General features: G+C 38.6%; 1 protein-coding gene and 1 pseudogene across 1 annotated transcript; one reads left to right on the top strand and one right to left on the bottom strand.

The window, feature by feature from the left end:
* Positions 1–11,563: 11,563 nt before the first annotated feature.
* On the bottom strand, positions 11,564–13,946 carry LOC122738716 (annotated as a pseudogene).
* A 26,284-nt stretch (positions 13,947–40,230) lies between these two features.
* On the top strand, positions 40,231–60,618 carry LGALS3 (galectin 3). Its single transcript, XM_043990290.1, has 6 exons — positions 40,231–40,426; positions 48,978–48,999; positions 49,724–50,149; positions 53,532–53,620; positions 59,273–59,438; positions 60,320–60,618. Exons 2-6 carry the CDS (start codon positions 48,982–48,984, stop codon positions 60,473–60,475), a joined length of 855 nt encoding a protein of 284 aa, XP_043846225.1. The 5' UTR covers positions 40,231–40,426; positions 48,978–48,981; the 3' UTR covers positions 60,476–60,618.
* The last annotated feature ends 11,471 nt before the right edge of the window (positions 60,619–72,089 follow it).

The following is a 72,089-nucleotide window of genomic DNA, read 5'->3' as shown; positions in this document are numbered from 1 at the left end:
TAAGATATCTCATGCCCCAAATGCTGGGTTATCGAGGCAACATATTGGGGTCTCAAATTTGTAAATAATTAAAATTATGTAATATATATCACAGCAAAAATTTACTAGGTCTCTATATTTTAAAAGCTTTTAGTTGCTTGTCAAAATAGAAGAGCCTACATGCAAATGTTTATATGCACTATATCAAAAGAAATAAATTTTCCATATGACTATGAAAGCTCAATTTGGCTTTCATAAAACCACTATTACTTGAATCTTTGTGATTTGCAATATCTTTAGCTCATGATGGCAGTCCCTGAAGCTTTATGATAGATACTGTTATGATCTAACATCACATGTCTTTATCTTATTTTCCCTTTCCACTTGAGAAACACTATAGTCTTAATTTGTAACTGTAATCCAAATCCTATAGTATGAAATAATTTCTAGACCTTCCCAGAAGTAATTTTCATAAGAGTATGAAACCCAGGCTTTTTGTGGCAAACTAGGACACTTGATTGATAAGGTTATCTTTATTGGGCAACTTTCCTGCAAATGGATTTTAGATAGAACTAATAAAAATAATCTATTTAATAGATCTGATGTGAGAAAATGGTTAGTTGTCTCCTCTCAATGAGGATATAATAGTCAATCATACTCCTCCTGACCTGTTTGTAGGACAAAGGTCTCAGATCCCCTCCTCCCCCTCTGGCTAACAAAATCACATGGTTCAAGGAGCCCTGGTCTCAATAAGGTCTGCTCTGGAGTTGTGTCTGTATAAGGAAGAATAAGGTCCACTCCGGAGTTATGCCCATATAAGGAAGAACTGATTAGGGATATGAATACCAGATTCCAATTAGCTAGTTTTCACGTGTAGATTGTAACCCTTAGGGACTAGGGTTTAAAACAGAGCCCCCTTTCTTCGTACCCATTAGGTGCACCTAGGGTGCCTCCTTCTCATGAGAATAGAGAAGGAAATAAAAGAGTCTTTGTCACATCGCTGCTGAATTCCCTAGAATTATTGAGAAGAGGATTGTTTTTCCTCACATCTGATCACTAAACACAAAACTGAGTTGCTCAGTTTATTTGCTTGGAAATTTCCACGTACTAAGTTTCTCTGTATACATTTAGATAATAGATTTTTAACCTGTTTGATTCATGGACCCCCTGAAATCCAGCCATAGAAACCTAACAGGTCCATTTTTGTGTTTATTTGTTTGTTTGTTCTTAACAGCTAATTATAAGCAGCAACCTTGAGACTGATATTATTATCCTTGGAGGCAACCTTATGAATTCAAGAGGTCTGGAGATCCTGGGTCCTCAGATGGTATGGGAGTTCTCTTTCTACATACTATACTTCTGGGAGGAAAAGATGATCACTAACAGGAAGTGGAGCAGGAAGTCTTAGTTTAACTGACTAGTAGATCTGAACTCTGAAACTTTTTTTTTCTACAAAATGGTCTGGCTCAGAAGCCAATTAAAAGGCTTTCCATCAGGGGCAGCTAGATGGCGCAGTGGATAGAGCACCGGCCCTGGAGTCAGGAGTACCTGAGTTCAAATCCGGCCTCAGACACTTAACACTTACTAGCTGTGTGACCCTGGGCAAGTCACTTAACCCCAATTGCCTCACACACACACACACAAAAAACAAACCAAAAGGCTTTCCATTTTTATGGAGTAAATTGATAGAAAACAATCAGAGGATACCTACCCATACTCTGAATTGGGGGGGTGGGCAGGGATCCCCTCCATTATACATTCCAAGAAGCAGTAACCAAACCTTCATATGAATTGGAATCAGGTGGTTCATTGTAACCTCACTGGTTACACATGGGAACTAGAGGAAACTGGCATAGCCAAGGAGAGGTTGCTTTGTAAATTATTGTACCACTGTTCCAAACTACAGAGGTAGCATTTATCTGGGGGTTATGAAAGGAGATGTCAGGTTAATTATTATTGACTGTGGATGCAAATCTAACTGCCATCCGATTGCCTTTGGACTGAATGGTCAATAGGAAGACAAGAATTTAATTAATAGAGAAGTGACCTGGTCAGATCTGTGCTTTTGGGAAGATTACTTTGGCAACTGTGTAAATGATGGATCTGAGTGAAGAAACTTGAGGTAAATCTCCAAGGAGTCTGATTAGGATGTTATTTCAATATCACAGATGATTAATAATAAGTCCCTGAACTAAGGTGGCTATGTAGGTAGAGAGAAGGGAACAGGATGTAGGAATGATAAGGTTTGGCAAATGATTAGATATTTGGGGTCATATAAGGAGTAAAGGATAATGCCAAGAATGGAAACCTGGATGAGTAGAGAATGATGGTGCTCTCAATGGTAATAGGGAAGTGGGATCCATCTGGGGATAATAATAATAATAATAGCTGATATTTATAGCAATTTACATATGTGTGTATATGTAGTACTCACAACAACTCTGGGAAGTAGACTGACATATCATAAGCACTTAATGTTTTTCACTTATTCATTCATGAAATAAATTAACCCTATCTGACAGTATATGTAATGTTCCACACCTTGAATTATGAGTATAAATTTACTTAGCTCACTAAATGTAGCTGGTCCAAGGCCATGCTTCACATGCTATCCAGCTATCCTCTGCTACACTACTGTAATGGAGTCCATGAATGCATTTTCTTCTAATACACCTCTTGCTTTGGGCAGAGTGATCAAATTAAAACTATAATTGCTTTTGGAAAGTACATATCAGAACCCTATGGTTCCACTCACTACTTCTATGGCTCTCCAGATAAAATTCTTTTCCCTGGTCAACACTTCCCTATATGTATGGTTTCCCCCATTAGAATATCTACTTCTAAAAGACAAGAACTGCCTCATTTTTTTACCTTTGTATGCTCAGAGCTTAGCACAGTCACTGACATATTATAAGCACTTAATTTTTTTTCACTCATTCATTCATGAAATATAGCAACCCTGTCTGACAATGTATTCAATGTTTTACACCTATAGACTCTCTCCTCTGCCAAGAAAGGAGGGATTTGCATTCTCTCATTTCTTCTTGAGGACCAAACTTCTGGTTACACAGCATTTGGGTTCTTTTCTGTTGTCCTTTCCTTTTATATTATTTTGTATATTGTGTATATTGTTTTCATAGTTCTGCTCACTTCACTATATCTTAATTCCTGACTTCCCTGGCTTCCTTTAATCTCAATTAAAATTCCACTTTCTGGAAAAAGCCCTTTGGATGCTTCTTTAATGCTAGCATCTTCTCTCTGAGATTACCTGCCATCTAATATAAATATATGAATGTATACATATAAAACAAATCTTTTATATATGTAGTTGTCTGTTGCATTAGAATATGAGCTCTTTGAGATCAGGGACTGTTTTTTGCCATTATTTGTAAACCCAGCACCTACAAAAGTACCTGGCCCATACTTAATAAATGCTTGTTGACTGACTCAATAACTCTATATAATTTCATATGGTGTCCCATGTATAGTAGAAATAGCATCTATTCTGTATAGACTAAGGTAGTTTTTTGTCTAATGAAATGAAATTGTCTTTGAGACTTACTGGGTACAGGGGACTTAGAGTCAACCCCATGAAATAGCTTTTTGGTCACCTAAGGCATAAATAACCCAAGGAGTTAAGGACTCCTCAGACTTAAAATACTTTTCTGACTATAAAGGCAAAGTGAGCTATGCCCACCGCAGCCCATGTTGTATCTCTGCTGAATGTCATTTCCATACTATTGTTAAGTTGTTTGAAGTGATCAAAGAAAGGGGAAGGGTGATATGGAGGAAAGGAAATCACTAGTGATTGGCTAGCTAAATACCTGAACCTGTAAGAGCCTCACATCTGGTCATCGGCTGTGTGTCCTTTCTTCTTCTTCTTCTTCTTCTTCTTCTTCTTCTTCTTCTTCTTGGTAGGGCAATGAGGGTTAAGTGACTTGCCCAGGGTCACACAGCTAGTAAATGTCAAGTGTCTCAGTTGGATTTGAACTCAGGTCCTCCTGAATCCAGGGCCAATGCTTTATCCATTGTGCCACCTAGCTGCCCTTCTTCTTTTTTTAAAAAATAATAATCTTTTTATTTGAAAGGACCATATAAAAACTTGCAAAAGTAAATGAGCAGGCAGAGCCAAAGTGGCAGAGAGAAGCCAGTAAGCTGCCTGAGCTCTCCCAAATTTCCCTTAAAAACAACATTAAATCAAGCCTCTAAACAGATTCTGAAACTACAGAACCTACAAAAAGAAAGAGGATCACAATCTTCCAAAAGGAAATAATTTAAAAGACTTCAGGAGAGGTCAGTTTCACTCAGGCAGGGGAGTTGTGCAGTGCACCTCAGCGCAGCGCAGCGCAGCATGGAGGGAGTTGGGCAAGTCAGCGGGAAGCAACTGAGGCCCCTTGATTCTGGCTCAGTGGGCTAGTGGCGCAGAGGGCCAGTGGCGAGATCCACCAGCACCAGCTGAGAGGGCAGGCTGCCAGCTAGGGGGCCACCCACAGGATGGGTACAACCAGGCATGACCATTCAAGCATGCCATGAGGAAGCAAGCCCAGGGAGGTGAGAAATTTGCAAGCCATAGAGGCCTCAGAACAGAAAGCCAGCGACACAGCCCCTATCTTCCAGCACAAGAAACGAAACAGTGACCCTGGTGCCTGAGGAGTGGACCTCAACTTAAAAAAATAATAATAATAATAATAATAAGCTGCAATATGAGCAAGAAACAAAAAAGAGTTCTCACCATTGAGAGCATCTGTATTGACAGGGAAGAGACAAACACAAACTCAGATGAGGACAATACTCTCAAATTGCCTACATGTGAAGCCTCAAGAGGGAAGATGAATTGGTCTCAACAAAAAGCCTTCTTGGAAGAGCTCAAAAAGGATTTTAAAAATCAATTGAGAGAAGTAGAAGAAAAATGGGGAGAGAAATGAAAGCAATGCAAGAAAATTATGAAAAAAGAATCAGCAGCTTGGAAAAGGAAACACAAAGATTGACTGAAGAAAACAATTCCTTAAAAAATTCATTTGGCCAAATGGAAAAGGAGGTGCATAATCTGACTGAAGAAAACAATGCCTTAAAAATTAAAATTGGACAGTTGGAAGATAAGGAATACATGAGATACCAGGAATCAGTCAAACAAAATCAAAAGAATGAAAAAATAGAAGAAAATGTGAAATACCTCATTGGAAAGACAACTGACCTGGAAAACAGATCCAGGAGAGACAATTTGAGAATTATTGGATTGCCTGAAAGCCATGATCAGAAAAAGAATCTAGATACCATATTCCAGGAAATTATCCAGGAGAACTGCCCTGATATTATAGAATCAGAGGATAAAATCATCATTGAAAGAATCCACCAATCACCTCTTGAAAGAGATTCCAAAAGGAAAACTCCAAGGCTACAATAGTAGCCAAATTTCAGAATTACCAGGTGAAGGAGAAAATACTCCAAGCAGCCAGAAAGAAGCAATTTAAATATCATGGAGCCACAGTCAGGATTGTTCAGGACCTGGCAGCTTCAACATTAAAGGATCGTAAGACATGTAATACGATATTCTGAAAGGCAAAGGAGCTTGGATTGCAGCTAAGAATCTATTACCCAGAAAAACTGATCATTCTCTTTCAGGGGAAAAGATGGACATTCAATAAAATAGGGGACTTTCAAGATTTCCTGATGAAAAGACCAGAACTGAATAGAAAATTCGATCTTAACATACAAGACTCAAGAGAAGTTTAAAAAGGTAAACAAGGGGGGAAAAAGTTATTCAATAAGGTTGAATTGTTTACATTCCTACACAGGAGAATAATACCTATAACTCTTGAGAACTGTGTATATATAAGCAGACAGAAGGATTTTACACAAAGGGTATAAATATAAATTGTCTTTGATGTGATCATATAAAGAAAATTAAGGGGTTAAAAAGTAGTTTATGGGGAGAAGAGAAAAGAGGAGGTGGAATGGGGTGAAATACATCATATGAAGAGGTACAAAAAACCTATTACAATAGAGGGAAATAAGGGAGGGGGGAACATTGTTTCAACCTTACTCTCACTAGATTTGATTCAAAGAGGGAATAACATATACATTCATTTGGATAAAGAAACTTAGCATATTCTTTAGGGAAGTAAAAGGGAAAGGGGAAAAGGGGGGGCTAATAGAAGGGAGGGCAGAAGCAGAGAAGAAAAGGGTAAAGAAAAGGGAGGGGGGCTGATAAAAGGGAGGGCACATTGGGGGAGTCAGGGGTAAGAAGCAAAATGTTGGTGAGGAGGAATAGGGTGAAGGGGGGGAGTACAAAGGGGATAAATAGAATGGAGGGTAATAGACAGCTAGTAATAATAACTGTGAATGTGAATGGGATGAACTCTGCCATAAAATGGAAGCAAATAGCAGAGTGGATTAAAAACCAGAATCCTATGATATGTTGTTTACAAGAAACACATTTGAAGCAGAGAGATACACACAGAGTAAAGGTAAAAGGTTAGAGCAGAATATATTATGCTTCAGCTGAAGTAAAAAAAGCAGGGGTAGCAATCCTTATTTCAGACAAAGCAAAGGCAAAAATAGATCTAATTAAAAGAGATAAGGAAGGAAACTACATCTTACTAAAAGGTACCATAGAAAATGAACAAATATCAATACTAAGTGGTATAGCATTCAAATTCTTAGAGGAGAAGTTAAATGAGTTACAAGAAGAAATAGCAAAACTATACGTGTGTGTGTGGGGGGGCAGCTTGGTGGCACAGTGGATAAAGCATTGGCCCTGGATTCAGGAGGACCTGAGTTCAAATCCATCCTCAGACACTTGACACCTTACTAGCTGTGTGACCCTGGGCAAGTCACTTAACTCTCATTGCCCACACACAAACACACAAATAAAACAACAACAACAACAAAAAACTATACTAGTAGGGGATCTGAATCTTCCCCTCTCAGAATTAGATAAATCTAGCCACAAAATAAATAAGAAAGAAGTTAAAGAGGTGAATAGAATGTTAGAAAAGTTAGATATGGTAGATGTTTGGAGAAAACTGAATGGGGATAGAAAGGAATATACCTTTTTCTCAGCAGTACATGGCACATATTCAAAAATTGACCATGTATTAGGACACAAAAACCTCATAGTCAAATGTAGAAAGGCAGAAATAGTAAATGCATCCTTCTCAGATCATGATGCAATAAAAACTACATGTAATAAAGAGCCATGGAAAGTTAGACTGAAAATTAATTGGAAACTAAATAATTTCATTCTAAAGAATGAGTGGGTCAAACAACAAATCATAGAAACAATCAATAACTTCATCCAAGACAATGACAATAATGAGACAACATACCAAAATCTATGGGATGCAGCCAAAGCAGTGCTTAGGGGAAATTTTATATCTCTAAATGCTTACATCAATAAAAAAGAGAAAGAGGAGATCAATGAATTGGGCATGCAAGTTAAAAAGCTAGAAAAAGAACAAATTAAAAATCCCCAATTAAATACTAAATTAGAAATTCTGAAAATCAAAGGAGAAATTAATAAAATTGAAAGAAAGAAAACTATAGAATTAATCAATCAATAAAACTAAGAGCTGGTTTTATGAAAAAACTAATAAAATAGACAAACCATTGGTTAATTTGATTTAAAAAAAAAGAAAGAAGAAAACCAAATTACCAGTATCAAAAATGAAAGGGGTGGGGCAGCTAGATGGTGCAGTGGTTAAAGCACCGGCCCTGGATTCAGGAGGACCTGAGTTCAAATCCAGCCTCAGACACTTAACACTTACTAGCTGTGTGATCCTGGGCAAGTCACTTAACCCCCATTGCCCTGCAAAAAAAAAAAAAGAAAAAGAAAGGGGTGATTTCACCACCAATGAAGTGGAAATTAAAGCAATAATTAGGAACTATTTTGCCCAACTGTATGCCAATAAATTTTACAATCTAAATGAAATGGATAAATATTTACAAAAATACAAACTGCCCAGGTTAACTGAAGAGGAAATAAAATCCTTAAATAAACCCATATCAGAAAAAGAAATTGAACATACCATTAATGAACTCCCTAAGAAAAAATCTCCAGGGCCAGATGGGTTTTCAAGTGAATTCTACCAAACATTTAAGGAACAATTAATTCCAATATTCAAATTATTTGGAAAAATAGGTGAAGGAGTTCTGCCAAATTCCTTTTATGACACGAATATGGTGTTGATACCAAAACCAGGCAGAGCAAAAGCAGAGAAAGAAAATTATAGACCAATTTCCTTACTGAATATTGATGCAAAAATCTTAAATAAGATATTAGCAAGGAGATTACAGCAAGTGATCACCAGGATAATACATTATGACCAGGTGGGATTTATACCAGGAATGCAGGACTGGTTCAACATTAGGAAAACTATTAACATAATCAACCACATCAGTAAGAAAGCTAACCAAAATCATGATTATCTCAATAGATGCAGAGAAAGCTTTTGACAAAATACAGCACCCATTCATCATAAAAACACTGGAGAGCTTAGGAATAGGTGGAGCTTTTCTTAAAATAATAAGCAGTTATCTACCTAAAACCATCAGCAAGCATTATATATAATGGAGATAAGTTAGAAGCATTCCCAACAAGATCAGGGGTGAAACAGGGATGTCCATTATTACCTCTATTATTTAATATTGTACTAGAAATGTTAGCTTTAGCGATCAGAGAAGAAAAAGGAATTAAAGGAATTAGAATAGGCAAGGAAGAAACAAAACTATCACTCTTTGTAGATGATATGATGGTATACTTAGAGAATCTTAGAGAATCAACTCAAAAATTACTTGAAACAACAACTTTAGCAAAGTAGCAGGATATAAAATAAATCATCAGCATTTCTATACATGACCAACAAAGTCCAGCAGCAAGAGAAATTCCATTTAAAGTAACAGTAGACAATATAAAATACTTGAGAGTCTACTTGCCAAGACAAACCCAGGAACTCTATGAACACAATTACAAAACACTTTTCACACAAGTCAAATCAGATCTAAATAATTGGAAAAATATCAATTGCTCATGGATAGGCTGAGCTAATATAATAAAAATGACAATTCTACCTAAATTAATTTACTTATTCAGTGCCATACCAATCAGACTACCTAAAAATTATTTTATAGACCTAGAAAAAATAACAACAAAATTCATCTGGAAAAACAAAAGGTCAAGAATATCAAGGGAAATAATGAAAAAAAATGCACAGGAAGGTGGGCTAGCTATACCAAATCTGAAGCTCTGCTATAAAGCGGCAGTCATCAAAACTATTTGGTACTGGCTAAAAAATAGAGTGGAGGATCAATGGAATAGGCTAGGCACAGGAGACACAGTAGTAAATGACTTTAGTAATGTACTGTTTGATAAATTCAAAGACTCCAGATTCTGGGATAGGAACTCAGTATTTGACAAAAACTGCTGGGAAAACTGGAAGATAGTATGGCAGAAATTAGGCATAGACCAACATCTTACATCTTATACTAAAATAAGGTCAAAATGGGTACATTATTTAAACATAAAAGGTGATACCATAGGTAAATTAGGATCTTTGGAAAGAAAAACAGTTTATGACCAAACAAGAGATAAAAGCTGGTAAACAATTTTTATAGCCAGTACTTCTTTTTTTTTTTTAAATAAACATTGCTTATTTTATTGCACATATCAAGAAAAGGGGATGAAATTTAAAATATATACATAACTTTCATATTTTACAACCACTATTAAAATTTTTTTTAAAGTAGCTCCAGGGGCAGCTAGGTGGCGCAGTGGATAGAGCACCGGCCCTGGAGTCAGGAATACCTGAGTTCATATCCTGCCTCAGACACTTAACACTTACAAGCTGTATGACCCTGGACAAGTCACTTAACCCCAATTACCTCCCTAAAAAAAAAAGTAGCTCCAATACAAAAAGCAGTTAATTTAGATTTTGTCATTGTTCAGTTACAGAACAAGATTATATATTAGAAAACTTCAGATGACTTTTACCAGGCATACTTTGGAAATATAAATTGTATGATAGATATAATACTGCTACTGAAATAATTTTATTTGGGATTTCTCAGCTTAAAAGTGGAGAGCTCGGGGGCAGCTAGGTGGCGCAGTGGATAGAGCACTGGCCTTGGAGTCAGGAGTACCTGAGTTCAAATCCGGCCTCAGACACTTAACACTTACTAGCTGTGTGACCCTGGGCAAGTCACTTAACCCCAATTGCCTCACTAAAAAAAAAAAAGTGGAGAGCTCAAACAATTGTTCAACTGTACTTGTGCTTTGAAACATTTACTGTTCAAAAGTTCTCCCTCTCCCTCTTTTTGACCTGTGATTTCATCCTTAGAGGGAAATCCTATAAAGAATAAGTGAGGAAGTCACCTTACATCAATATAGATCACCACATCCTCTGAAATAGTCTTAGAGAGCTTTTTCAAGTTAGTGAAAGAGTTGTCATAAAATATGCTTAGGAGTTTATTGAGACTAATGGAATCGGTATTTAAGAGGTTATGTCCCCAAAGTCTGTTTAACTTTGGATAGAAAATGTTCCATAAGTTTTACTGACATGATACCTTTGCCCTGAAACACCAAAAGAATTTGCTATTTAAAGAGTCTCATCAATGACTTTTTAGACCTCCAAATTTTGATAGCTAAAAATTTTCATCAGTAATTAGTCAAATATTACATATATTTAAAGTTGGCAGTGTTAGTAATTACTGGAGAAGCCTAGGTTTGTCTAGTTTATTTTGGGTTCCTCACAGTCACTGATTCCACATGGGTGTTTCCCTTCGTGGTCACCAAACTGTGTAATTTAAGATTCTAAATGTGGGTTCTAATCTGTTCCCCCAGTTTTGGGGAAACTGACTAAAATCACTGATAAAACAAGTTTAGGTTTTTAAGGGTTTATTGAAAGATAGAAAGAGAAAGATTGAGAACAGAATTCCAACAGCCTGGCATTCCTATCTTTCCTCAAATTTCCTGTGAAGTCCTCTGCCACCACTACCACCATCAAGTCAGGAACCAAAAAGAGACAGAGCTCTCCACGCGGGCCCTCTTTCCTCCTTCCTGTCCTCTCCCAGAAAATAGGAGGCTCCTCAAGTTGATTGGCTGGTAGCCTTAATAGACGGCACCCATGAGCAAATGTCACTTCCTGACGCCAAGGAAAAGCCACATGGCCTTGCCCTCTGAGGTGTTCTCCTCATGGTGGAGCTTTCCTATAGTAATTCTCCAGTAGATGGCATCATTCCAATCATTACACCATCTATAATAATACATGACCACAGAATACTGTAGTTACACATATTCTAGAAAATTAACTACTGGATTAAAAAAAATTTCATTACTGCACTTTTAATAATGTATAAAATGCTACAAATATATATTTTCCCAGGACACACCTGTTCATAGAAATATTTGTTTCACATTAGTATACATATCTACATTTGAATATACATTAGCAACTCCAGACAACTGCTTTCTCCCCTTTCAATACCAAGCTCTCTAAATAATTGTTGAGCTCTATATAGCAGTTCTAGTTCTCTATCTACACTCAATTATTTTATACAAAGACTCATGAAAACTATGAAAAAAATCTACTTACAAATTTAGGATCTTTTCCTTTCCCACTGAATTTCTGCTTTCCTCTATGGAGGTGCCATTAAATTCATTGGAATCATTCTCTAATACTTTCTGATCTTGGGCATCTTTATCAACAATCCTTCTATTTCTTAAATTTAGCATTTTCCCTCCTGAACTGAATTTCTTTACTTCATGTATGTTTAATTCTGCCCGTGTCTTTCTACTTTGCCAGTCAGACCATTCCTTCTTCAAAAGCAAGTATGAACTTCCAAATATTCCTGAATCTTTGCTCAGTTTGTTCTCTTTTAATGAGGTGAAGAGGGGCACCTGCAAAGGGACTGCCTGGTTTGAATCTAAAAGACTTGTTTGTTTGCTACCTTGAGATGTACTTTTTCCAAAATTAAATACTCCAGTTCAAATCAGAGAATGAAATACTGCCAAATGTAAACTTTGCTGATAATCTATTGTATACTTTGCAGAACTCTTTGTTTGATCCTTTAATTTTTTTTTCTCTTTCCTTCCTATGATTCCCTTTCTGCACTGTTTCTTTATCTTCTGTGTAAAGCACACAAATATTCTGGAATACTCCCTCATGAACAAAATCACTTTGTAGAGGATAACGTCTATTGTTTAAAAGCAAATTTCTCTCACTTTCAGGTACATATTTGTTTTGTTTTGGTTTTGTTTTTGTGGGGTTTTTTGGTGAGGCAATTGGGGTTAAGTGACTTGCCCAGGGTCACACAGCTAGTAAATGTTAAGTGTCTCAGGTCAGATTTGAACTCAGGTCCTCCTGAATCCAGGACCATTGCTCTATCCACTGCGCCACCTAGCTGCCCCCAGGTACACATTTTTGATCACATGTACTTTTGCCACAACATTTTCCCTGAAAAGGGCTACTTTTTTCTGGAGTGGTATCATCAGTAATATAGTAGTTCTACAACCTACTCACAACATTTTCTCTATCAGTGGGTTTGAGACTTTTTTGACTTTGGTCTTTGATACAGACATCTTTCTTATCTATTGGTGTTTCCTTTACAGATAAACTGCCACAACAACTTTTAGGTGTCACTGTCTCATGTTTTCTTTTTACAGCCAAAGTAGAATGGAGGTAGATATTCCCAGGACAGGATGTACTTTTCCTACCATCATTTAAAATATTTATTGCACTTTGTATTACAGTATTATCAGAGATTTTTAGGTCCTCAGCTTCTTTTGACTTTGGCTAGATAATAAGCCAGGCTGATGCCCCCCTGATGAATGCTTCTCTTTTCCACTAACAATCTCAGGCTTAGAAACTCCCCCTATCTCAACAGCTGTTGTTATACTACCCTGCTGAATTTCTGAACTGCTCATGGAATACTTGGCTTTTTCTGCCAAAAACTTTCTAATTTCTTGTTCAGTGCTATCACTATCCACTGAACTACTGTCATCAGACGGTGAGATTCTACTGATTGCAGAGTTCCAATTTTCACTGATTTTCATATCGTTTGAAACTAAAATAGGTTTTGAGAAAATTTTTTTCTCCAATTGGAATGCCAGCTGTAGATCCTCTTGCTTCTTTTCCTGTTTCCCTTTTTCTGTTCTATTGTTACAAGTGTTCAAAGATTTCTTTACTGTGTTCTCCCTATCGTCTTTTTTAGATCCCGGGAGACAGCTTTTCATTAAGTGAGGACTCTTATCTTTCCAGTGTTTTTGGAGCTTATTAAATTTATCTAAAAATTGAGTTCCTGTGCTACTAAGCTTAACCTTTTTTTTACAGTGAGGTTTGGAGTCCCTGCTTCTGATCTTAATAGGTCCTTAATAGCAATATCAAGGTCTTCATCACTGTCCAAAGAACTACTTTTATCACCAGACCCAGACCTCTCTTGTTCCAAATTTCTCTCCTGTGCTACTTTACCATGGGCTTGTGATAAACCACTTCTCAGGTCTTAGGCAATGTGCTCATCAATCAGCCCAACTAAATTGGGAGAGGAACTGACAAGTCATCTCATCCTCTCTGCTTTCAGATTTACAGATTTTATCCTGACTGCTCAAATCTTTTTTTTCTTGGAACATATGAATTTTCACCTGACCATACTCGGTTTCCTGTGGGCACTCTCTTTCTAACCCTTTAGTTTTCTTCGGTGTTAGTTGCTTCACCACTTTCCTTTCCCCTTTAAAGTTTCCTTTTGCAACACAGGGATAACTTCAGTGTCTTAGAAAGAGGGACTTCGGGGCTACTGTCCTGATTACTGTGTTCAGGCAATAGTGGTCCCTGTACAGACTTGGAGAGGTTTTCAGGTTTGGCCTTAAGAGCCAAAAAGGTTCTGATTTCTTGCTCAATGCTATCATCACTGTCTACCAAGCTGCTATCACTGTCAGGGTGGGAAGGCACAGCTAGTACTTCTGATAAAGGCTTCATGTCTAAAATATTGGGAACTAAATTAAATTTATAAGAATCCAAGTCATTCCCCAATTGAGAAATGGTCAAAGGATATGAACTGACAGTTTTCTGATGAAGAAATCAAAGCTATCTATTGCCGTATGAAAAAAAATGCTCTAAATCACTATTGATTAGAGAAATGCAAATTAAACAACTCTGAGGTACCACCTGACACCTATTAGATTGGCTAATATGACAAAAAAAAGGAAAATAATAAATATTGGAGAAGCTGTGGAAAAATTGGAACACTAATGTATTGTTGGTGGAGCTGTGAACTGATCCAGCCATTCTGGAGAGCAATTTGGAATTATGCCCAAAGGGCTATAAAGCTGTGCATACCCTTTGACCCAGCAATACCACTATTAGGTCTTTTTCCCAAAGAGATTATAAAAAAGGGAAAAGGACCCACATGTACAAAAAGATTTATAGCTGATCTTTTTGTTTTGGCAAGGCATTGGAAACTGAGGGGTTGCCCATCAATTGGGGAATGGCTGAACAAGTTGTGGTATATGACTGTAATGGAATACTATTGTGCTGTAAGAAACAATGAGCAGGAGGAGTTCAGAGAAACCTGGAGGGTCTTGCATGGGCTGATGATGAGTGAGATGAGCAGAACCAGAAGAACATTGTACACAGTATCATCAACATTGAGTGTTGACCTACTGTGATGGACTATATTCTTCTCATCAATGCAATGGTACAGAAGAGTTCCAGGGAACTCATGATAGAAGAGGATCTCCAAATCCAGGAAAAAAAAAAAAAAGAACTGTGGAGTATAGATGCTGAATGAACCATACTATTTCTTTTGGTTTTGGTGCTGATGTTTTTCTATTTTGAGGTTTTTTGTCATTGCTCTGATTTTTCTCTTATAACATGACTAATGCAGAAATATGTTTAATGTTATTATGTGTGTGTGTGTATATATATCAGATTACCTGCTGTCTAGGGGAGGGGGGAGGGAGGGGAGGAAGGGAGAAAAATCTGAAATTGGAAAGCTTGTATAAACCAAAGTTGAGAACTATCTTTACATGTAACAGGGAAAAAATAAAATACTTTATTAATTAAAAAAAAAAGAAACAATGAGCAGGCAGATTTCAGAGAAACCTGGAAGGACTTTTATGAACTGATGATGAGTGAGATGAGCAGAACCAGGAGAACATTGTACACAGAATCATCAACATTATGTGTTGATCAATTGTGATAGACTTGATTCTTCTCAGCAATACAACAGTGCAAGGTAGTTCCAAAGGACTCATGATGGAAACCACTCTTCAAATCCAGAAAAAAAAGAACTGTGGAATATGGATACAAATGGAACCATACTATTTCTTTTGTTTTTGGTGCTGTTATTTTTCTTTTTTGAGGTTTTTCCTTTTTGCTCTGATTCTTCTTTCACACTAAGACTAATGCAGAAATATGTTTAATGTGTTTGTGCCTATATAACCTATATCAGATTACTTGCTGTCTTGGGGAGGGGGGGAAGAAGGGGAAGGAGGGAGAAAAATTTGAAACGAGAAATCTTATAAAAACAAATGTTGAGGGGGCGGCTAGGTGGCGCAGTGGATAAAGCACCGGCCCTGGATTCATGAGTTCCTGAGTTCAAATCCAGCCTCAGACACTTGACACTTACTAGCTGTGTGACTTTGGGCAAGCCACTTAACCCCCATTGCCCCACAAAAAACCAAAAAAACCAAATGTTGAAAACTATCTCTATATGTAACTGGAAAATAATAAAATACTTTTATAAAATTTTTTAAAAAAGTAAATGAGGAGGGGCAGCTAGATGGCGCAGTGGATAGAGCACCGGCCCTGGAGTCAGGAGTATCTGAGTTCAAATCTGGTCTCAGACACTTAACACTTACTAGCTGTGTGACCCTGGGCAAGTCACTTAACCCCAATTGCCCCACTAAAAAAAACAAAACAAAACAAAAACAAAAGTAAATGAGGGGCAGCTAGGTGGCGCAGTGGATAGAGCACCGGCCCTGGAGTCAGGAGTACCTGAGTTCAAATCCGGCCTCAGACATTTAACACTTACTAGCTGTGTGACCCTGGGCAAGTCACTTAACCCCCATTGCCCTGCCAAAAAAAACAAAAACAAAAAGTAAATGAGCCACCCATTTTATATATTTTTTTAATTTCCAGAAAAGGAGAACCTAAAACATTCTTCTGTAATATACTTCAGTATTTAACAACTCTTCTTGTCAATGAGAGAACCTTATTCATGTTGCTCTTCTGTGAAGTACAATTATAATCTATATAAATAATGTTGATTAAGACTATAGAATACAGTACATGAACTAGAGGATCTTTTTTTTTTTTTTTTGGAATAAATCCAGATACCATATTAAGCCATTTCGGTAGACTGACTCAGCCATATAAAAAGAAAACCTACTTTTTCCTTCAACAACCATGATCACTGAGTAATGCTGCGAGTCCTTTCAGTGGGACAGGGAGGAGGCACTGATTATCACAATAGCATTAGCCCAATCAACACTTAAGGATACTATTTCCTTACTTTAGCTAAGGGTCCTAGCAAAGCTGGGTTGCCAGCATAAGGAAAATGAAAGTAAACTGTCCCCCTACAATCATCAACCAGAAACTGATGAGAATATATTTGGTTTTTAAGGACCATGCCCTGAAGGCAGAGGAGAAACTTCTGGACTAAGTACAGCACAAGTGAAAGGGGTGATTCCAATAGGGGTAGGTACCAAAAGGCTCTGATATGGTCTCTAACCCAGAGTTAGAAAAAAAGTGTTGATTTTCAATGAGAGCCTTGGTACTTTAAGGGAAGATGATGAGAGAGAGAGTAAGGATGAGAACTGTGAACCTCTCTGGTGTTAAAAGAGCCTTGGGCTTACCCTATTGATATTGGTGGTAAGGAAGGGATTGTGATTTTCTCCACAGGGGCTCCAGGCGACAAGCAGACTTTTACCACAAAGGAACTTGAGAGGCTAAAAAAGAAATTTAAATAACAACCTAATGAGTCACTGGAAAAATGATTAGTGAAAGTATGGTTGAATAGGACCAATGCAGTGCTCCTCTTGGATACAGAGCTCCCTTGGTATGGGGATCACACAAAAGACATTTTCAAAATCAGTTATCTGTTTGAGGCTCCAAATGGGGCTTATTCTTTGCTCCTTTTTAAGTGGTTAAGATAGGAAGTTGTTCATACCTGCCCTCATAAAGATAAATTTCCTCTGCATCTGGTTTAAAGGGAAAAATTCCTAAAAGAGATGTGTTTGGTAGACTGGATTTATGCCAGTCCTTCATAGCCTCCCGGACCCTGTGACCATCCTGAACATCAGGAACAATTAGTTCCCATCTTCTGGGCAGTCCCACCTAATTGGCATCAGGCTCTTGTTACCTGTTGAAATTTGATGAGATCAGGAGCAGTTTGGCCAGATTCAGTTTTCTGGACAAATAAGAGAAGGGAAAAGGGAAGGAAATAATTTATTAAGCATCTACTATGTGCTAGATACTGTGCTAAGGTGCTTTGATGCTTGCTACCTCATTTGGTGGGGAGAGGGTGATGATACCTTCTCCCATATATAGTTGTGATTATAGCTTCTGAAACATGAGGTTGATAAAGAGATAATCAACTGCCAGTTTACTGGGGTGCTAGTAAAATTATTGGGCAGGAATCAGGAGTGGTAGTGGTATTGGAATAGGCAGTAGACATATTGGGCAAATAAGTTGTCCAGTGGATAGAGTGCCAGACCCAGAGTCAGAAAGACTCATCTTCCTCAGTTCAAATCTAACTTCAGACACTTACTGGCTGTGTGAAGCTGGATAAGTCACTTAACCCTTCTTGCCTCAGTTTCTTCATCTATAAAATGAGCTGGAAAAAGGAAATGGCAAATCACTCCAGTATCTTCCAAGAAAATGCCAAATGGGGTCATGAAGAGTCAGACATGACTGAACAACAACATATTATAATTCTCTTACATCCTCAATTTGTCCCTACTAACTGCCACTCATCTGTAGTGTCTCACATGGATTCATATTTATTATATAAATATGTGATAAACATGTTTATCATAGTCAGGTTCAGCTGTTGTTTTGGTCTCTTGAATTGATATTCCATGTTGTAAGAGCCCATGGCAAGGGCATCATTAATGACCAACTCAGATCATAGATGGGTGCTGTAGGAACTGTTGGGAAATTTTAAATGTTAAAAAGAGCTCTGCCTACCATAGGCAAAAAGCCAGTAATTTAGTTTTGTTTTGTTTACCAGTCAGTAGAGGGCAGTTGAGAGCCAGCTGAGGCAGAATTTGATTGAGGAACAGTCAGTCCTATTTAGGCTCATTTTCTACTTCAGTCAGGGAAGACATTGGAATGGGAATATAATAAATCAAAAATAGAGATATCAATAATTCTGGAAATTAGAAGATTTAAAGAGATAGAGGAATGGGTTTAAAATGGTCAATTGCAGAAAGTGGATCAAAGGGGAGAAATCCAAAGAATGGATCAGGTTTTATTTAGCATAAGTAGAACTATGAATATGCAAAGTGAAATGTCCCCTAGGGAGCAACTTTTAGTACAGCAAAATGAAAGGCAATTTTTAAATGTCATTTTTTAAAATGCACATATATTTAAAGCCAGGAAATTACTCTATCTCTTCACTGGATTTGGGATCAGAAGATTTGGGTTTGAGTCCTGACTTTGCCAATTACAATTATATCTACATCAAGGGCGTTGGTGGAAAATCCTCATAAAATTTTTTTGCCCCTCCCTCAGTACCAGAGAAATTGTCTGAATTTTTTCTTTCTCTTTTACAGTGAGTTTATAGTACTTATTGTAAAGTTTGCGTTATATTATACGATCCTAGACACATATTTTATGCATTTCTGAGTTTTTAAACTCTTTTTGTGTCATCTGTTGGCCTTTGCATCTCAACTGTGGCTTACACAAAACTCCTCCCAAATTCCCATTTAATTTCTTATGCCAAACCAAGATATATCAAAACCAAGATGGGGAAATTTTCAATGTGGAAGAGATAACTGTACCAGATATATTGCAATTGGCAAGTCACTTCATCATTCAGCTTTAGTTTTCTTATCTGTTTACTATTTCCATGGCCTTCCATGGAGTAAGATTGAATTGACTCACAGTTGGTATTTCTGCTTCTGGTTGGTCATGTGGAAACTTTGGGACTGGCTTTTGATCAAGTATAACTCAAGGCTAAAAGGCTTACACTTTAAGATAATGAAGGACTCTTCATTGGTTGAAATTACTGGTTGTAGAGTAGGAAGAGCTAATGATTTATTACATGTAAAAAAAATGGACCAACCACCCCCTCAGCATCTCTTTTTCCTTCTTCAAAGGAATTTCACCCCCTCCTGCCATAATCATGTGACTATTTCAAGCTGTTCTGGAGAGTTAGGTGGTGGGAGAGGTGGCTGTACTAACACCCCACATCAACTTTTTTTTTTTTTTCACATCAACTTTTGCATGACAAGTACATGGTGGCTAATGCACGCATTCTTCCTACACAAGGCTGAGCTGTGGTTTATGCTTCCTCTTTGGTGTTTATTTTCTGTTCTTAGATGAGCAAGTACCTATTCTGTAATGAATGGATTCAAGTTTGCGTCAGAGAGAATTGGAATTGAAGGAAGGCAAAGGAATAATCCCCCTGAAGCTATTCCACCACCCTTAGAAATGATAGCCTTGGCTAAAGGATTGGTTCAAGCTTGGCTGATTTACCAGCATACACATACCAAGAGATGCTTGGACAGTGCAGAGTTGAGGTAAAATGCCTAATTAGAAGTCCTGAAAGTTACATTATATTTGGATGAAGTTTAAATCTCAGCCTCCCAGACAATTGTAACAGTAGATTTAAGTTGTTACTGAATCTTGTTTTAAATTTGTTAGGATTTTTTTTTTCAATCTGTTTGGTTTTGGGTCAGTTGTGCCTTTGTGAGTGTGCTGTATGTGATTCTTTTTGTGTATGGGAATAAATTACCTTCCCCACAGGAATTAAGATAAAGATAGTTATTGAACCTGCAATTTCATCAGTATAAAGAACTCCCTGATGAAGAAAGTCCTTCTACCAATGCCATTTGGCATTTTCTCTGAAATTTATATTATTAAATTGTTGTCTAACACTGAGATGCTAAGTAACTTGTCTAGGTTAAATGGACCCATGAAACCTGTAGTTGTCAAAGGCAGGACTTGAACCCATGTTTTCCTGATGCCAAGGACAGTTTTCTATCCACTATGCCATGCTGCCTTTCTTGGCTGTCTCATATCCCAGTCAAATTGCACATTCAATACCATTTTACTCTCTCCTTTTGGGGAAGTCTCAAATGAGCCAACTGTAACTTGGCTCCCACTGTAGAAGTCACACCTTCCTCTATATGTAGATTACAGAACAGGGGGGCAGCTAGGTGGTGCAGTGGATAAAGCACTGGCCCTGGATTCAGGAGGACCTGAATTCAAATCTGATCTCAGACACTTGACACTTACTAGCTGTGTGACCTTGGGCAAGTCACTTGACCCACAAAAAAAAATTAAATTAAATTAAAAAAGATTACAGAACAGGGCTGCCCCTTCCGCACCTATTTTAGTGGGAGCAAGTTACAAAAACTAAACATAAAATCTTCCCTGGGGCACCAGGGTATGAGTATGAGAACAGGGAACCTCAACGCCTCTCATTAGAAGTCAGGCTCCCCATGACAGAACCTTATCCAAATCACATGTTAGGATACAGATCAGGGAGTGATGAGGTATTGCAACCCCTGTAGGCTTAAGCAGTGGTTTCTCAAGGTTAGACTGAGCTGTTTTCCTGGAACTTTGCCTAGATGTTCTTTGTCCCTACCATATTCTACTTTGTAGTGTAAAATACAGGGTTGGACTTAGTGATCTCTCAAGTTCCTGCTAGTTCTAAATTTTTGATTCCATGTGAAATATCATACTCACTTGTATACATGTCATATCCCTTTTTATTACCATGTGAGCTCCTTTAGGGCAGGGACAATGTCATTTTTCATCTTGACATCTCAAATCTCTAACAAAATGTCTTGTTATAGTAAGATATAGCAAGTTCTTAAAAGTGTTGAATTAAATTAAAATTGTGAAATACTATATATATATGTGACTTATTGTCAATTCATCCTTCATGTTTCATTTATCTAAGGATGAATTAATTTGTCAACCTCTACTAAACATTCTAAATATTATACCAATCAAGCATAGAGTAATAATAATAAAAAATGAGGGGCAGCTAGATGGCGCAGTGGATAGAGCACCGGCCCTGGAGTCAGGAGTACCTGAGTTCAAATCTGGCCTCAGACACTTAATACTTACTAGCTGTGTGACCCTAGGCAAGTCACTTAACCCCAATTGCCTCACTAAAAAGAACCAAACCCCCCCCCCCCCCAAAAATGAACCATGCTTCTTTTTAGCATCCCAGGATGGGAGAAGGGGAAAGAGTCAATCTAATTTTTAGGACATCATTGGAAGTAATTCTATAACCTCCTTTGATGATCCATTACATTTGATATAGAGTTTGGGGTTTGTTTTGTTTTGTTTTGTTTTTTGCAATCCTCCACACTATGAGGAGAAGAATGGGACGAAGGAGTGTGTGTTTGTCTCTTGCTGGTCAAAAGCATTTTCACTGGATTGTGGGATTTAGAGATGAAAAGAGATTTTAGAGATCATCTAGCGAAGCTTAAGAAAATGATGGAGAAAATATAAATAATGCAGATTAAATGGAAAATTATGTAGAGTGTACATTTTCCCCTCTGCAGAGCTGGTTGTTAAATACTTACCAGCACACCCTTGATATAAAAGACCCTCATTTTAGAAATGAGAAAACTGAGGCCCAGGGGGCCTAAGTACTTTGTCCAAAGTCATGCAGAGAGTAAAGCAGGATTCAAACTCTCACTCCAAATGCAGAGCTCTTTTTACACCACCACACTAAGTCATGTGGAACCAATTTTCACACATCTTAAGCAAAAGTCATGTCCTGATCTCAAACAAAAATCTGTATTGAAGTTCAAGGCCAAATTTATAATGCAGACCTTGCAACAGTACCCAGTAATACTTGCTGATTAAATCTGAGTCTGAGTCATCTGGGTGTGGAAGCTGTTGGGTTACATTCTTGCAAATACAATAATAAACAGGCTGGGTAGAAGCTCAGGAAGTCCACACTATGAGTTTTATTTTTTTTTCCAAAAGAAAAACTGATAAGGGTGTTACCTTTGTGACAGATGTTAAGGGAAAATAAGACTGGCATATATGTTGGGATCAAAAAAGGAACAAGAATCAAAGTTAAAGTTAGGTGACCTGAAAAAAGACAAGGGCACTTTTTATTTAGCAAGATGTGGAGCATTTGTTTGTGCTAAAGACCCACAGGAAAAGAGAATGAAAAGGAAGTAACTTTTACAAAATGTCCCTCTGTGTATTTTTAATTTGTTTGTTTGAACTATAGAATTCTTTTTTTCGTCTCAGGAAGCCATTTGTTCCAGGTACTAGCTGGACAGAATCGAAGAAAGCAGAATGCAAGAGGCCAATATTTCTTTCCTTCCTAGAAAGGGTGTAAGAGAGGTACTTGAAATTAGGAGTGGTAAGAGCAATATGGATTGGGCTCCTTGCCACATAGGCTAGGCTAGTTGTCCCCTAAAAGGCAGGCAAGGCGTTGCCTGACTTCATTGGTCCAGGTGACTAGGACTAGAGCCATTGATGTGCAGTACCTAGGGAATAAAAAGCCCAGCCAGGGGCAGTTAGGTGGTGCAGTAGATAGAGCACCAGCCCTGGAGTCAGGAAGTCCTGAGTTCAAATCCGGCCTCAGACACTTGACACTTACTATCTGTGTGACCCTGGGCAAGTCACTTAACCCCAATTGCCTCACCAAAAAAAAAAAGTTTAAAAAAAAAAGCCCAGCCAACTTAATGAGAAGTTGTAAACCTTTGGACATAAATTATTCCCTATTTTTGTGCAAGTCAGCATACTCTTGTCACCCAACACACCCTTGTGACACATCTCTGTATGGCAATGAAGGGGATTACATTTATCTGAACCAGTCTTGTGTCCTTGCTGCGTATCCTTTCCATGCCATTATTAAGATAATTTCTTTGTTGTTAAGTATAGGATGATTTACAAATGTCTTGTTTCATTCTAGTTCTGAGTCTGAACCACCAGGCTGATTTGAGTGAGGGTGGTCTAAAACACTTAGAGTTAGCTATGAGAATTGGAACAGTATGATCTAGTAGCTGGATGAACTAGGGAAAAGGCAATGTGGAGAAAGATGAGCAGCCTCCCTCAGGAGATCAGATTGATAGGTGCTACAACCTGGTACCCTATGGCCCCAAGACTTCTTATATTGTCCTTATATGGACAATCCATTCAATGGGACAGAGATGGAGGAGGAGGGTGTGGCACTAATTCATACTCTTAGCCTAAAGAAGGTTAATATGAAAGATCAAGATAATGCCAGGATCTGGGTATTCTTATTAGTCCCTGAAAAGTTATGCTATCAGCAGAAGGAAAATGAAAATAAACTGCTTGTATTCAATAAGCAGAAGAGTCCTCATTTTTTTAAGGATCAGGGCCAAAGGCAGAGGGGCAATTAATTGGACTTAGTAATAGCCTAGGTAAAGGGGTGGGAGTGGGAACTCACCATAATAGGAAGGATAGTATCCAACCCAAAGGACTGACTAGAAAACATGTTGACTCACAGTGAATCCAGGACCATAAGGGAAGAGGGAGTGGGAATAAGGATGAGAATTAACAACCTGCTCTCCCCAGTAAGTGAGCTTCAGATTTACCTTATTATTCCCATTTGGACATGTAGGGAGGGAATAAGGGGAGAGTAACTTTCTCCACTGAGGAGTTAGAAGACTTACATACTCACAGACCTTAGAAGAAGTTACTTGAGAGTCATAAACAACAACTTGATGAGTCACTGGAATAATGGTTAATTAGGGCATAGTTGAATGGAACCAATGCAAAGCTCCTCTTGGAACTCCTAGGACTTGAGGATCTCAGGAAGACATACTTTTGCAAAGCTAGTTATCAGTTAGAGACCCCACTCAATAAGGACTCTTTTTGTTTAGCTGACTAAAATGGGGGTTGTTCATACCTAGCACCCAAACTATAAATTCTCTCTACAGCTGGTTCCCTGATAGAGGCCAGCAAGGGAGGGGGTGAAATTACTAAAAGAGATGGATTTGGTAGACTGGAGGTATACTGTATCACCATGATTCCCCATCCCTATGACCAGCTCATATCCATAGCAGCTAGATCCTTCTTTCTGAGTGAGGCCTTCACTTGAGTGGCACTGGGCTTTAGCTCTGAGCCTCCCCTACCACACCACTATACAGTCTTGGGCAGGACAACTGGTGACATTTGAGTGAGAGACTGGTACAGCTGTAGTGGCTCTCCAGGCAAATACAGTTATTAATGTAAATAGATGCTCTATGGATAGTAGTACAAGGCCCACCTAGGTGGATAGGTAGAGACTGATGACATTTTATCCCAAAGGAAAATGGAGATATACACAGTAGACATAGAATATTTTTTTATAATAAACATTTTTACTTATAGTTTTGGGTTCCCTCTTTCCTTCCCTCTCCTTCCCTATCCCTGATGCAGCAAACAATCAGATATAGGTTATACATGTATGATTATGTAAAACATTACTGTATTTGTCATTTTGTATAAGAAAACTTGATTAAAAGAAAAAAAATGAAAGAAAGTGAAAAATAGCATGCTTCAGTCTGTTCCATCAATATCAGTTCTTTCTTTGGAGGTGGATATTATGTTTCATCAATAATCTTTTGGAATTGTCTTGTATTGTTGGGAATAGTCAAGTCATTCACAGTTCTTCATCAAACAGTATTGCTGTCTCTGTGTACAATGTTCTCTTGGTTCTGCTCACTTCACCATATATCAGTTCATATAAGTCTTTCCAGGCCTTTCTGAAGTCATCCTGCTTGTCATTTCTTATAGCACAGTAATATTCCATCACCATCATATACCACAGCTTGCTTAGCCATTCCCCAGTTGATGGGTATTCCTTTGATTTCCAATTCTTAGCCACCACAAAAAGAGCTGCTATAAATATTTTTGTACAAATAGGTCTTTTTCTCTTTTGGGGAGGACATAGCCTTTTTTTTTTTTTATTTTAGTGAGGCAATTGGGGTTAAGTGACTTATGACTTGCCCAGGGTCACAAAGTAGTAAGTGTTAAGTGTCTGAGACTGGATTTGAACTCAGGTACTCCTGACTCCAGTGCCGGTGCTCTATCCACTGCGCCACCTAGCCGCCTGACATAGCCTATTTCTAATAAGAATTGGTATAGGGACTATTATCCAGGAAGAACATGATTGGACCAGAGGAAGACTCTTCAGGCAATAAAATAAAGGGATGAATAAGTCAGTAAATCAATTAATGACTCTTTATTACATGCATCTAAGCAATGCAAGATGGATAGCCTAAGTATTATACTGATACACAAGAATTATAAAAAGAGCTAGAGGAAGGCCCACAGCATATTGAGTAGACAGACCTTCCTGTGAGAGAACATGAATAAGAATCAAATAGGATGAGGAGTTTACATGGGTTGTGAACTGCACTAATGGAATGAATACACACATTGATGAATTCACAGATCCACTTAAGTATTAAAGTCTAAAATGATATACAATAAGCGAATAAGATAAAGGCACCAATGTGGGAGATGCCAGGGATCTGCTTCTTCAAGGAGACATTCTTCATTTTGCTACATAGGTGGAAGGATCCTCTTTTTATTAGTCGAGTAGCCAGAATTGGCTGCATCTTTACAGCTATCAGACTGCAGAAAAATTTGAAACTAGAAATCTTATAAAAACAAATGTTGAAATCTATCTCTACATGTAACTGGAAAAATAATAAAATACTTTTATGGGGGGAAAAAAAAGAAAAAAAAAGAACTATCAGACTGGGACAGTCAGTCTCTGTTTCTGTCAGTATCCAGGGGTTAGATGAAGGTCTCCAGTCCACTTGAAGCATAGGTACCATGCACTAAGCTGGGTGTTAGCTACCATCTTCCTTTCTCTTTTAGGTTCTGTATTATAAAGAATTGGGTTAAGAATTTAGGTCTGTTTTATTTGTCATTTTAGTTCTAGATACAGGCAGTAAAGTCCCTGGACCTGGGATCTGGAGCCATGGTAACCTTGGAGGAAGTATTCGAGGCATGCCTAATAGCAAAGCCCTGAGAAGCCAGGGTGCTAGGACTCAAGTCCAGGGGAATTTGGGACTTGGAACTTGATAGGACTATGGTGGTTAGGAACTGAGTTAAGCTATGAAACAATTGTCATCACTTCTCCAGAGAGTGAGGTTGTATAAGAGGGGAAATTATGCCTCCTAGGTATGTGCATATTGGGAAAAATTGTTTGTATGTGTTTGGGTTTTTGTTTTTTTGTGTGTGTGTGTGTGTGTTGTTTTTTGCTACATACCTTTGAAATAAATATTCCTTTGTAAAAGTTGATCTGATTTGTTGCTAAATGGAACTAGGGTACAGGAGACCCCTAAAATTGGGGGAACATAATCTTTGGAAGCTTGAACATAAACTGTGGGGACTGTGACTAAATACCCTTTCAAATCTCTTAAGGGTGCCAAAGAGCCCTGGAGGAGGGGCAAGATGTAACTCACCTGGCCTTCTGACAGTGGCAATCATGGTTAGAATAATAAAGGTAAAAACCGAGATTTGATGGGGGTAGTATTATTATTGAATGGGTATATGGACCTGCATTCCATTTTGCAAATGCGTGCCATTGGTTAAGGAGAGTAGTTGAGAAATTATGGATGGTTTGGAACAAATTCATCAGTGCTACTAAGGGGGAAAAAAGACATACTTTTATCAAGGTGCAAGTAAATTAAAAACTTTTAAAGTATGTTTTCATTATTTCAGGAATATCTCTACTCCTGTTCTCTCATTCAAACTTCCACCTCGGATCTCCTACTACCTTGCTGTATTAGGCAAACTTAGGGTGAAAGAAGAGAGCATAAAATCTGGCTTTCAGTTTAACATAAAAAAAAAAATCTAAGATCTTGGCAACTGGTACCTTCACATCCTGGCAAATAGAGGAAGAAGAAATGGAAGCAGTGTCAGATTTTACATTCTTGTGCTCAAAGATCACTGCAGACAGCCACTGCAACCGTGAAATAAAAAGATGCTTGCTCCTTGGAAGGAAAGCTATGGCAAATTTGGATAGTGTACTAAAAACCAAAGATATCACTTTACTGACAAAGGTCAGTATAGTCAAAGCTATGGTTTTTCTAGTAGCGATGTATAGCACTTGGATTATAAGGAAAGCCAAGCACCACAGAATCAACACTTTTTTTTTTTTTTTAGTGAGGCAATTGGGGTTAAGTGACTTGCCCAGGGTCACACAGCTAGTAAGTGTTAAGAGTCTGAGGCCAGATTTGAACTCAGGTACTCCTGACTCCAGGGCTGGTGCTCTATCCACTGTGCTACCTAGCTGTTCCTGAATCAACACTTTCAAATGGTGGTGCTGGAGAAGACTTTTGAGAGTCCCTCGGATAGCAAGGAGATCAAACCAGTCAATATTTAAGACATTAACTCAGGCTATTCACTGGAAGGTCAAATACTGAAGCTGAAATACTTTGGCCACATGATGAGAAGACAGGATTTATTGGAAAAGACCCTGATGTTTGTAAAGAATGGAGGCAAGAGGAAAGGGGGGTATCAGAGGCTAGATAGTGCCATGGAAACAATGAACATGAACTTGGACAGACATCAAGAGGGAGTAGAGGATAAAAGGGTGACAAAGAGTTGGACACAACTGAATGACTGAACAACAATAGAGCCTTTCTTCTAAACCAGTTCTCTCTCCCAGTTTGCTTATTTTTGGACATGACATCACTATTCATCCAGTCAAAAGGCTCAAAACCTTGGAATTCTTAATCTATTTATCAGCACATTTATTAAGCATTTATTATGTATAAAGTGTGGTGGGGGAACTTGAAGAAATATAAGAAAAGGCCTCTGCCCTGTAGGAGCCTGTAGTCTAGTTGGAAAAAGAAAATATACAAACATGAAAATATCTATATCACAAAAACCCTTGGAACCAGTTATTTACAATGGAGATTGACATAACTTATTTCAGGGAAGGCTGGGTTAGCAGATATATGTGGGTACATGATGTGATTCATTATTCACATATCTTTTATTTTTTATCCTTTATTCCCTATGTCCAATCAGTTGCCAGACCCTAACTTTTAAAAAATTCATATTGATTCACTTAATATTTATCAAGTACCTATCAAGTAAAAAGAATTGGAATTAGGTGTATAAGGGCTTGGATACAAAGTAATTCCAAGGACTTTATATTCTAATAGAAGGACATAAATCTATGATTCTTTAATAAAATCTAGCCCAACAATATTCAACAATGAGTTGAACTTTGATTCTGGAGAGTAATTGGAAGAACTGTTGAAAGTGCTTTCCTGGACTGTGAAATCATCATGGTCTAGAGGTGACAATAGAATTTGAGGATACCATAACCACATTGCTTCATGTGGTCATTTATTTCCCCATTCCACCTCCAGTTCTGTCTCCTGCCCCTTCTGTCTGGATTGCAATTCATTTTATATTTCACTTTTATATATTGCCCATCTAGTAGAACATCCTCTAACCAATCAGAGTCTTCACTTGATGACATCCCCATGCTATAGGCACATGCCGAACCAAAGCATTGTCAAGGTAGATGTAGTTCATATGTATCTTGGTCCCAGGTGTTGTGGGGAAATGAAGTTTTCACAATTACTATTGCTAACTGTATTATGCTCTATCCCATTCCCTCCCCCTTGATATTTACTCTATTTTCTATCTTTCTTCACCCTATCCCTCCTCGAAATTGTTTTGCTTTTTACTGCCCTCCCTTCCTTCGCCTCTCCCCTCCACCTTATCCCCTTCCCCTCCCACTTTCCTTCAGGGCAAAATATATTACTATACCTACTTGAGTATGTATGCTATTCCTTCTCTGAGCCAATTCTGATGAGAGTAAGGTTCATTCACTCCCCTGCTCCTTCCCCATCTTCCCCTCCACTCCATAAGCTTTTTCTTGTTTCTTTTATGCGAGTTACTTTTCCCCAGTCCACTTCTCCCTTTCCCTTTCTTCCACTACATTCCTCTTATCCCTTAACTTTATTTTAAAGATGTCATCATGAGTCAGCTAGGTGACACAGTGGACAAAGCACCAGCCCTGGACCCAGGAGGTCTCAAGCCCAGATCCAGCCCCAGACATAAGCCACCTCACCCTACCTGCCCCACAAAAACAAGGATAAACAAAAAATAAATGCATTTCAGATATCATCCCTTCATATTCAATTCACACCTGTGCCCTCTGTCTAAGTATATTCCTTTCAGCTGCCCTAATACGAGAAAGTTCTTATGAGTTAGAAGTATTATCTTCCCATGTAGGAATGTAAACAGTTTAACCTTTTAATATCCCTCCTGATTTCTTCTTCCTGTTTACCTTTTTATACTTCTCTAGGGTCTTGTATTTGAAAGTCAAATTTTCTATTCAGTTCAGATCTTTTCATCACAAATGCCTGAAAGTCCTCTTTTTCATTGAAGTCCCATTCCCCCCCCTGAAAGATTATAATCAGTTTTGTTGGGTTTGTGATTCTTGGTTGTAGTCCCAGTTCCTTTACCCTCCAGAATATCATATTCCAGGGCCTCTGATCCTTTAATGTAGAAGCTACTAGATCTTGTGTTATCCTGACTGGGGCTCCACAGTACTTGAATTGCTTCTTCCTGGCTGCTTGCAACATTTTCTCCTTGACCTGGGAGCTCTGGAATTTGGGTATAATATTACTGGAAGTTTTCCTTTTGAAATCTCTTTCAGGAGGTGAACAGTGGATTCTTTCAATTTCTATTTTACCTTCTGCTTCTAAAATATCATGGTAATTTTCCCTGACAATTTCTTGGAAGATGCTGTCTAAACTCTTATTTTGGTAATTGTTTTCAGGTAGTCCAATGATTTTCAAATGATCTCTCCTGGATCTATTTTCCAGGTCAGCTGTTTTTCCAAGGAGACATTTCATATTGCCCTCTATTTTTTTATTCATTTGAATTTGCTTTATTGTGTCTTGGTTTCTCATAAAGTCACTAGCTTCCATTTGTTCAATCCTAATTCTTAGGCAATTATTTTCTTCAAAGAGCCTTTGTATCTCCTTTCCCATTTGACTTTTCAAGCTGTTGATTTTTTTTCTCATGACTCTCCTGCATTGCTCTCATTTCTCTTTCCATTCTTTCCTCCATCTCTCTAAATCTTCCTTCTATCCTACTTTTTCTTCAAAGTCCCTTTTGAGTGCTTCCATAGCCAGAGACCAATTCATATTTTTCTTGGAAGCTTTGGATGTTGGAGCTTTGACTTTGTTATTATCTTCTTCTGGGAGTGTATTCAGGTCTACCTTTCCCCCAAAGAAGCTTTCTATCATCTTCTGCTTTCTCTGCTTACTCATCTCAACCTGGAAGCAAATGTCTGATTGAAATCTGATTCTCTATGGTCAGAAGCTTGGCATGCCTGTGCTCCTCATCCACTGAGTCTCTGCCACTAGAGTCAGCCCACTGCTTTAGAACATGGGCTCTCCGCCCCAACTTCAGCAGAGAATACAGCCACTTCACCTTGGCCAACCACCGAACTCCCTCACCGGTCTGAGAGCCAAGCCTCAGAAGAAGCCACTGGCCTGAAGATTCCAAGGCCCTGGAGGCACGGGCTGTTCTGGGCTGTGTCCATACCATGCACTGAGCTCTTCTTTCAGCCTGTAGTTCCAGTTGTCCAATAAACTGTCTTTGGTTGAAAAATAGTCTCACTCTGTTCTTTTGTGGGTTGGGCTGCTTTGGTAGTTGTCTTATGGCATTATTTTTGGAAGTGTGTGGGTGGGTTGTCAGGAGCTTAGGGGAGTCACAGTCTTGCCTCTGCCATCTTGGCTCAGCCCCCGGAAATGAAATTTTATGGACATTCCTTCAATACTTAGTATATGTCAGCTCATCAAATGGAAATCCACTGAAATCATTTGTTCATTTTAGTTGTTCCTTTTCTCTAGAACCTTAATCCTCAAAAAATGCATGTTTCTTAAGTGATAAGCATTTTGAACCCTGTTTTGATTCCTGGCTTTGTTGCTCACTAGTTTTAGGTTGACTTCAGGTAAGTCTCTGAGCCTTAATTACTTATCTGTAAAATAGATACTATCCTATTTCATAAAACTGTCATGAAGATTAAATATAAAAAAATACTTTGCTGGGGGCAGCTAGGTGGTACGGTGGATAAAGCACCTGCCCTGGATTCAGGAGTACCTGAGTTCAAATCCGGCCTCAGACACTTGACACTTACTAGCTGTATGACCCTGGGCAAGTCACTTAACCCCCATTGCCCCACAAAAAAAAAAATACTTTGCAACTATATAAAGTCACACAAATATAGTAGCTTGTATGAATATATCATGATCATGTTGAAAGTAGCACTGGGAAGAAACTAAAGTGATGAAGGCTTGTTAAAGAAAGGGCTTTTCAGGGGCAGCTAGGTGGCACAGTGGATAAAGCACTGGCCCTGGATTCAGGAAAACCTGAGTTCAAGTCTGGCCTCAGACACTTGATTGACACTTACTAGCTGTGTGACCCTGAGCAAGTCACTTAACCCTCATTGTTCTGTCAAAAAAAAAAAGGGCTTTTCAAGTTTCAAGTATTCCAATTCAATTGCACCACTGAAATGTCTTAAAATCTATGTTTACTGTAACCACAGAGACCCTAAAAGGAATTACAAAGTACAAGTGAATCATCCAAACCAACAAAAATAAATTGAAATTATGTTTCCGTGACAATGAATTTTGCTCTTCTGTTCTTATTGCCAGTGACTAACAGTCTGAGTGATAAAAGAAGCTAAGCCTGACTATGTGTGATGACTCAAAGTCTTAAGATTTATAGCATTTCTCAATGAGGCAAAGGGTATTTTTCTGGGTGGATTACTTTTTTTTTTAAACACCCAATGGTTATCTCTTTGCTATTATCATGTTAATTGAGTGAAATGGAAGCTAACTGTCACTTTTCATTTTATAAGTTTATAGTACCTCCTCTGGGGCTGCTCTCAGGCATTGGCATTGTTTCCTTCAAAGTTCTGGGGGTAACTCTGAGAGGTTACTGGGATTTCTAGGACCATTGCCCAAGAGCCCTAATCTGATATGCTCCTAATTATTAATAAACCAGTATAACTCTATTAGTTTCTGTAAAAAGAGTATTTACTAAGAATGGATAGCAAGTACAGAAGTTTTGTGTGTGGTTTTTTTTTTTTGTTGTTGTTTTTTGCAGGGCAATTGGGGTTAAGTGACTTGCCCAGGGTCACACAGCTAGTAAAAGTGTTAAATGTCTGAGGCCGGATTTGAACTCAGGCATTCCTGAATCCAGGACCAGTGCTCTATCCACTGCGCCACCTAGTTGCCCCTTGTGTGTTTTTTTAATCCCTTCAAAGTAGGGGAATATTCTCTCCTTGCACACACAAGGTCCCTGAGAAGAGTAGGCTCAAGTTCCAAGTACAATGATAGTGAGGCACATTTGCAGAAAACATGTGTGGTTAAGAGGGTACCTCTTATAGCCCTGGAAATATTTTTTCCCTTTCATGGACTCCTTAACAAGGTTACCCTTAAGTTTAGCTTTCTGCTGGCCTCAGTTTTTAGAGAGTGATCTTTTCATCCCCACCTGCATGTGTTCTTTCTGTCACTGGTCACTACTACTATTTTAGAATTTTTTGCAAACTCTAATTGCTGGTGGGATCTTTAATGGATCCAATCATCTGGGGACCCTCCACTTTCAAAGTATTTATTACCTATTGCTACAGGGAAAAGAGGTGGTATGGGAGTTCTTAGGTATACCTCTTTAAAGAATTACAACTCTTGCACACAAGCCAATTAGAGTAAAATGTTCTTTTATTTGGCACTAGAGAAAGTGACCAAGAAGGAAATCAAACACTTTGCCTCAAGGGGAGAAAATGGCTTAGAAACAACATGATTCTCTGAGACACATTCCTCCTCAAACAGAAGAAACGCAAAAGCTTTTACAGAGGACAGATGGGGAGGGGGGAATGACAGATGGGGTGACCACCTAACAATGGAAAGTTCCCTTTGGAGGTGGGGTGGGGAAAGATTTCTGAGAGTGGGGGAGGGAAGGGGGTTTCTTTTGGAATGATAGTCCTGACCTCTGGAGTTATCTCTGTCCCCAAGCTCGGGTAGTAGCCACACACACCTAACTGACTTTCTTGCTATAGGAGCCCTACTTCTTAGGCGTGTCCATCCTGATAGTTAGTTGGCCTGTTTAAACTTTAATAGTTCCAACCCCCATGTCACTATCATCAGGAAAGAATAAACACACACACAAAACAGAGGTGCCATATGCTCAGAGACATGTTAGCTAGGTGGGGGTGGGTGGGAAAAGTGGCAAGCTTTCCTCCTTATCCTTCCTATAGCTAAAAACAATTTTCTTCATTCAGAATCTATTAGGGAAGAGAGTGAAAGATCATCTGCTTAAAATTTTTTGTAGGCACACTCAGTGGCAGCTGAGCCTCTCCTGGTTTAAAAAAAAGTATTGGAGTTTTAACAATCAGTCAATAGATGTGTATTAAGTGCCTACTATGTGCTAGGTAAGTACTGAGAATACAAAGAAAGGTAAAAGACTGTCTGTACCCTCGAGGAGCTCAAAATCTAATTGGGAAAGCAACATGCAAGTAATTGTGTACAAACAAGCCATCTCTAGGATAAATTAGAAATAACCAGCATAAGGAAGGCACTGTAATTAGGAGTTTTTCAGCTTTGGGTTGTTGTTGTTGTTTTAAGTGCAGCTTTCTGGCCATTTTTACTTTATTCCGTTTTTGGTGAAGGTATTTGACCCTCAATTTTCTTTCTTTTTTTCCTCTTTTCTTTTCTTCCTTCCTTCCTTCCTTCCTTCCTTCCTTCCTTCCTTCCTTCCTTCCTTCCTTCCTTCCTTCCTTCCTTCCTTCCTTCCTTCCTTCCTTTCTTTCTTTCTTTCTTTCTTTCTTTCTTTCTTTCTTTCTTTCTTTTTTTTTGCGGGGGCAATGAGGGTTAAGTGACTTGCCCAGGGTCACACAGCTATTAAGCGTCAAGTGTCTGATTCTGGACTTGAACTCAGGTACTCCTGAATCCAAGGAAGGTGCTTTATCTACTGCACCACCCAGCAGCCACCTCAATTTTCTTTTGACATAGGTATATTTAGTACCCTAACTCCTAGAACTGTTATCCCAGGGAAAATTTCAAGGGAACCCTGTTTATTTTCTGTGGTTTTTTTTTTTTTGGTGGGGCAATGGGGGTTAAGTGACTTGCCCAAGGTCACACAGCTAGTAAGTGTCAAGTGTCTGAGGCCGGATTTGAACTCAGGTACTCCTGACTCCAGGGCTGGTGCTCTATCCACTGCACCACCTAGCTGCCCCTCAGTGCTATTTTTAAAAGTTTCCTTTTATTTTTTGCAAATATAAAGAGCTTATCCAGATGAGCTCAACTTCATACTCTGATATTAGTGTGAAAGTATTGTTATGCATATAGATATTGCTGAATTTTATGGATGCTCTATGTATTTATAAGCAAGTTTTGAATGCTTGCTATAGGCATAATTATTTGCTTTATGTTGATACATGAAAAAGTCATTGGTATTGTTTTCATTATTTTGAATCCGTGAGAAAATAATTAATAATAATTGATTTCTTGGGGGACCCAGAGATCAGTCCTTTCTCCCCCCCACTCCAGAAAGTGACTTCTTCAGAGATTTCATCAAATCTCATCTGGGAGAAACCCAAGGGAATAAAAGGAATGGAAATAGATTCTGAAGGACTAATGGGATTAAACAACATCTAGAGAATAGATTTTGCCCTGAACAATTTAAGTGAGGGGTTTTGCATTCCTTTCTCTGCTGTCATCCCTAGAGTTCATTATAACATAACTCCCCTTCAAGTTATGTCAACCAATAGATTTCAATAATGCTAACCAATTAGATTTGTTTGCTGTATTATGACCCACTTAGATTTGATGTATAATGACTTGCCTCTTACCAAAAGGGATAAAAAACTTAGACAGAGACCCCATGGTTTCTGTCTCTCTCTGGTGCTCTCTTTCAGGTCTCCTTGGGACTACATGCTTTCTCTTTGGGAGACCACATGGATTTCTTGGGGGCTTTTCTCCTGCTCACACTAACTGGCATGCTGAAGCTCTCTGCCTCCATTACCACATAGCCTTGGGACCATGAGAAGTTAGGAAAATATGTGGTCAATCCTTTACTGGTATAATATTGATAAATTAATAACATGCCTACCCCAAACTTTTCAATGTCACAAACCCATATAGGGTTCTTTGAAATTTGTGAATCAGAGTATACTAATCCCATAGAGCATCATTTGCTTTGAAAGACTTATTAACTGATTACGTTATGTGATTATGAAACGACACGTTTCACCACTTGACAGAGATGATAGATGGGTGGGTGAGGCAGAAATTGATATACATTTTTAGACATGGACAATGTATGGATTTGTTTTGCTTGACTGCACTTATGTAGCTCAAATAAGATCTGAGGAGCCTTATCCGAATTCCCATTCTTATAAATAAGAAGTTCAGGTCCCAGAGTAAGGTGATATCTCCCCCTTAGGGCCATAAGAGTACCCATCGAGAGGAGAACAAACATGATGGTTGATGGAACCATTTCACACCAGGAACAGTTTGATAAAGTGGGGATGTTTGACTTGAAGGAAAAGAAGACTTAAGGGACATCCAGATCATTGTTTTCAAACATTTAGATTCTTATCTGAAGAGGGATTAGATTTATCTTTCTTATCGAACCAGAACCGAGGAGGGAAGTTGCAAGGAGTCGGATTTCAGCATTCGTTATAGTAGAATACTTCCCAACAATTAGGACTTTAAAAAAGTGGAATGGGTTTGTCTTGAGAAGAAATATGAAATAAATATCACCACTGATATTTATTGGTGGCTAAATGATCATTTGTTTGAAATGTTGGAGAAAGGACTAATATTTCAAGTAGGGATTGTTTTAAATAAATTCTAGGGTTCCTTCTATCTACAAATCTATGATTCTAAAAATCATTATTTCTTTCATAATAAGTATCAAGAAAGAGAGAAGACCTTCCAGAAGCAGTGACTTCTGGGTCCAAAAATTTATTTTTGTATATTAAATTTTAAATTATCAAAATTTTAATGCAATGTAAGACTTTATGAATTCACTTATTAACATGATTTTTCATCTTAGATAGTTATAGGAACAGTAGCCATTCCTTTTCGGAGATTATGCCTAGAGCTGGACTCCTTCCAGAACCTCACAGTCTGGAGTCCTTTCTGATGATAAACACTCAATCTCTGAAGCTGGGCCCCTACAATGACACATGCATTCTGGTCCTTTCCAGGGGGCCCCTTGACAAAAGAAATGTACAAGCAGAAACTTCTAGTGGATCTTAGTGACTGCCAGAACTGCATCAAAGAGGCTTGGCTACTGAGTCAGGAAGAGTGATCATTAAAAGGAGGTTAAAAGGAGTAACTCTACCTTTCTCTCACACTTTCTCTTTCCTCTGTCAAGTGTGGGAGACTCTCCTTCCAACTTCCAGTGGTTGGAAGAGGGGATTGCCTCTCTACTGGTAGCAATGGCAGCTGCTTGCACATGGTAGGTAGAAGTTATTTTCCCAGCTGAGCCTAAGCCTGGGCTTTGGGTCTCTGACTACTTGTTCTGCTTTGTGTTTCTTTCCCTGAGCCACTTCCCGGACTTCAGAGGTCAGAGTTTACTAACTCTATATTGAGAGATCAGCGTGACTAGCAGCAGGAGATGCCTTCTTCAATTATATTCTTCTCGGAGGATATGACCACAACTAGGAAGCTGACCTCTAAGCCTCTGACTTTTGAGAAGATATGAACGTTGAATGAATTGTTCAGATAGTTTAAAGCTGAGGTGATAGGCCTGTTCAACAGTATTCAAAGTGTTTCATGTTTTAATGTCAACTGAGAGAAATGATTGTTAAATGACCAATTATTGGGAAGATCCAGGTTTTTTCCCTTCCTAGATCCTCATTCTCTACTAGGCAAAGCCAGTATCTGAAGAACATTGTAGATGGACAAGATTATACAAATACCCAGGGTACATGACTTTCAATCCTGGGTGGGAGTTGTTGCCCCAACAAACTAGAGAACCTTACAAAGAATTTAATCTAAGGGGAATTCAGCTCATTGTGTTCCATTCAGCCAGGTCTGAACAGAGGTGAACCCCCTTTTTGTATAGATTGCCATAGGTGGGTGTAGTCTGTATAAGAGATACGTCTATGAGGAGTCTTTGAAATTTGAGAGTGTCACTGATACCTCTTATTAATTATTGCTAGCATGATTAATAAAATGATTACCCCAAAACTATGTCTCTCGAACTTTTTATACATCACACAACTACCCAGGAGAATACAATAGGAACAATGTCATGTTTTAATTATTCATTAATATGTACTTATGTGTATTTTGTGTTTTGAGAATTTCTTTTATGTTTGAATAAAGAAATAGCTATTAACTATCTGATTATTTTTTTACCTTCCTAAAAAATGACCTCTCACCATAATGACTAAAAGTGGACTGAGGCTGCATCAAAGCAGCTTCATAAAGCACTGGACACTAAGCTGGAGGAGTGAACCACTTAATCAACTTTCTAGGAAGCACCTTTGCCCTTTGGTTCTGGCTCTCTCTTTGTAAGTACCTGATAAATGAAAATTCTTTGAGCCTTTCCCAGGAGGTATGAGGTTTTGCATACCTTTCCTTACTCTAGCAATATGGTAGCTATGAAGTCATGTGTTAGCTAGGTGAGTCTGAGACTGTCTCTCAAAGTCCTAGATGCTTCTTCTGCTTCCTGTTTATCCTGAGTATAGGGGGCTGAACAGAACTCCTGAGGTGGATTTTATAGCCTCAGAGCCAATCTTGTGAGTTTGTGATGTTGGGAGCTCCTGTGTCCTCAGTCAGTGCTTGCTGCACTTTAGGAAGACTTCCCAACATTTCTATCACTACTTGGAGAAGATGACCTTTTTGATCAAATCAAGTCAAGAAGCATTTCTTATTATGTGCCAGGAATTGTGCTAAGCCCAGACTATACAACAAAGGGCAAAAACCCCCACCCCCAAATCAAAACAAATAGTTCCTGCTTTCAAGGAACTTACAGTCAAATGATGTAGGACAAACCCTCCCTATGGCATGGTTTGTCAGAAGGCATGGACTTAGAATTGTTTGAGCTGTACAGAGCCAATGTTAAGGTGAAGTGAGGATCCAGCATTTCCCATAAATCCTGTGGGATTCTTTCTTCCCTGATGAACATATTTGGAGTTCTAATTGATAAGAGGTATAACTATTTTCATCTGGGTATTATTGTCCAACCAATTCTGAAACCAGGTGCATTGGTGTGCAAAAGGAAAGAAAATCGGGACATCTCATGAACATCTCCCAAAACTAAAATCTTGGGACAGAGTTAGGTTAAAATCTTTGGACCTCAGTTAAACAAACCTGTGTGCCATGAAAAGTCCTATAAATCCTTCATATTTGAAAGGTTAGGAGGTTGGATACTTAAAGCATCATACAAGACACTGAAAAGATAAATTGCTGCTGCTTGTTTAAGTTAATGCAAACACTTGTCAATCTTTTGTGTTTTTAGCATTTATTTTGTGTAGAGAGAATAAATAATAGACCTGTACCTGACTTATGCTGTACATTGAATATCTTTGTACTACCTCCTTTGGAGGAGGCATGAGCCAAACCTAAGCTTTAAATGATTCCCCTGAGGGTTTTAGGGTGAGTGAAAAAAAAACCCCCAGAGAGTTCAGTTTTGGAGGTTAGTTTCCTTAGAATTGAACCTAGTCCTTATGCATAAGTCTTAGGTAATAGGAACCACTTTAGTGGAGGTATAGGGTGACCAACACATCTCTAATGGACTTTATTGTTACAATAAGATAATTAAATTAAAAACTGAAAGAGACCTCAGAAATCAGCTAAGCTAACCCCTTCATTTAAACACACACACACACACACACCACTATACTGAATGCCAGATAAAATGAACCTGTCTATCTATAAAGTAGGATAGAAAAAGGAGATTGTATATGAAACTGTAGATCTTTATTATAACAGCTGTCTTTACCTCCTAATTAACACATTCAACAGAAATTCAATAACTTTCGAAAGCGTAGTTCTTGTCTATTTTTCTGGATCTTCTGTTCTCTACTGCATAATTTTTAAAAAATGCTTCTATGCCCCCATGCTTCCTTTTTTCAAGGTAGGTGTGTGTGTGTGTGTGTGTGTGTGTGTGTGTGTGTGTGTACGTGTGACCTTTTATATCCAAGTCACATATCCATTTGGAGTTTATCTTTGTACATGGCGTGAGATGTTGGCCTTAACCTAATTTCTGTCTTTCAGTTTTCCCAGCAGGTTTTGTTGAAGAGTGAGTCCTTGCCCTAGTAGGTGAGGTCTTTAACCTCCTCATTTTGCTAATGAGCAAATTCAACATTTCCAAACTCCTCAGTCGTAAGCCATATTTGCAATTCGATCCAAACTTTTAAAAATAAAAATAGTCCACAAAACCTGTGACTTCATCCTGGTTAGCCACACACACACACACACACACACACACACAAATGGACTGAAATATTATTACAAATATTTCGTAATAGCTATAAAATCTTTTCATAGGTATACATTATGAAATCTTCCAGAATCTGTCTCTTCTCTGGAGTTCCCAAGGTGATTTATGTAACTCTTTCTTCCTTACCAAACACATTCGGAGCTTTAATTGGTAGCCCGCATAACTGGTCTCATCTGGCTGCTGTTGCCTAACCAATTCTGAAACCAGATGCAAGAAGAAAGGAAATTGGGACATCTCATGAACATTTCACACGACTTAAGAGCTTTTTGGACAGAGACCCCTCAGTTAAGCTTAAGTATCACGGGAAAGCTCTGAAAATGAATGTGAAGAAATGTAGTTTGCTGATTACTTTGGGGGTGAGGGGAGGAGCAAAAGCAAATAAAAAGCACTCCAAAGTGAGTTTTTCTTTCAAGTAGGCCTCAACTTTCCACTTTGCTTTAAGTCTTGGGAAGTCCGGTACTGCACGAAAGCCACATTAACTTTTGCTCCATAGAACACGGAATCATACTTTCCCCAGAGCTGCGTGGGGCGGCTCCCTGCCTGAGGCAACAGTTCCCTCCCTCGAGAACGCAAGCGGGAGCTCCCCTGAATTACTACCAAATCCTCAGTGCCCAGAGGCCCTATCCACACCCAGGCCGCTCCCGCCCACTTCTGCTTTCCTAGGCTGGCTGGAGGGCGGAGTTTGGATGCTGGGGCTGGGTTCTATTTGAGCTGCGTAGCCGATGCTGGTCTAATCCTTGCAGGTGACCGCTCCAGCCGCTCCAGGACAAGGACAAAAGCCACCACATTAGGTGAGCAGGGGAGCACAGCGGGAGGTTGGGACGGGAGGAAGACACCTCGGAAAGCCAACTAGAACGCAGATTCTCCAGGAGTTGGCTAAGGAGCAACTTTCCTCGTAGCCTCTGGGGTGGGGCCCGGGTGGGGAGTCATCTCGACGGAATCAGAGGAAATGGAGAAAGACGTGACAGGGAGAGTACGGGGCGCCTTCCTGGTACGAAGTGTTAAAGCTAATGCAGAGAAAAGTTTTCACTGTGAGGGATGCTCTTTAAAGAGATCTCGCCTCAAGGACTCAGTTGCCCGGAGACTGGTGGGAGAATCACTGCTTCCCAGAGAAGCTGTGATAGTTCAAAAACCAGAGGTGGAGGGCGAGGTCTTTGTGGGCGCAGGATGGCAGGGCGCGTCCGAGGACAGGATACGCCCTAGGGCAGAAGACAGCTGAAGAGAAACTTTGGAGGAGTCTCGCTACCCTTAACCTTGGTGAAAGTCCCCTGCACCCTACCCCTCTCACTCTCGAAAATACCCAGGTGTAAACCATCCTTTGATCCTCCTCATACACTTTAAAAGCAACTAATTGGTGACCAGTATCATCCTACTGGGGCCCAGAGCAGAATGCAGGATTTCCCACTCCCAAGACTGAAGGACATAGAAAAGTTTTATTAGGACAATAATGCTTAAATTAAAGCTAATGCTTAAAAAAGAGGTCCGTGTGATGCTTACCTAGTAACAATCTCATAACTTTAGAACTGCTTTTGAAACTTGGGCGTGGGGGAGAGGATTCACATGATTTTTCTTGTGACTTTTATTAGGATTGGTCTATCAAGATTCAGCTTTCTCTTTAATTCGGGAGGCAGAAGTGATGTAGTGGAAAGATCACTGGACTTGAGGTTTTAGGACCTGAGTTCAAGATCTGTCTCTTCTAGTTACTGCCTGTGTGATCTTAGGGCAAGTCACTTAGCTTTCTGGGTCTCAGCTTTCTCATCTGTAAAATGAAGGGGGAAAGACGGGAACAAGCATTTATTAAGCATTCTATAATGAGCTAGTGCTTTAGAAATATTATCTTATTTAATCCTCACCACAACCCTTTGAGCTAGGTGCTAGGGTTGTCCCCATTTTATAGTTGAGGAAACTGAGACAGTTGCTTACAACTCACTTAAATTGGTCATATACCTAGGGGGATGGTGTTAGACTCATTGAGTCCTTGCCATTTCTAAAGCTACAATTCTCCGAATTCATGCATACCAGGTCCAGCATCAGCTCTTACATGGCAGCCAAAAAAAAAAAAAAACCTGAATATACAAAAACAGTCATTGTCCCATGGATCCTTGGAACAAAAGTTTAGGATTACCCTGTGAAAGGTGACTCATTGTGTTGAGGATTGGGTTGGTGCCTCTTTAGTCTTTGACTAGTAGAAGGGAGAAAGCTAGGTCTGGTACTTTTAAAGTAGATACAAGGGTTTATTCAGAGTCATCAGTTCCTCAAATGAATTTGTAAAGGATGTATGATTTTTCAGGATAGGGAACTTCTTGTTCTACTCACCAAGCTGTGACTCAACAGAAAAGTTGTCTGAGGTTTTATGTAAAGGTTAAGGGACCTGCCCACTGTTTAGCAAGTAAATGTCAGAGGTAGGATTTGATTCCAGGTCCTCCTAATTCCAAGCTCAGCATTCTTTCCACTACACATTGTTGTTCCTTTCTTAAATAATAGAATTTTAAAATGTTGTTTCCAAACTGGGGAATGAGGATTAAATGCCGAGAATGAAGAGGGAAGCAATAATTATCAGAAGAGAAAGAGTTGGGGGCAGCTAGATGGTACAGTGGATAAAGCACTGGCCCTGGATTCAGGAGGACCTGAATTCAAATCCCACCTCAGACACTTGATACTTACTAGCTGTGTGACCCTGGGCAAGTCACTTAACCCTCATTGCCCCACCAAAAAGAAGAAAAAGAAGAGGAGGAGGAAGAAGAGGAAGAGGAGAGAGTTGTGAATTTTGAGTCAGAGGACCTGGGATGAAATACCAACTGTGCCAATCACTACCTATGAGATCTTGAGTGACTCATTTAACCTTTATTGGCCTCAGTTTCCTCCTCTGTAAAATAAGGAGCTTGAACTGAAAAGATCCCTAATATCTATTCTAGTTCTAAATTTAGACCTGCTAGGGGTTCTTAAATACCTGTATCCAGCCAGATAGCTAAGTATGGGACCATAAAGTATTTCTTCCCAATGCTATTAGGACACTTCTCCATTTTCTTTTCAACATTCCCCAACGACAGCAACAAAAAGCAATCCATTCGAACAGATGTTCAAAGTATTCAGTTTCCTTTTCAAGATACCATAGAATAACTATAAAATGACTTCCTACTTTTAAGTTTCAAGGAAATTAGAGCATCAGTAATACAGCAGTATTGACATCATTAATACAGCTTCTAGCATTCCAAAGATAGGGAAGCAGAGAGAGGGGCTGATGCACAGGTTCTCATGTGGTCTTGATAGTGAAAGGCAAATCACATCCAGGTATTGCCCATGGACACCAGGCAGCAGAAAAAAAAAATGCCATTGCTTTTTGAAATTCTGACTAGTTCTCTAGAAATTCAGAATAAGCCTTTCCATAATAGGAAACAATTTAACTACTTTTCTTCTCCTCCTCCTCTTCTGGAATTAGACCTACTTGTTTCCCTCTGATTGATTGAAGGGCATGTTTGAAACCAGCAGTTACTTTGTTGCGTTGAATTTTTTTTTTTCCAAAATAAAATCCAGATTTTCGTTTTACTTGAGGCCCAAAGAATAATTGAAAAACTGTTCAGGAATAAATGGATTCCACCACTGTTCGCAGATCTTTCTCTCTGAATAATGATGGTAGCACCATGGCCAGAGTTTGTGTTACTTGCTTCTAGTAAGAAGAGTCTGCTGTAGGAAAAGTGGCTGTGGAAAAAGAAATGAAGATACCCCATAGTATCTGTGTTTGGGATACTTTCATGGATCTTTTTCTTTTTTTTTTTTTCTTTTCTTTTTTTTTTTTTTTTTTTTGGCAGGGCAATGGGGGTTAAGTGACTTGCCCAGGGTCACACAGCTGGTAAGTGTCAAGTGTCTGAGGCCAGATTTGAACTCAGGTACTCCTGAATCCAGGGCCAGTTTTTTATCCACTGTGCCACCTAGCCGCCCCCATGGATCTTTTTCAAAAAAGCTTGACATATGCCTAGGCCCTAAGGATTCATCTTCTGTACCCCTCTGACATGACGATATGTAAAACTTCTTTTCCTGATGTGTAACAGATGAAGGGAGTTTTTAATAGCTAATAACAATAATAACAGTTAGCATTTATATAGTGCTTTACATATATTAACTTATTTGATCCTCCCAACAATCCTGTGAGGTAGGTGCCATTATTATTCCCATATTGCAGATGAAGAAACTGAGGCTGAAGGAAAAGTTAAGAGATTTGTCCAGGATTGCTTAGCAAATGTCTGAGGCAGATTTGAACCTAAGTCTAACTCCAAGTCCACTCTTATCTACTGCTCCACATAGCTTTATTGACAGAAATTCCTGCAAAGGCAAATTTAGGTGGTTGTTCAGACGTGGATGAACTTGGAGAAACCTTAAAGGCAATTTCATCCTGATGCCTTAAATTAAGATTAAGACATTCAGAGAGGGTACACAAGTTAACATGTAGCAGAACTGGGCTTTGAATTTGGTCCTAGGGTTCCAAATCTGGCCATTCTTTCAGATCTGGCCAGAACTGGCCCTTATTCATACATTTCTGAATGTATGTAGAATTACAGACGATCTCTGCATGATTACTAGAGACTTCCATATCACTTCTAAATTCCCTCTTTATTGCTTTTCAACTTCCTGGGGGCATGCTGGGGTTGGGGGAAAGGAGGGGAAGGAAACAGAACAGACAGGCATGTGAAAGGCATGAATGGAGACACAATCCACAGAGTAACTTCACTTCCATCACTGGTTTACTGGACTTCAAAGACAGGAAGACCTGAGTTCAAATACTGCCTCAGGCAAGTCTCAGCCTCTGTTTTCTCATCCATAAAATGGAGGACTTGGCCTTGATGGACTCCAACATTGCTTCAGCTCTAAAACCAGTGATCCTACTGTAAGGAAAAAAATTTTATTGAAGTATTCATTTTCTCAGTTGCCTTACTTTTGCACTACTCCATTCTATTTTTGAAATGTTGTCCTTTTTAAAAAAAATTGTAGTCACACTTATATAGTATATACAGAAAGAAACAAGTGAACCCATTTTCATAAGTTCTTTTGTTGTTCAACCATTTCAGTCATGTCTGACTCTTCTTTACCCAGTATGGGGTGGGAGGGAGATACTGGAGTGATTAGCCATTTACTTCTCCTTCTCCTTTTACAAATGAGGAACTAAGGCAAACAGGGATAAGTTGCTTCCCTGGGGTCACACAGCTAGTAAGTTCTAGTAGCATAGAAGAAATGCAGATGAAAGCAGTAACACAAGCAAGCTTTTCATAAAAGGCAGAGTTTTTAACTAAGCTCTGGAAGAAGTTGTTGAAGGACCACACCCTCAGTCTCAGGGAAACTTACGTCTTGAAAGCAGCAGCTTTTGTTTCATATGCCTTTTAAGAAGCTCTGCTAAAAATTTTTTAAAGGATTAAAAACTACATTTACTAAGTCTCACAATATAATACTGAAGGCTACCAAAGCACATGAAAATCAGCAATAACCAATGGATGTTTTGTTTTATTTTTCTACTCCCCTCTCCAAAGAGAGTTACATAAAGGGGCATAGAAGGCTTATCAAGGAACTCACAAATCCTTTCAAAATTCTCAGCTTTCTACTGGCATCTACATCCTTTATAGAGCTAGAAATGTCTTCATCATCTGTTAGGGGAGTCTCTTACTTCTGGTCTTTTAATTATCCAGCACTTAGAATTGTTACATAATTCTAATACAATTTTGGCCTACATACAAAACAAATACTGCTGTCTTTCCACTCAATAACATCCTTACTCTTCATAGAAGTCCCTAAAGCCCTAAGAAACAACATTTGTGAGGAAAAGAAGACAATCTGACTTACTAATATTACTTTTAATAGCTTTTTTTAAAAGAAAGTTACATTAAAAGAGTTTTCATATCTATTTCTATAGCCTGTAACATCCTATGTTCAGATTATGTACCATAGTTATTTGTTATATACACCACGGTTCCCTACTAGATTGTAAACTGTTTGGGGTCAGAGAGAGTTAAAGTTGTTTTATCTAAATTCTTATCTCTTCTAATTTCTTACTTTGTACTTTCTCTGAGGAACTCACTGTTTCACACAAGTGCAGTGAAGTAGAAACATCTCTGTTGTGACCTGCAATTTCAAAGCTGTTTGGTGGGAGTAGTAGTAGAGTAAGGCCCTGGGTTTCTGGGGAAATACATTTAAGGAAACTTTTTGATATTCTTACAATATTTTATAAAGAATAGGGAGGCTTCTTCAAGGGTGGAAGTTGCAGAAATATTCTTGGCAACCCAGATAATTGAATGAGATGCAAAGACTAGGATATACTATTAATTGCTGGGCAGGCAAAGACTTGAATTGTACTACAGAGAGGTATTTATTATCAAAGGGGTAACCTGGCAATTGAGTTTATTAAAATGAAAGATTTTGGACTGTGACTCATGTTTGCTTTTCTTTATCTGAAAATTACACAGATTTATCATATGATTTCCTAATGTTCTTCCCCTGGGTAGTTTCTCTATAAACAGATATTACTTTGCTGACTTTGTGGTTTCATTGCTAGGTCCCAGACTAAAAAAAAAAAAATTCTTATGTACATAAATTTCTAGAATCATAGGATCTCAGACTAGAAGTTACCTTAGGGACCATCCATTCAGCCTTCTGATTTGATGAGGAAACTAACTCCCAGAAAAGCTAAGTGATTTTGTTTGAAGTCACACTTCTATAACCATGGTTCGAACTTAAGTCTTCTTACTCCAGATAGAAGGTTCTTTCCCTTACATCACAGTGATTTTGTAGAACAAGGGGCTTTTTGAATTTTCTTTTAAGCATAAATCACTAATCTGAAAAAGACAGAGGTAGAAATATGGTAGGCAAATGGGAGTATATTTGCTTTAACTGAGTGTAGGATTTCTAGAAAAAGTTCTGAAGTTGTTCATCTTGATTTGGATCCAAAATCAGCTTAGAAACTTTCTCTTAAAAGAAATATAAAATTCTAGAGGGGGGAAGGAAGGGAGATAGGTAAAAAAGTTTGGAACTCAAAATCTTATAAAAGTGAATATTGAAAACCATCATTGCATGTAACTAGACAAAAATAAAATACTATTAAGGTTGAAAAAAATAAAATTCAGAGGTCAGCAAAACAACATAGTAATCTTTATTGACTGGAAATGTAAGTTGCCTGGGTTAAAATGTGGCTTTAATTTGCATAGTGACTAGGCAAAATGGCATTTTTTGAGTCAACATCTGAGTCATCTAGTTTACTAAGAGACATGAAATATTAACATTTTGTCTTCAGTTTGTTTGCTTTTTAAAACGTTTGTAGTTACTAAGACCAGACATCTCATTTCTAATATTTACTACCTATACATCCTTGGCAAGGCCCTTTAATTTCCCTGGGGCTCGGTTTCCTCAATGGTAAAATGAGGAGAATGGACTACATGGCCCCAACAGCTCTCCAGTTCTACAGCTTTGAGACTAGGTATAGAAGAATGACCCAGAGAAATAATTGTAAGTGCATTTTTAAATTCTTACAATGTATGATACTTTGAGACAAGATCAAAGTAGTTATTCTTTTACTAGTCTTGTCTCATGTGTCATTAAAGAAGACCTGCAGACTTTCGGCAAAAGGGTAGAGGAAATATGTTCATCTGCTTTTATTTTCTGTATTGTATTTGATCAAGTTGGAAAATAAAGTGACTGTGCTGAGTATGTATAATGTAAAGAGAATAAGTACTCATTTGGAGATATTTTCATTATTCAGGTTCTTGATGGGTTCTAATCTTATGGCACCTAACTTTATTACTAATGTTTGAGGTGTGTATTCATAAGAACTCAGCTAATGAGATGATTCTATAATTAACAGTATAAATTTTCCTAACTCTCAAAACTGACTTTGAACATACTTTTTATTTTATTCACACACATACACACACACACACACGCACACTGGGCAGAACCCAGATAAACAACTCTAAAATATGGCTGTAGGCAATGATCGCCAAATTCATTTAGTAATGGAACACTTGGGTTTAGAGCTCTAGTGTCTGTGTTGTCTGGAGGGGGCAGGGTACATTTTGGAGCAAAGTAAAGTAGAGTAAGGGCAGCTACATGGCACAGAGGCAGCGAGGCAGCCCAGTGGATATAGAGTGCTGGCTCTGGAGTCAGGAAGACCTGAGTTCAAATTTGACTTCAGATATTTACTAGCAGTGTGACCCTGGGCAAGTCACTTAACCCTGTTTGCCTCAATTTCCTTATCTGTAAAATGTGCTGGAGAAGGAAATGGCGAACCATTCCAGTATCTCTGCCAAGAAAACCCCAAATAGTATCACAAAGAATGGACCATGACTGAAGTGACCACGACATAATTATAACTTTAAACAGTGTGAACTTGTATACCACCACTTTCAGGACCTAGATGGTTTCTTCTTTTTCTTCCCCTTTCCAGCATTTCCTTCTGTGAACAACAGCAGTTTTGGTTTCTCCTTCACCCATAGTTTATAAAGTCACAGAAAGCAAAGAGTTTGGTCTCCTTGATATCCAGTTTGAAAAGTCTGAAAGGCAGTTGGAGATGCAAGATTGGAGGTCAGCAGTGAGGTTAGGATAGGATAGCTAGATTGAAGAATTCTTCACAGAGAGATGGTAATTAAATCCATGGGACCTGATGAGATCACCAAGTAAAAAAGTATTGAGAAAGAAACGAAGAGGACCCAGGACAGAACACTGAGGGACACAGCATGATCTAGATTTAGGATCTAACAAAGGAAACTGAGAAGGAGCAGTGAGATAGTTAGGAGGAGAACCAGGAGATAGTAGTGTCCTGAAAACCTGCAGAGAAGAGAGTATCAAGAAAAGAGACAGGGTTATCAATCGTGTCAAAGGCTGATTTCAGCCTTTATTTCCCGGTAGGAACAAGTAGTTATAAAAAGTTAAGAGAGTAATGTTGGTTGAATGAATGAAAGAGAGTAAAGGTAAGAACAGAGATTCTGTTTTTTTCAGGGTATTCATAAGTTTAGGTTTGTTGTTGTTCAGTCATGTCTGACTCTTTGTGACCTCATTTGGGGTTTGCCATTTCCTCCAACAGTTCATTTTAAGATGAGGAAACTGAGGCAAACAGGGATAAGTGACTTGCCTAAGGTCACACAGCTAGTGCATGTCTGAGGCCATATTTGAATTCAGGAAGATGAGTTTTCCTGACTTGAGGACCAGTGCTCTAACCATTCTGCCATCTAGCTGCCCTAAGTTTAGGATAAAGTACCCTAAATGGCAAATGACATAAAACCAAAGTTTATTAATGCTAAGATTCCTCCAGGTGTAAATGGGATTTTAAGAGTAGATATTGATGGACTTTTCTGTTTTCATTTTTAGGAAAATGGCCGACGGATTTTCTGTAAGTCTTTCATTTCTATAGTTTTATTTCTAAAATATGTTCTACTAAAGGTGAGGCATTTTTATAATTAGACTTTCCCTTTTTAATTACTCTGCAAATGGTTCTAGGAGCCTGCTTTTGACTGTAATTACACTAAGAATTGTTAGTTCCAGTTGATGTTTTGTTTTGTTTTCGCTAGCCACAGATTCAAGGAACACAAATTATGTAAAGAGGTCCATGAGTCATTAATAGTAATCCAGATCAATGGGGAAAGCATTAAAAAGAAGAAGGTATATCTCACACTAGCTAAAATGCAGCAGTATTCTGGGCAGTATCAAATTAAATTGAGGCCCAGCAATACAAGTTTTTGATGTACTCAAACAAGGACTTTTTAAAGTTTTAAGTTTTCAATTTAAAACTCTACACTAGAGTACCTGGAAATAGTTCTTAATTATTTGCAATTATGGGAAATAATTATAATTATAATTATATACATATAATAAAAAGACACAAATAATCCAGAAAGTAAATAATTTAAACCTTCTGTGCAAACAAAAACTTTATTAGAGCAGCTAACAAAATAAGTAACAACATTTATAGGCACTAATTTTATTTTTTATCCTTGCTCTTAACTATTTTCTAGATCAGAAATATTTCAGTTTTAATTTTTTGCTTCCCCTGATTTCATTTTAAAAATGCATGAACATCATTTTCATTTTTATGGTTGTTTTCTTCTTTCTTCCAGCTTAATGATGCCTTATCTGGGTCTGGAAATCCAAACCCACAGGGCTGGACACAAGGTCCTTGGGGAAACCAACCCCCTGGTAGTGGGGCATACCCAGGATATCCTGGAGCCTACCCTGGTGCAGGAGCACCTGGGGCCTACCCTGGTCAAGGAGCACCTGGGGCCTACCCTGGTGCAGGAGCACCTGGGGCCTACCCTGGCCAAGGAGCACCTGGGGCCTACCCTGGTGCAGGAGCACCTGGGGCCTACCCTGGTCCAACAGCACCTGGGGCCTACCCTGGACCAGCAGCACCTGGAGCCTACCCTGGTCCGACAGCACCTGGAGCCTATCCAGCTCCAGGACAGCCTAGTGCTCCTGGAGCTTATCCTCCTTCAGGGCCCATGGTTACCCCTGGTGGACCAACACCTGCTGTGGGAAGCCCAATGGTGAGCCTGAATTGAATGATCCCATGCATTTGGCCTATTGGTAATTTGACAAAGCCTAAGAAAAAGCAAAGTTGTAGTCTAGTACAAGCAGAACCATCACTTTCTGGTGCTTTTATAGAAAATAAGCTCTGGTCAATAATGCAGTCCTGGGGCAGCTAGGTGGTGCAGGGGCGGCTAGGTGGTGCAGTGGATAAAGCACTGGCCCTGGATTCAGGAGGACCTGAGTTCAAATCCAGCCTCAGACACTTAACACTTACTAGCTGTGTGACCCTGGGCAAGTCACTTAACCCCAATTGCCTTACCAACCAACCAAACAAACAAACAAACAAAAAAAAAAATAAAATAATGCAGTCCTGTAAAAAGCAGCAAGACTGTGTGTGTGTATATACATATATGTATACACACACACACATATATATACATGCACAAACACATACACATACATATATACATTTATATGAAATACTAGACAAGAAGACCCAAAGCTTTAATGCCCATGCTTTTAACCTTATGCCTGGAATCCACAGTTACTGAGCAGCTTCCTTAGTGCTACTTTCTTTTCATGTCTTTAGGAATAGCTTCTAGACAAGTGTAGGGAACTTCCTACATGAGGAAACCCCCTTTACCAAGGCAGATCAGCACCTTTTCTTCAACTTAATAGTCTTAGAAAGTTTCCTGAAACACAGGGAAGTTAAGTGACTTGTCTAGAATCACACAGCTAGTATGTGTCAAGAAGCAGTACTTGAACCCAGGTCTTCTGGTTTTAAGGCTAGCTCTCAATCCCCTACAACACACTGCCTCTCTTGTTTTTAATTCTCTTTAAAGAAAGTTACATGCACCTACCTCTGACTTACTCTCTAGTCAAACTATAATATGATCATCTACTTCCTCCTCTAGATTTAGTAGTCAAATAATCTGTGATGAAAATCTAGTGTCCATTATTGGAAAATTTGGAAGACCAAAATAGAATGACTACTGTAGGCTTAACTAACATTGTTTACAGTCAGTAAAGCCCTTTTCCCCCAAATATCACATAATACTTTTTCATAGCACTCTAATGGGCTTATTATCATATGGTACTTTATATCATAGTGATCTGCGTGTTCATGTGAGGGATTACTCCCCCTCCCCAATAGAGTTAAAGCTACTTGAGGGCAGGGATCTCATTTTTAGACTCTTTCTTCCAACACACACTACTCTGCAAATGATAAGCTAAACAAATATTTGTAGAATTGCACTTATCAAAGTGAATTGTCTAGAAATGTTAACAATTCATGCCAATCCCATAGTAAAGGATGTCGGTTTTTACAAATTTTATAAGTGTTTCCTCCGGGAAGGATGGACTGATGCATATCTTGCACTCTCTTCATTTGTAAAAGGGGGTTTAAGAATACTTGTTACCTCAGTCCCAAGGTAATGGGGGGAGGGGTGATGGAAGTGCTTTGTAAACCTTCAAGGACTCTATAAATGTGAGCTATTGTTATCTTGGCCTATAAAACTGCTCTAATCTATACTCTCATATATACAATCAGTTGCCAAATCTTGTCATTTATATGTCTCCATAAAATCTCTCTTATTTATCTCCTCTATTCTCATAGATCCATGACCTTAATTTAGGCCCTCATCACCTCTCACCTAAACTATTTTGACAGCTTTTAAAAATAAATGCAGGGGCAGCTAGATGGCACAGTGGATAGAGCACCGGCCCTGGAGTCAGGAGTACCTGAGTTCAAATCCGGCCTCAGACACTTAACACTTACTAGCTGTGTGACCCTGGGCAAGTCACTTAACCCCAATTGCCTCACTAAAAAATAAAAAAATAAAAATAAATAAATAAATAAATAAATAAATGCAGGGGGGTAGCTAGGTGGCACAGTGCATACAGCACCGGCCCTGGAGTCAGGAGTACCTGAGTTCAAAATCTGGCCTCAGACACTTGACACTTACTAGCTGTGTGACCCTGGGCAAGTCACTTAACCCCAATAGCCTCACCAAAAAATAAATAAACAAATAAACAAACAAACAAATAAATAAATAAATTCAGGGGGCAGCTAGATGGCTCAGTGGATAAAGCACCAGCCCTGGTTTCAGGAGGACCTGAGTTCAAATGTGACCTCAGACATTTGACACTTACTAGTTGTGTGATCCTGGGCAGGTCACTTAACCCTCATTGCCCTGCAAAAAACAAAACAAAAACAAAACAAACAAAATAAATGCATATTTTAAATTCTGTTATAAAATCTTCTAATATTTAACTTTAAAAAAAAGTCTTACGAGCCATTATATATCCACATGGCCTCCATCTCTGTGACTTCAAAGAGTTTATTTTAGATGAAAAACTATGAGTATAATCACAATCATTCTGAGCACTCAGTTTGGAACATTCCTAACATTTAAGCTGAGATAGGGCTCTCTGCCTTAATTTAAATTTATGTCTATATCTAGTTAACTCCTGGCCACTGTAGTTGAGGCAAAATTCAGATAGCCTGAAACATAATGAAGCAGTAGACTGTATTAGAGTGTCTGTGGACACCAGAAACGACTTGCATTTTTTTTTTTTTGCCCAGATCTGTGTGTTGATCAATGTAAGAAGTTTGCAGTGGGAAAATTTTTTTTTTGTCAATGCAGGTTGGCAACTGTTCTTCAACTTTTAGTCCTAAAGAATTGGCTGAAGTGACTGGCCCAGGGTCACATAGCTGGCCTATATCAGAGTAGGATGTCTAAGTGCATAATGAGAAATGTATAAACAACTTTTTAGGATCTCATTCCTTCACTGAACATTTATCGAGCACATACCTTGTACAAGGTCTCACAGCTGGGTGATGTGAGAAATACCAAGATATTAATCAGTCTCTCAAAGAAAGAAGGGATATTTGACCTACAGCTCTGTTAATTGCTATAAAACAGGTATAAGCAATGTACTGTAATTTAATTTGAGAACATGGTCTTATTTGGTTCTTTTCAAGAATCATTCCAAGAAGACCAAGTGTCGGGAAAGGAAGAGAAAGGGTATGAACTAAGGAGGAGATTGATAGGTGTAGAGATTGTAGTTTAGGGTGCTAAGGAAGGGGCAGTTTTTTGCCTTTGGTACCAGTCAAGGAGTTCCTCTCTTCTCTGCCCTAAGTGAAGTCCATTATCTCTTTCAGGTCACTAGGTAGCTATTTCATGTAGAATTATTGTGGATTCCAGAGCCCAGATGTTAGCTCTACCTATGAGTGCCAAAGGGTGGAGGTGGTGCAAAGGAGTTTAAACTGACCAATTTGGAAAAAATTTGATCAGAATGCTTTCAGTGAGTTAGTCATGCATGTGTATTGTGTGATTAAATCTCAGCAAAATTCATGTATTCCTTTTCTTACATATATTCTATCTTTTTCATTCACAGGTAGTGCCTTATGATCTTCCCTTGCCAGGAGGAATTATGCCTCGCATGCTATTGACTATTATGGGCACAACGAAACCTAATGCAAACAAGTAAGTGGAGAATGAATAATAATAAGATTTTTATGTTAGCATCTGAAAAAGTTGAAAATGCTGAATTTTTAGTTTCAGTAGGATTTTTTTTTAAGAATTAAAGGTGGTGTGCTGATAATAGGGATTTTATATTTAACCTCCCATTTTTTTCTATCCTCAACCCAAAAAAGGGTTATCTTCAATACAGTAAAGCACAGCTTCAAAAGAAGCCTCACTATTTATTTCTTCAACATATTAAAGAGACCAAATGGCACAGTAGATAGAGTACTGGACCAGAAGATCTGAGTTCAAATTTTGCCTTTGATACATACTAGCTTTGTGACCCTAGGCAAGTCACTGTTTGTCTCAGTTCCTCATTTATAAAATGGAGACACACTGGAGAAGGAAACGGCAAACCATTCTAGTATCTTTGCCAAGAAAACCCCATGGAAAAAAGTCCATGGGGTCACATAGAGTTGGACATGACTGAATAACACATAACAACAAAAGCTGTATGATAATGGACAATTCATTTAACCTTTTAGAGTCCTCATTTCTTTCTTTGTAACATGAAATAGAACTTCTCTCAAGGGGTTGTTGTGTAGCTCAAATTAGATAAAATATGTAAAATAAGTGTCTTGCCACTACACTGATTTTAAGGCAGAATTGGTGCTCTCATTTTTAGATTTTCCGTGTTTTGTAAGCAGTATGTATTGTAATTTAAAGCATTTAGAAGTATTTTACGAGACTTTATCAGGACAAACAGGCTTGTTTAAGGAATCTTGCTTGGTTTTAATGATATGGGCATAAATCCAGAAAAGCTCATTCTTTTCTGGTGCAATCTTTAACTGTTCGTTGTGGTTTAAGGTTAGCCCTTGTCCTAAATACCATCCCTCCAGGATAGATTAAAGCTGCTCCGGAAAATATTCCAAGGGTTTGGGTTAGTCTTCCCATAAACTGAGCCTAGAACAAACTTGATCCTCCTCTGGTACTCTAGACTCATTGGGACTTGGAGTTAATTTGGACTAGAAAAGATAGAACCTCTGTTCTTGCCCCAATACTAATCTGCTTTTTTAGGCTTATCCTAGAACCAAAGTAATCTCAAGTATGAAGCAGAGGGAAGAGAGTGAGACACAGAGGAATCAATTGTTTAGCCTCTAAATTCTACTGGAGACTTGAGTAAAAGGTATTAAACGTTAAGTTAAAGGTTACTCTTACTGTCGAAAGGACTAAAGATGGCACCCTCCCTTCCATTTTACTTTATTTCCTGCAGATAAAATAAAACATTTATGTGGTTAGTCATATTCAACAGTTGGCCCTGCCTTTGTGTATTTATAGCAAAACTACCTTTGTTCTCAAATGGGCAAGTCTATGAGTAATACTAGAATGATTTCACTGTTGGGTAATTTCATATTTCTGAATTTTAGGACTAGAAAGCTAGATGATCGTTCTTAATAACTCTAGAGCACAGTTATATAATGCTTTAAGTTTTGCAGAGTTTTTTCATTTGATCCTCAAATATTTCTTTGATGCATGTGCCATTGTCCATCACTATTTTACAGAAGAGGAAAGTGAAATTCTAAAAAGTTAAGTGGCTGGCCCAGGGTCACACAGAACTGAGATTGTCTTCTTTCCGAGTCCAGAACTGTATCCATTGTACAACACTACTTTTCTTTAATAATCAAAGACCCCACCTTGTAGCTGGATCAGCACTTAAGGAGAAAAAACATTTTTTATTATTTTAAAATAAAACTAAATCTACTTAACTAAGTGAACAGTGTCAAAGTGGGGTCAGTAACTATATAAATTCCATTGCATGGAATTGGAGTTTCCATAGGCATAGAAGCAAAATTTCATTTGGTTCTTCCGTAAGGTACCAGAGTCTCAAAATCAAATTTCTCAGCATCTTCTTCTGAAATCGATGGCTCGGGAAACAACCTCAGAACTTCAAGTTACCTCAAATTTCCTGATTCCCTGCAGGAAAGCCCAACTTCAAGACTGACCTCAGACACTGACTAGCTGTTTGACCCTGGGCAAGTCACTTTACCTCTGTTTTGCCTCAGTTCCCTCATCTGAAAAATGGGGATAATAATAATATCATCCTCCCAGAGTTGTGAGAATCAAATGAGATATTTGTAAATGTCAGCTGTTGTGGTGGTGGTGGTTATCAGCAAAGCAGCAGCACTATCTTCTGTTACTGGCCTTGTATTCAGGCTTAATGCCGGAAGTTCTTTCTCTATTAGCCAATGCACTGCTTTCTGTGGTCATCTTTTCAGCCTTTATAATAAGCTAGAGACCTTCTCACCTTTTCCTTGGGATGTAGTTAGGATTCAGCATCATAGCCCTAGTATATAGAACATTTCTTTTTTTTGTTTTGTTTTTTTTGTTTTTGGTGAGGCAATTGGGTTAAGTGACTTGCTCAGGGTCACACAGCCAGTAAGTGTTAAGTGTCTGAGGCTGGATTTGAACTCAGGTTCTCCTGACTCCAGGGCCAGAGCTCTATCCACTTCGCCATCTAGCTGCCCCTATATAGAACATTTCAACTAGTGTTCTCATTTTTTGTCTCCCTTCTCATAACCCTGTTCCGATTCATTTGGCTGTCTGTTTTTGCTGACAAGTTTTGAGGATGAACATCAGAGAGCTCCTCCCAGATATCCCATTGCAGGAGGATGCCCAGTGCAGCCATCTCATTATTTTCCCTCCCTGTCCCTTCCTCTCTCCCTTGCTTTTCAGTTTCTTTGTATGTGTTGTCTTCTCCCATTAGCTTTCAAGCTCCTTTAGGGCAGGGACCATCTTTTGCCTTCTTTGTATCATAGCACTTAGCACAGTGGCTGGCACAAAATAGGGCTTAATACATGTTTATTAACTGACTACCTTGGAAAAGTCAATTCGGCAATCATTGTTAGGAGCTTACATTCTAGTAGAGAGAGAGAACGGGTACTTTGATAAGTATTTGTAAAGGATATACTAAATACTGTAATTTGAGGGAAAAGCACTGACAACTGGGAGAATAAGGAAAGGCTTTGCATAGGAGGTGGTACTGGTGCTGATTCTTGAAGGAAACTAGGGATTCCCCCAAAAGCAGAATCGATATGGCAGATTATTTCAGACAAAGGGGACTGCTTGTGTAAGATGGAATGTTGTGTAAGGGAAATAGCAAATAGAAGAGTTTGGCTGGAATATGGAGTACATTAGGCAGAGCAATGTGAGTCTGGAAAGGTCCACTGGAATCAGATTGTGAAGGACTTTCAATGTGAAACAAAGGATTTTGTATTTTAGTCTAAAGGAAATAGGGAGCCACAATAGCCTTTTGAGCCTGGGAATTTATTCTAGGTTTGTGAGACTAATTACGATGGTTGGGGGATGATCACATTCTCTCTCCTGCCCATTTAATCACTAATGCTCTTTAAATTAATAATTATGTGGAAAACATTACTCTCTTATAAACTAAAGTTGAAAGCAAAACCAATACACAATTCCTTTATGTTATAGTGAAATTTATCATAGGATATGAGTTGTTGAAGTTATGGAACATAGATATTGGATGGAGAGCAAGTGTGTGGAGAACATAAACATAGCTAACATTTGTATAGTGCTTACTTTGTGCTAGGCACAATTATTAAATTATTTGATCCTCACCCCAATCCTGTGAAGTAGGTGCTATTATTATCCCCATTTTACAGATGAGGAAACTGAGGCACATGGTGGTTGTGACTTGCCCAGGGTTATACAACTAGTAAAAGGCAGATTTGACCTCATGTCTTCCTGACTCCAGCCTGGAACTCAATCCACTTCACCAACTAGTTGCCCGTATTTGTGAATAAAAAGACTTCTCAGCTTTTAAAGATTTTTCAATCATGTGCCAACCTTCTCTATGCTAATTATTGTTGTTGAGTTGGGTCTAATTCTTTGTGAACCCATTTGGGATTTTCTTGGCAAAAATACTGGAGTGGTTTGCCATTTCCTTCTTCAGCTCATTTTACAGATGAGGAAATTGAGGCAAACAGAATTAAGTGATTTGCCCAGGATGACAAAACTAGTATGCATCTGAGACCAGACTTGAACTCTGGAAGATGTCTTCCTGACTTCAGGTCAGACATGCTATCCACTGCGCCACCTAGCTGCTAATATGAGTACCTGAATCCTCTATATCAGGAAATGGAGGAGAATATAAGGAATGATGTAGGGTGGAATTTGAGGTATATAATTAGGGAACAGAGGGAGCTCACAATGTGTGGCTTCCATTTTCTCAGTAAAATTGAAAGGGATGGCCTCAACTAAAGTGGTGTCCTTTTTTTTTAAATAAACATTGAACCGTTGATAGTCATTTGACAATTCAACAAGTATTTATTCAGCTTCATAGGCACAGTGTTGGGAGCTGAGGATATAAAGATTTTTTTAAAGTCTCCAAGCTCAAGCCTATATTCCATGGGGGTAAAATAATATATACATAGAAATTTTAAAACAAAACATATATAAATTACTTTCTTTTAAAAAAATTTTGGGGGGAAGATAATCTGGGTTAAATGACTTGCCCAGGGTCATACAGGTAGTAAGTGTCAAATGACTGAGGCCAGATTTGAACTCAGGTCTGCCTGCCTCTAGGGCCGGTGATCTCTTCACTGTCCCACTTAGCTGCCACTAAGATTACTTTCCAGAGAGAGGGAGGTCACTGAAACCTTGGGGTGATGGGGAGTAGGGAAAATCAGAATAAGCCTTGTGGGAGGAAGTAGTTGAGTTTAGCTTTGAAGAAAGCTAGGGATTCTGTGCAGCTGAATTTAAGAGGGAATGTATTCCAGGTGTGGAGGATGACCTATGGGAGATGGCTTGGAGATGGGAGAAGGGATATCATATACAAGAAATAGTAAATAGACCAATATTGCTGAAACATAGAATGTATAAATGAGAGGAATTCAAAAATAAGTCTAGAAAGACAGACAGGAACCAGATTAGAAGGGATTTAAAAGCTAAACAGGGGCAGCTAGGTGGTACAGTGGATAAAGCACTGGCCCTGGATTCAGGAGGACCTGAGTTCAAATTTGACCTCAGACACTTGACACTTACTAGCTGTGTGACCCTGGGCAAGTCACTTAACCCTCATTGCCCCTCAAAAAAAAAAAAAAGCTAGACAGAATAATTATCATCTTATTCTAAAAGCAAGAGGGAACCCAAATTGCTTCTTGAGTAGGTGCATGACATGGTCAGGCCTGTGCTTTAGGTCTATCAATTTGGCAGTTGTATGGAGGATGGTTAGGAGAAGGGATTTGGCAAGGAAACAAATTAGGATGCTATTGCAGCACTCGTCCATGTAAGAGGTGAGGAAGTCCTGAACAAAGGTGGTACCCATGTGAGTGGAGAGGAGGGAATGGTTGCAAGGTAAATTGTGTAGATGGAATCAACAAGACTTGGCAACTGATTGTGTGTGAGGGGTGAGGGCATGGGAAGAAAAGTCAAGGATGACTCATGTTCTGATGCTGAGTTACTAGGAGGAGGATGATACCTCAAAAGAAATAAGGAAGTTTAGGAGAAGGGAGAACTCAAAGGGAAAGACAAGTTTTGTTTTGGACTTAATGAGGTTGAAATACTTATGGGACATCCATTTGGGAATGTCCAAGTATGATCTTTAAACTAAACTCAATTTTTACTTAGAGTCACTTTTTTTTTTCTTAACAGAATTGTTTTAGATTTCAAGAAAGGGAATGATGTGGTTTTCCACTTCAATCCACGCTTCAATGAGGACAACAGACGAGTAATTGTTTGTAATTCAAAATTCGACAATAACTGGGGAAAGGAGGAAAGACACTCTGCGTTCCCATTTGAAGCTGGTAAACCATTCAAAGTAAGTCAGCATGAAGAGTCATTTAGATGATATACAAAATAGCTTAAACTTGAATGTTCTAGAAAGGATGGTTGCCATTAGTTTGCTATCAAGTTCTTACCTCAGGATTCTCTAAACGGTAGACTTTTATATTCTGCTAGATCTCCAGGCCTGTTGCCAATGCTTCTTCTGGAATTCTCAATGAAGAGGATTGAGCAGGCAACATTAAAACCCCTCCCTCTCTAGTCAGGATGACATTGTCAGCTCTTCCCTCCCCCACTATGTCCACCATAAGATTGGAGAGAAATTAGAAATGGTTCCTTTTGAAAAAGTTGGGGTCTCTTTCATCTAATTATCCCCTCTTATCCCTGTACATTGCTCAGTCACACATATCTCTTCCTTAACTGGTAGCATTATGAATTCTTGCCTAGAAACAACAGGGGTGCCTGCATCATAGTTTTCTGGTTCCATTTAAGGAAAGAGTGACCCAGGCCAATGGTGCAAAAACAACAGAAAGCATTGCATATGGCATACCTTGTTTTTAGCTTGCAAAGTGGAGTTGATCTATAATATATATTTTTTTAATCTCCTTAAGAATTAGGTGAAATGTAGCTAATTACATACCTAGGCCATTTTGGTGAAACTCTTGCTCTCCATAGGGGAAAGGAAGGCATTTCAGATCTTAATTTTCAACTCTGCTTTTGAAGTTCTGTTAGTAGCCTTCATAAAGTAGAAGCATGGAGAAAGTCTTTATGATACAATTGAGCTAAGACTTTGACCTGATATGATCAGCATGGGGATGGCCATTAATCCTGTTACTGATCTAGACCTTTGAACTTAGGTTAACTAGGTGCTAAAGCAGATGGGAGTATATAACCAAGTTTGCTTACATATAATTTCAGATTCAAGTTCTTGTTGAGATTGATCATTTCAAGGTCGCTGTCAACGATGCCCACTTGTTGCAGTACAATCATAGAATGAAAAATTTCAATGAGATCACCAAGCTGGGCATTTCTGGTGATATCAACCTTACCACTGCCTCACATACTATGATATAAATGTAAAGGATCAGAAAGATTTTTAAAGGAATTTTCCTGTAAAACATGCTTCCTGTTCATTATGGGGGAAATCTTAAAGGTACTCATACACCATTTACTTTGTCATAACCACACAAAATTTAATAAAAATGTTCTTACAGTAAGTACAACTTGTGTGTGATTTTTTTAAAATGTGGGTCTTAAAAAATAAAATTAAAAAAAATAATGTGGGTCATTTGTAATTTATTCCTGGATCGAATACTGAAGACTTCTGGGGGGTAGGGGAACATGTAGTAATCTTAATACTAAAGCTCTTAAAAAAAACCCAAAACACTATTTTACTCCTAATTCCACCCCTTCCTTCTGTCCTGCTCCAATTTCCCAAATTATATTTAAAGAAGAGTTAGGTTTAGGTAGATGGACTGAATGAATGAGTAGAAAAGCATTTATTAAATGTCTTATATGTGCCTGGCACTATGCTAGGTTCTGGGAATCAAGATGCAAAAGTGAGATCATCTGTGTTCTCTACAATCTTATATTCTAAGAAGCTGAAATTATATACATATATACATACACACATGCACACGTGCATGTGTGTGTACATGTGTATGCATGTGTATAGTACATATATACACTACAGGAGTCCCTGTACCATAGTTCTCTGCATTCCATTTAAGGAAATTGATCATAATATATAGATGCATGTGTGTGTGTGTGTGTGCGGGCGCACGTGCATGCGCAAGTGCGGGCACACACGCACATGTGTAAATACTGGCCAGGAAAGGGAGTTTTGGTCTGGGCAGTCACAGAAATGCCAAGTAGAGCTATAGGGCAGTCAGTTGTTGTATCCATTCCAGAAGCAATGGTAGTACTATTGATGATTGTTCCTATAGTAAAAGGTAGCAAGTAGTGGTGATGATAAAATGAGCTAGAGAAAGAAATGGCAAACTACTCCAATATCTTTGCCAAGAAAACCGCAAATGGGGTCATGAAGAGCCAGACATGACTGAAAAATGATTAAACAACAAAAAATTGTTAGGAATTTTTTCCTTACATCCAGCCTAAATTTTCAATTTTAACCCTTTGTTCCTAGAACTGTTCTCTGGGCCTAAGGAGGACAAATTTAATAACTCTTCCCTGTAATATCCCTTCAAACCCCTAAGTCTCCTCTTCCATAGGAGAGAACCTGTGATTTTTATATGGCACAAACTTGAGGCCATTTGTCTTCTTGGTCACACACCTCTCAGTGCTCTCTAGCTTATCAGTGTCATTCCTGACTGTGGTACCCAGAAAACACAGAACTCCAGATGTAATATGTCCAATATCAATCAATCCATAAACATGTATTAAGCCTACTATGTGCCAGGCACTGTGCTAAGTGCTGGAAATACAAAAAAGAGGCAAAAGACAATCCTTGCCCTCAAGGAGTTCACAGTGTAATGGGAGAAACAACATGCAAATAAATACAAACAAAACAAACTAGATGCAAGATAAATAGGAATTAATTAATAGAGGGAAGGCACTGGAAATTAAGAAGGGTTGTGAAGGCTTCCTGTAGAAGATGAGGTTTTAGATGAGATTTAAAGGATTCCAGAGAGGTCAGCAGTCCGGGCAGAGGAGGGAGATTGTTCCAGGCACGTGTGACAGCCAGAGAAAATGCCTGAAGCTGAGAGATAGGCTATCTTGTTTGTGGAACAGCCAGGAGGCCAGTGTCACTGGATTGAAGAGTACATGATAGGGAGAAAGGTATAAGAAGACTGGAAAGACTGGAGAGGACTAGGTATGAAGTGCTGCCAAACAGAGCATTTTCTATTTTGACCATTGCTCCCTTAGCCCGAGGTACTATGCCTCTCTCAATGTAGCCTAAGATTGCTTTAATTTTCTCACCACTATATCACTCTGAGGGAGGCAACCCCATACAGTAGAAAGACCACTGACTTTGGTGTTTGGAGGACATATCCCAGCCTTGTTACTTACTTTCAATATGACCTTGGGTAGGTTATTTAACCTTACTGGGCTTCAGTTCCCTCATCTATAAGATGAGCTGATAGGACAAGATGATTTCTGGGGTTTTGTCCCCTTCTAAAACGATGACAGGTGACATGGCAGATACAATGCTGGAGGCAGAGCCAGGAAGACCTGAGTTCACATGTTGGTTTGGACACTTAACTAGCTATGGACACTGAACAAATCACTTAGCATCTCGGTCTTAGTTTCCTTATCTGCAAAGTAGAGATAATAATAGCACCTACTTTGTAAGGTTTGTTGTGAAGATCAACGGAAATAACAAATGTAGAGTGCTTCGCAAATCTTGAAATACTAACTACTTCGATACTAGGATTCACATTAAGTTTGCAGTTGTGTATGAAATTTAACAAAAAAGGTAAACCGAGGCAATTCTCTGAACAAGATAACAGTTTATAAATTGAGCACAGAACCTATTAATAAAGGATGGGTCAATGGAAGTGCCTCTGGCCAAGGACCCCAAAGTGAAGATGCAACTCATTTTTATAAGCATAGAACAAAGAACAGAACAGAAACCATATAATTGGCCAGCATCATAGGAATGAGGTATCATGATTGGTTACATTAAAGAAAGTAGGCATAGCACACACATGAGATAAAGACCACCTCTCTCTATCTCTAAGGAATGCTTTTGTGAATTTATGGATCTCAGATGCATCCTGAGGTTACTGATAAAAACCTAGGTATGTAGACTTACTGACACCTGGAGGATTAGATAAGACTATCTTTTTAATTTCTTGTTTTGTTTTGGTTTGGGGGGGGGGCAGGACAATGAGGGTTAAGTGATTTGCCCAGGGTCACACAGCTAGTGTCAAGTGTCTGAGGCTGGATTTGAACTCAGGTCCTCCTGAATCCAGGGCCACTGCTTTATCTACTTTGCCACCTAGCTGCCCCAATCTTTTTAATTTCTAAACAAGAATTAAATGTCAGTCCAGCTTCTCAAGAATAACACATAAATCATGCAGGAAATACTGAGATAATGTTTTATGAAAGTATTAAGAACGTGCTTTCTTTAGCTAACAGTGATTGTGAGAAAGCTTAAGCCTTTGGCATCTAAATTCAAAGAGAGAGGAGAATAAACTTTTGCACATATGAACTTCACTAGGAGAGAAGAGGCTAACAGAATTCAATCACTCACAAAGTAAAATGAAATATAAAATCAATATTAATTTTCACACAGTCTACTAAAATCTCTAAAGCTTTTTTAAACTGCTATCTACCCATGCCTCCCATGTGTTTTACTTAAGAAATTGATCTTTTGGGACTCCTGTGTAAAGTTTTCATATGAAATTTAATTGGGATATGTGTATTTGATTTGGCCCAATGTTTTACCCTATTGAGATGTTTACAAAGCCTGATATTCAATTTGCTGGTGATTATCTGTGAATTTGATAAGCATGCCATTGATATCTTTTTCCAGATCACTGGTTTTAAAAGAGTTTTAGCAGAAGGAAGAAAACAAGCATTTATTTTATTTTTTTGGTGAGGCAATTGGGGTGACTTGCCCAGGATCACACAGCTAGTAAGTGTTAAGTGTCTGAGGCTGGATTTGAACTCAGGTTCTCCTGAATCCAAGCCAGTGCTCTATCCACTGCACCACCTAGCTGCCTCGAAAACAAGCATTTATTAAATGCTTACTATGTCCCAGGCACTGTGATAAGGGCTTTACAAAATATTATCTCATTTGCTCTTCACAATCCTGGGAGGTAAAATGCTATTATTATCCCAATTTATAGGTGAAGAAACTAAGACAAAGAGAGTTTAAGTGACTCACCCAGGGTCACAGAGCTAGTAAATACCTGAGGTTAGATTTGAACTCATGTCTTCCTGACTCCAAGCCTAGCCTTCTATTGACTGCATCACCTAGTCACCTCTAAGATTTTTTTGCAAAAGACCAAACACAGATGTTCCTTCCAAGTTGACACAAAACAATGCCTATTCTTTGGTATAGCTTTGAATCCACCTAACTATCTGCTCACACAGCTTTCTTTTTCATCAAGTATAGCACGAGAGACTATCAAATGCTTGTTAAAATTTATGGCTACTCTAGGCTGAGTTGGGTGTGAAGAGGTAGGAAGACACATACCTACAGTCAAACCTCCATACATCTCATTGGACTCAGGCGATGAGGGAAGGGGGAGATGGGAAGAAAGGACTTGCTTATGAACAAGCTTCTGGGCCAACTTTTCACTGATTCTCCTCTGAGTGGTGATAGTGATCAACCAGTAGATTGGATTGTCAGGCCTGGCCCAGAATTGAAGGAAAGGAAAGGTGTTTTATTGTTGTTGTTTGTTTCCTTCTGGGTTGCTGACAAGTGAAGAGGCTGTCTTTTTGAACAAACATCCAATGGAGCTAGGAGATCAGTTTTACCTTAATTGATCATCATTTTGGGTCAGTTAGGTTCAAGAAAGATTTTAAAGGGTCTTTAAGAGTACAGGTGATTGACTAAGTTTCTGAATAAGCTATTTGGAGAGATTTTGGTAATTTGCTCAGAGAGTAAATCCTCCTTGGGCTTAACTTTCATATCAGGTCCTCTTTCTTCATGTGAGGAAGAACATGTCAATCCTATGTCCTACATTAAATTAATAATCACAACCAAGAAACTGAGCCCTAGGCTCAGTGGACCTTGTTGTCTCTAGTAATAGATGATTTTAGGGTCTAGGCATCTAGAGTTGGCATACTTCTCAGAAGTATCCCAGTGTTGAGTCTGTTGTCCTTTCATTCATACAAAATTTCCATAAGCAAACAAATGGCTAAATCTTGAATATTCAGAAAGGATCTAGTAAATTCAGGACTTGAAAGAAGCCCTAGCAATTTGGATCGTATATAAAATTGGTATTAACTAGGAAGCAAAAGGATTGTAGGGAAGAGTGAACTAGAGCAATAAAGCCCAAGAAATAATAATAATATTAAGTATTTATATATTACTTTAAAGTTTGAAAAGTACTTTACATTTTATCTTTACAACAACTCCAGGGATATATGTGCTTTTATTATTCCCCTTTTATAAATGAGGAAACTGAGGCAGATAGCAATTAAGTGACTTGCCCAAAGTCTCATAGCTAATAGCTAATAGCTAAGGTTGGATTTGAACTCAGGTCTTCCTGACTCCAGGTCCAGCACCAACTAGCTGCCTTAGAAAGTCCTATTCCCTAGGACTTGCTAGCTTACTTTATATGCATCTCAAACTTTAAAGTTCTTAGAAAAATGGAATTTTACACACAGGATTATCCTAAATCAGATGAAATTATTCACCTTAGAGATGCCTCAGAATTAAAAAACTGACAAGGTCAAACTAGGTTCTAGAACCCCAGTATTTCTATTTTTTTAAAAAATTGTTTTTAATAGTATTTTATTTTTTCCAATTACATGTAAAGATAGTTTTCAACATTTAATTTTCATAAGATTTTGAGTTCCATATTTTTCTCCCTCCCTTCCTCCCCTCTGCCTTCCCCAACATGGCAAGTAATCTGATATAGGTTTTATATGAGCAATCGTGTTAAACGTATTTCCACATCAGTCATATTATGAAAGAAGAAATAGAATAAAAGGGAAGAACCACCAACTCCTCCCCCCCAAAACCAAAGTGAAAATAGTATGCTTCAATCTGTGTTCTTTCTCTGGATGTGGATAGCATTTTCCATCATGAGTCTTTTGGAATTGTCTTGGATCATTGTATTTCTGAGAAGACCTAAGTCTATCATAGTTGATCATTGCACAATGTTGCTTTTCCTGTGTGTACAATGTTTTCCTGGTTCAGCTCACTTCATTCAGCATCAGTTCATGTAAGTCTTTCCAGGTTTCTCTGAAATCCACCTGCTTATCATTTCTTACAGGACAATAGTATTCTATTACATTCATATCCCACAACTTGTTTAACCATTCCCCAATTGATGGGCATCCCCTCAATTTCCTTTTTTTTTTTTTTTTGGTGAGGCAATTGGGGTTAAGTGACTTGCCCAGGGTCACACAGCTAGTAAGTGTTAAGTGTCTGAGGCCAGATTTGAACTCAGGTCCTCCTGACTTCAGGGCCGGTGCTCTATCTACTGTGCCACCTAGCTGCCCCATCCCCTCAATTTCCAATTCTTTGCTATCACAAAAAGGGCAGCTATAAATATTTTTGTACATGTGGGTCCTTTTCCATGATCTCTTTGGGATATAGACCTAGTAGTGGTATTGCTGGGTCAAAGGGTATGCAGTTTTTTTTTTTTGTTGTTGTTGTTGTGGGTTTTTTTAAGTGAGGCAATTGGGGTTAAGTGACTTGCCCAGGGTCACACAGTTAGTAAGTGTTATGTGTCTGAGGCCGGATTTGAACTCAGGTACTCCTGACTCCAGGGCCAGTGCTCTATCCACTGTGCCACCTAGCCGCCACTATGTATCGTTTTAAAGCCTTTTGGGCATGGTTCCAAATTGCTTTCCAAAATGGTTGGATCCGTTCACAGCTCCACCAACAGTGCATTAGCGTTCCAATTTTCCCACATCTTTTCCAACATTTATCATTTTTATGGCTTGTTTTCCTATACATTTGACTCAGTTCTCTATACATTTGAGAAATAAGGCCTTTATCAGAAATATGATGTAAAAATTGATTCCCAGCCTTCTACTTTCCTTCTAATCTTGGTTGCATTGGTTTTGTTTGTGCAAAACCTTTTTAATTTAGTGTAATCAAAATTATACATTTTGCACTTCATAATGCTCCCTATCTCTTGTTTGGTCATATTATGGCAAAGTTCATCCCATTCACAGTCATAGTTATGACTACTAACTGTGTATTTCCCTCCATCTTATTTTCACCCCTGTTTTTTTTCTGTCTTTAAATAAGCTTCATTCTGCTTAGGAAAACTTTGTATCTGTGTGCAGAATCTTATAAAAGAATTGTAAAACTGAAGTCTTGTTTAAGATTTTTAAAACTCAGAGTACAAACTGAAAGCTGCAAAGGAGAAATTGACAACCCCACCCCTCACCTTCTGAATGAATGCATAACTTATAACTCTTCAGAAGGAATTGAAACAAGCTGCAATGCCAAAATAAGGAAATTTTCTCCAGCCTGCTTAAAATAGAGTAAGGCTTTACTGTAAGGGAAGAGGAGGGGGGGAGAGGGAATTGCCAGCATCAGACTGGAGGGTAGAATTAAAGGGAAATCTCAAAATCGGTGTGGAATTAAGGAGAAAAATGTTTTCTGTGTTAATGAGTTTGAGGGGGAAAATGCTGGTGTTGTTGTCTTTAAAAATTCCTTTGTGTGTGTGTGTGTGTGTGTGTGTGTGTGTGTGTGTGTGGTATTCAGTTAAGAGAGAATGGTAAACCACTTTTAATTTAGCTATGAATAATTTGGGAAGGGGTAAATATTTTGTTATAAAAAAACTTTTTGCTTATTGAGGCAAAAGATGTCCAAGATGATTTATAACTGGGGCTAGGATGTTCAGTTGTTTCAGTCATGTCCTATTCTTTGTGACCCCATTTGGGGTTTTCATGGCAAAGATACTGGAGTGGCTTGCCATTTCCTCCTCCAGCTCATTTTACAGATGAGGAAAGTGAGGCAAGCAAGGTTAAGTGATTTGCCCAGGGTCACACAGTAAGTGTCTGAAACCACATTTGAACTCAGGTCCTCCTGACTCCAGGCCTGGCATTCTATCCACTCATAATTGGGACTGGAAGCTGTTAAATTAACCCCTTTCTTCTGACCACTGTATGACTGTCTGTTTTCAAAGTTTGTACTTTGGTTAAAGTTCATATTCAATACCACCCTCCACCCTCCACCCCCTGCCCCACACCATATTTGAGATAAAATAAACTGCACATGTGGTTTTTTGGGGGGAAAAGAAAATTTTTCAGTATTTTGGTTTGAGATATTTATGTTATAATTTTAAATTGAAAGACAAGAAGCAAAGTTCAGAAGGGAACACACACACAAACACACAAGCAGGACAATGCTGGCATTACCATATTAAATTGGATATTCGATAATAATTCTAATGATAATAGCTCACATTCAGGTTTGCAAAGAATTTTATATATGTAAATAAACATGTATCATTTGAGCCTCATAACACCCTGTGATGGATGTAGGTGCTATTATTGTCCACATTTTATAGATAATAATATATGTTTTTAAAAACTGTCTCATGTTTTCTTTTTTTTTCCAGGGCAATGAAGGTCAAGTGACTTGTCCAGGGTCACACAGCTAGTAAGTGTCAAGTGTCTGAGACCAGATTTGAACTGAGGTCCTCCTGAATCCAGGGCTGTTGCTTTATCCACTGCACCACCTAGGTGCCCCCTTTCTTTTGTTTTTAAAGTGTGAGATTTAAAATTGGATACTAGAGCATTAACCTCCCCTTTCTAACCTTTCCCTTCTTTATCTCCCAGACTAGTAAATGGAAGAAGCCTCTGGTCTCTAGTTAGAGCTTTTATTGTTTGGAAATTACAAGGTGATGTTGATTAGAGGGATAGGAAAGTAGAAATACAAAACGAATAGTCTTAAGTCTAAGTTTAGTCTATATTCGGTATAAAACTCACCAAGAGCCCAAGGCCACCTTTGCGGGACTCCAGGGCCAGTGCTCTACACTGCGCCACCTAGCTGCCCTGCTTCTTCTTTTTGAATGAGAAAACCCCTGACGTGAGACAAGGAGCTGGCTCTTATTTATAATTTCTTGAATAGTGAGGAAGTATGTGTTACAAATCAGCTGTTCCAAATTATTTTCTGACCGTTACCTAAAAGAGTCAAGAAACTTTGTTTTCAATTTGCCTTGTGAGAGGTCAGTTGGCTACCATCATAGTAACATCCTCCTTCACAAAATCCTACTCTATTGCTCATTGTGGCATGGAGGTGACTTTGGGCTCTTGAAAGCATGCAGAAAGTCAGTTATTCAGTCAATAACATTTATTAAGCACCTACTTTGTGACAGGCATTGTACTAAGTACTGGGGATCCAAAGAAAGGCAAAAGACAGTTTCTGCTCTCAAGGTACACACAGTCCTTGAAAGAACATTGGGGGGCGATGTTCAAAAAACTAAGTACAAACAAATAAATGAGAGCAGGAATGGTAAATGAGAGCAGAAAAGGGAGTTAAAAAGAGACTGATAAACTTCAATAAGAAGACAAAATAATAGAAGAATTTGCCATTTTAGTTGAGCTGGGCAAATCATAAAATATGGAACTTTCCTTCTACTGTAAAAATGACTTCTTAACAAGAAAAGTTATAACTATTACTAGGAGCCATGTCAGGTATTCTAGGAGCCAGAAAATAGAAAAATGAATAAAAGGTCCAGTATTTTGTATTATAGAAGTTGACTTTTCTGCTTCTTTGTGGGCTTATTTTCTGCTTATTTATTTTCTACTTATTTCTGCTTTAAAAAGTGGGACAAAGGACACCTGGTGGTAAAGAGTTGAAAATACACTTTTGATAAAAGAATAAGATCAGTTTTTAAGAACTTGTAGATCATAGAATCTTACAGTGGTTATTTAAAACTGACCCTACGTCCTGACAAATAGTCATCTGCATTTGGAGGCCTTCAGATATAGGGAGCTCACTACCTTATGAGGTAATTTTACTTTTAGATAAACTCTTCTTATTGGTACTAGTGTTATGGCAAAGTTTCAGCACAGATGTATTAAAATATAGAACCTTTAAACACCTATAGATCCAGAGCAAAATGAAAAACATACCACTGGGGTGGTAGGGCTGGGAAAAGTTTACAGATATCTCATCCATAGTTATGTAGGTAGGCCAGTGGCAACTTACTACTTTCCCCTGAACTACAGCCTGGGATTTTTCTCTGCTTTTCTCCTCCACTATTCTCACCTCCCTGAGTCCTTTTTTCATACCTCATTCTCAAACAATGGTAGATGGTCAGTGGTAAAAAAAAAAACCCTCCGTCTCCTCCGCCAGTCAGTCAACAAGCATTTATAACCACTTACTATGTGCTTGGCATTGTGCTAAACCTAAGGGAACACAAATATAAGCAAAAAGTCCCTGCCCTCAAATAGCTTACATTCTTTTTAAAAATATATTTTATTTTTAACTTATGGAATAAAAAAAGCATTTCCATAACATAGTACAGTAAAAAAGATACTGGCTCTTGCAAATCTACTATGCACAACTTGCTATTTCTTTCAAATATACAACAAAATTATCATGTCAATTTCTTTTTTTCCCTTTCTTTTTCCCTATCCTCCTCTCCCTCTCCCCCAATAGCTTACATTTTCATGGAAAAGACAAAACATAAGAGAAATCTGAATGGGGTCAGGGGAGGAAGAGGTTACTCACTGTGAGGAAAGGAGGGAGGCAGAGAGGGAAGGAATTGAGCAGCTGGGAGAAGTGCTCTCACCCTTTAAGATTGTTCTTTCTTTCTTGTCTCCTTATTGGTTGCTGGTTTCCTCAGCCTTAGTTTTATCCACAGCAAATCCTCGCCCTACCATGTGCCAGGTGCAGAGCCTACCAAGATGAAAGCAAATCAATTTCTGCCCTCAAGGAGCTTAAGGGAGGCAAGATGTACATATATTGATACAGGCAAAACATATATTTAAAAAACAGACACAAGGTAACTGTCGGGGGGGGGGAGGCTCTAGCAGCTAGGGTGTATGTTTTTTTTTTTTAAATAATTACTTTTGCTATTTGGGGTAAGCACATTATTATTTATTATATTATATACCAGTAATTAATTGCCCACGAGTCTCCCTAACTTTTCATGGTCTCAAGCAGAGTGGTAGAGAAACCAGAGAGAGAACTTCAGCATGGCAGCTAAAAAGAGCAGGAGATAAGCCCCAAAAGACCCATCTTGTCTCCAGCATGTGGTTTCAAGGAGACCCAAGAGAGTTCAGAATACCTACAAGCCAGAGAGCCAAGAGCAAGTGCCAAGAGAGAGAGCTTGTGGCCTTTTCCAAGAGTTTTTATTTGATCAAAGCTAATTGGTTAGCATCATTCAATTCCACTTGTTGACATGACTTGAGGGTGGTCTACAAGAAAATGAACCCTACAGATGACATTAGGGAGAAGAATGTAACAGATCCTCACTGAAGATGCTCAAGGTGAAGTCCATTATCTAGGTATGGTTTGATCCATCAGCCCTTCACTGAGCTAGACAAAAGAATCTAAACCATTTCCTCGATTCCCTTGGGTTTGTCCCAAATAAAATTTGCTGAAGTTCCTCAAGAACTGGACTTTCTGGAGTTGGGGGAAGGAGAGAGAAAAGACTGAGAATCTGATCTCTGGGTCTCCCCAAGAAATCCATTATTAATAATTATTTTCTCACAGGTGCTCAATAAGTACTGAATAATTCTGTTCAATGGCCAAAATATCATACTTAGTATTTTTATTTTATTTCTTTATTTATTTTTGCGTGGCAATGAGGGTTAAGTGATTTGCCCAGAGTCACACAGCCAGTGAGTGTCAAGTGTCTGAGGCTGGATTTGAACAAAGGTCCTACTGAATCCAGGGCCAGTGTTTTATCCACTGTGCCACCTAGCCGCCTCCTATACTTAGTATTTTTAAAGATTAAAACAAAAATTGTATTTGAAGTGCCATACAAAAGTTGGGACCAGATTTTAAGATTACTAGTTTACATAAATGAATTTTCAACTTCCAGTATTTGTTTCCTGCTACCCAGACTACTAA

This window comes from Dromiciops gliroides, chromosome 2 (genome assembly GCF_019393635.1).
Source record: "Dromiciops gliroides isolate mDroGli1 chromosome 2, mDroGli1.pri, whole genome shotgun sequence".
NCBI lineage: Eukaryota > Metazoa > Chordata > Mammalia > Microbiotheria > Microbiotheriidae > Dromiciops > Dromiciops gliroides.
The sequence above is the reverse complement of the archived record's forward strand: the minus strand, read 5'-3'. Positions and strand labels throughout refer to the sequence as shown.

What these genes read in the sequence shown, in the direction of transcription:
- LGALS3 (XM_043990290.1), top strand. An exon ending in CTGCTGTGGGAAGCCCAATG is followed by an intron (nt 50,150 to 53,531) that starts GTGAGCCTGAAT and finishes TTTCATTCACAG; the next exon opens with GTAGTGCCTTATGATCTTCC. An exon ending in ACGAAACCTAATGCAAACAA is followed by an intron (nt 53,621 to 59,272) that starts GTAAGTGGAGAA and finishes TTTTCTTAACAG; the next exon opens with AATTGTTTTAGATTTCAAGA.